The sequence below is a fragment of the Eleutherodactylus coqui genome, chromosome 13 (genome assembly GCF_035609145.1).
Source record: "Eleutherodactylus coqui strain aEleCoq1 chromosome 13, aEleCoq1.hap1, whole genome shotgun sequence".
Lineage (NCBI taxonomy): Eukaryota > Metazoa > Chordata > Amphibia > Anura > Eleutherodactylidae > Eleutherodactylus > Eleutherodactylus coqui.
Genome location: NC_089849.1, coordinates 11,453,182 through 11,524,919, shown reverse-complemented (window position 1 = coordinate 11,524,919; position 71,738 = coordinate 11,453,182). Strand labels below are relative to the sequence as shown.

At 46.4% G+C, this 71,738-nt stretch overlaps 2 protein-coding genes across 5 annotated transcripts; one reads left to right on the top strand and one right to left on the bottom strand.

Moving 5' to 3' along the window:
- The first annotated feature begins 2,155 nt into the window (after positions 1-2,155).
- On the top strand, positions 2,156-30,175 carry CSNK2A1 (casein kinase 2 alpha 1). Of its 3 annotated transcripts, none has more exons than XM_066587715.1 (13): positions 2,156-2,266; positions 17,362-17,539; positions 19,055-19,166; positions 20,870-20,971; positions 21,081-21,131; positions 21,226-21,282; positions 21,387-21,470; positions 21,559-21,669; positions 22,972-23,073; positions 24,561-24,661; positions 24,779-24,927; positions 25,007-25,132; positions 28,628-30,175. In XM_066587715.1, exons 2-13 carry the CDS (start codon positions 17,439-17,441, stop codon positions 28,741-28,743), a joined length of 1,212 nt encoding a protein of 403 aa, XP_066443812.1. In that variant the 5' UTR covers positions 2,156-2,266; positions 17,362-17,438; the 3' UTR covers positions 28,744-30,175. The 3 variants fall into 3 exon arrangements, with proteins under 3 accessions (XP_066443812.1, XP_066443813.1, XP_066443811.1); XM_066587716.1 differs by having other exon boundaries at positions 21,223-21,282; positions 25,007-25,093; XM_066587714.1 differs by having other exon boundaries at positions 21,223-21,282.
- A 9,288-nt stretch (positions 30,176-39,463) lies between these two features.
- Positions 39,464-54,785, bottom strand: CCM2L (CCM2 like scaffold protein). Of its 2 annotated transcripts, none has more exons than XM_066587863.1 (10): positions 54,278-54,785; positions 54,010-54,177; positions 53,627-53,710; positions 47,442-47,625; positions 46,837-47,354; positions 45,412-45,544; positions 43,941-44,004; positions 43,707-43,854; positions 40,458-40,596; positions 39,464-40,134 (listed from the first exon to the last, which is right to left on the bottom strand). In XM_066587863.1, the coding sequence occupies exons 1-10, from the start codon at positions 54,305-54,307 to the stop codon at positions 39,878-39,880; spliced, it is 1,725 nt and encodes a 574-aa protein (XP_066443960.1). In that variant the 5' UTR covers positions 54,308-54,785; the 3' UTR covers positions 39,464-39,877. The 2 variants fall into 2 exon arrangements, with proteins under 2 accessions (XP_066443960.1, XP_066443962.1); XM_066587865.1 differs by having other exon boundaries at positions 54,268-54,783.
- Positions 54,786-71,738: the final 16,953 nt, after the last annotated feature.

Here is a 71,738-nt window from a genome sequence, read left to right as displayed (position 1 = left end):
CTTAGACTTTAATTAGACAGGGAATGGATTTCCAACTGCAACAGGCAACGCCACTACTGTGGAGTCATTGGTCATAGCTGTGTCCTAAAGAATCCGAGCTGTAGTGTAAAGCATGGGGGAGAAGCAGTCAGAACCTCCGATGAGACAGAAGATGGTAGAGGCTTTTAGGGACTGTAATATTAATGATCTCTCCTTTGAGATAAATTATCAGTATCTAATTAATGGAGGTCCGCTTCTTGGGATCCCCTCCGGTCAGGTGACGCAGCGGCCTCTCCTCAGGCCTGTGACATCATATTCATCACGTGGCCTAAAAGCGACTCATTGCCAATGGAGCGAGTTGGATAGAGCTACCAGACCGCGTATCTACACCATATGGTGTACACCGCTGTGCCTGGTGTGCGGCCTCACCCGGGTGCCACGGCCTCTTCCGATCGCTGATAATGGGGGTCTTGAGCGGCGGACCTCCACCCCTTAAATACTGATGACCTATCCTAAGGCGGCTTTCACACGGGTGAGAAAATCACGCAACGTTAGACGCATAAATCTCGCACGAATATTAACCCATTCTTCTGCATGGGGTCGTACACATGAGCGCAGTGGGAAAAAAATCGCGGCCTGTCCTATCTTTGGGCGTTCCCTTTTTTTTAAAGGCCCTGGAAAAAACATTGCACGGCGTGTACGCGAATGTGAGGCAAGGTTTCCCATTCAAAACAATAGGGAACACTTGCCAAAAGTGATTTTTTTTCCCCCCGCATTACGGTGCGGGGGAAAATTGCGGCCTGTCCTATCTTTGGGGTGTTCTTCGGAACGCCTGGCCCATTGCGCGGCGTGCGATGCGAGGCTTCCGGAGGATCGCTGCTTCCCTGAAGTGATGTCAGGAGTTTTTGACACAAAAACCGCCTGGCATCTGCGGAGTCATCGCACGTTCCCGAGTGCCATATCGGGGTGCGTTTAACGGCCGGTTATCGCGCCCGCCCCCCTAGGCCACTCTCACACGTGTTCAGAAAACGCGCCTCGAAATCGTGGTATTTTTACCGCACCAATACAGGCTGAGATTTAACGCCCGCGGCAGATACACTCGAACGTGCGTCTTCGCTGTGTACTGCGTGTTTTATGCGGGTGAGACGTTCGGACATAATCCGCGGTCCGCGTATGGCGGTGCTGTGATTCCGGGGACAGATATTCACGTACTGACGGGAGGGGGTGAACCGTCCTCCATGATAACACCTGGCGTGCGGTGAGTGGGACGGCGACAACTCCCGTGGCGCTATTTTTGATACCTAGACAGGTTTTCGTATCCCTAAGTAAATAGTAAGTATGCAGACATTTTCTGCCCGGGTTGTAAAGCCGTGCCCGCGGTCCTTCCCATCTTTGTCGCTGTCGACTCTTTTACATTTAGCGTTTTCCTTGTTCCAGGACGTGCGGCTTCCAGTCTATGTCAAGTGCGATTTGCTGGCGCTGTCGGTGCCCGTGCGCACATGCTGGGTGTTACAGACACAAACACTTTGCCGCCGCACTTTTCGCCATTATTAGTAAATCTCCCCTGATATCCATGCAAATCCCAGAGGAATCAATTACGCTTGCTGCAGCGAGGGACAGGATTACGTGCCGCGCGGCCCCAGGACGCAACCCCAGCACATGGGTCACTTCACTTTTACTATAAGAACCCTGTTGAGTGACCCCATCCTTAACCCCTCCGTCCCTGACTCCAGCCCCACCCCCACACACCCCTTTATCCGACACCCGGCGCCATCTCCCCAGATTTACATTCATTGTGACGATTTTTATTCGATCATTTCGTCAGATTCGACAGAAAAAAATTATCAATTTCGAGCCGAACTACAATTCCCACAATTCCCCGACTACCGCTCAGACGCCGTGCGCATGCGCCAATCCGCCTACAAACGTCTCCCAGCGCCATCTTGTGACTGGCGCGATATTTTTTTGCTTAGTCAGGTGAGGTAAACAGAGCAATGATTACTGTTCTAACGCTCCCCGTTTCCCGTCACCCGCTCGTCCTCTCTCCCCGAGCTTCTTGCCGCCCCCTTACTCCGTTCTACTGCCAGTTTCCAGTCAGCAGACAGTGGTTGACTTTCCACTCACAAGATGGCCGCCGGAATTACCCGCCCTTCTATGCCGCCATCAGAGTGTATTTCCGCTTCCGGTCAGCCTCGCTGTGGTCCCTGCGGCTGGCGGCCGTGTGTCTCCGCCATATTGTCTGTGTGATCCCGGCGGGAGCGGCGGCCGCGGGGAGCGGGAACAGCAGGTGCGGAGCGGCAGCAGGGCCGGGGCTGCGGGGAGGGAGTGGGCGGACGGGCGATCATTAGAGAGGAGCCCGCCGCGGGGCGGAGCCTGGTGCTACCTGGACGCCCGCCATCCCGGGTGTGAAGAGAAGGCGGAGGGGGGGCGGGGTGTCCTTTCCGGGGAGCTCCAGGGTAACGTGAGGTGGCCCGGCCCGCCGTAATGGCGTCTGCCGAGGCCTTAGCTGAGGAGGGGGATCACTGGTGGGGGAGGGGTGGGTTTTGGGGTGACTGCGGGTGTGGGGATGGGGGCCCGAGGGACTGTGTGATATAATGTGCCAGAGTGTAATACGGTTGTTATCGCGCGGGCCGGTACTCCGCCGGGGGATACGATTCGTTACAAGTTTTCGGGGTGAAATGTGGCAAAAAACATCAATTAATGTTGTAAAAACTGTAACTTTTCTTACTTTTGTACCGTAACGTTCGCCCGCTCGGTCACATGACGTCACCGCCGGCGCTGTCCGGGAAACCGCTGCGGAGGATGTAAATATGAGGCGTCTGCACGCCGGCTGGTGACTAGAGCGCCGCGCCAATGATGTACAGCACGGTCAGCGGCCGCACGGACTCGCCAGAAGGTGGCGCCGCGAGGAGTCGCAGGGTTCTGCTTCCAATCCGTCGCTCTGGTTGCGCCCTCGTGCGGTCTTTACCGCCGCCCGTAATGTACAGGCGTGTTCGTGTCTGCCGCAGAACCAGCAGCAAAGAAAGTGGCGCCGCGCTGTTCGGGTATTGTTGGTGCACGTGGCATTAGCCGGGCGCCCGCTGGTCGTCGCGGTTCGCTCAGGTTTATGCGCTGGGAATTTGTTTTCCTGTTTTGTGATCCGAGCGGGAAAGTGGGGCCGCGAGCGAAGCCTCCAGCGCCGCAGTGACTGCGCCATTCTGGGCACGGAATCGAAGGGTAAAGGGCGCTGTGGGTGAGGGAGGCGAGGCCGTTGGTCATGTGACTTTACTATGGATGTAGCGTCCTAGCCAATGTGGCGGGGGGTTGGCACCAAGTGCGGTTGCGTTCACGAGTGCGCTGTTTTTGGACGTAGAAGCATCATACGTGGCTCCGAAGCAGAAGGCCTTAAACCGTGTCTCACGCATGCGGATCGCAGGTCCTGCGGCGCGGTTTTCGCGCTCCCATAGAAAATAATGGGCGGTTCTTGAAGAAGAATCGTACAAATATTGCAGATGAGCCAATCTTGTGTCCCCCCCCCCCCCCCCCCCCCCCCCGGATCCAAAAAGCGGCCGATCGGTCTGAGTCGTGGTCCGTGTCAATGAAGCGCTTAAACGACCAACTCCTCCCGCAGCGGCGCGTCCATCAAGGAATCGGACAGAGCTGGCGTGAGAAGCTCTGCCGTGCGAACACAAGCTCCGCCCTCCGGCGGCTCCCATTTTTTTCCACGCTGTAACACGCTAGTGAGTTTGTATTGTTTCCCGCAAGGCCCTGAGCGCGCGCAATTCTGATATGATTTGTGGGTGGGACGCGCTCATCCGCGTCAATGGAGATAGAAAATCGGACAACATCCGGGCGCCGGGCGCAAATTATAAGAAACGAATGCAAAATAAAACCGGGTTTGTTTCAGTTTTATTTGCGGACGTGAAAAGCTGATGGCGCACAGAAGAGAAAAAGCGCAGGCTGACTATGGGGGCGCCAGAGAGCGCTGTGTTTGGGGGACATAATGTAGACTTGGGGGCGTGCGGTGCACTGCCATGTGTTGCTGCGATCACCCCGTCTGCCCGCATATCTCGCGCCCGCTGCTCTGCCTCGGCGCCCATAGACAACAATGGGGCTGTAAACCGTAAAATAGAGGTTTTATAACAGCTGTGACTTTTGTTTCTCGGCGTGTTACACGCGTGTGAGAGGATCGCTGTCCTTGCAGTGACTCCTTCGCCACATATATTGCGCGTGTAATACACGTGGCGTTACGTCTCCGAGCGCGCGGCCTAAGTTGCTGTTTTGTTTTTGATGTGTGAGTGCCATTTTTCATGTGTCAGAAATGCAAGGTGATCAAATTGAAGTCATGGAGGCATGAAGTATACGGGGACACGCGTGTGCCACGGGAGCGCAGTGCGTTATGTTTTCACGCACCTGTTGACTTTGGCGCATGAGAACCTCCATTATAGGCGTGCGGCGCCTTCTGACCGCTGGTCCCTGGAAATACAGATCGCCTTTGTGGATAACTGCATTCACACTAGCGGGTCTCGATCCAGTCAGACGCCTGGTGGTCCGGTTACCGGCAGAATCGTGCTGTAGCGCCCCCAGGCTGCGGCCTTGCCTTGTAGCACCGCCGTCCCTTGCGGTCACCTGACCGCCGCAGCATCACAGTGCTGAACTCAGCGCGGCACCCAATGTGAGCACTGATGCCAGCAGAACAGAAGGGGGCGCTGTATCCCCGCAGTGCAGGAGTGTTATGTACCTAGTTAGCACTAGGGGCCGTGTTGACCAGGACTGGGCGCCCCCTTTAGATTTGTCCTGAGTAGCCATAAGTGGCAGCATGGGGATTTAACCCTTCTAAACCCGGAGGCTTCACACGGCCGAATTCACTCTGGGATTTTTCACGTGAATTCCGACTTTAAAAACAGCGTCACGATCCGTGGCCGCCTGCCGTGGTTTATGGCGCAGATCTCAGATTTAGTCCGGTCAGCGGGTAAAACCTGCGTGTGGATCCCGGAAACTGACCAGACGTCGCTTCCTGACGAGAAAAACGCTCATTTTCATGGCGGAATTTTGCCATTTGGAAGGGAAAATCTCACGTGTGGATCCGCGCCAAAGCTGTGGATTTTGAGGCAGTTTGTCGCTTGGACATATTTTCACCTCCTGTCCGTCTCATTCAATCATTTCAGACACTGGAACCGAAATTTTCAGCAAACTGAAAAAGTACCAAAATGGCGCAATCGGTCATCCGTTCACCAAAACCAATTATTCTGGTAAAATCTGCGCACGGATTATCAATGGAAGCGCAAATTAATAATTTTGGCTCCGTGATAAATTATATTCTGCCGGCTGAAAGGGAATGTTTCGCCAATTTTTTTTATGATTAACACTGGAAAAGTTTCCGCTTTCTAATATTTTTATTTTCAGATTTTCTACTTGTTTTTTATCTTATTGGCCCGGAGTGGTGACCCGTAGACCGTCGCCTTTTCTTGTAATTCTACCAGTAATAATGAGATGAATACATTTTCTCTATAGAATAGGAAGTGTCAGACAATAAGTGTGCAGTGAGGGGAGGAGGTGAGCTGTGACATCGCCTCTTGTGAATGATCCTGTGTTTGTATACAGGTGTCGCCTCTCAGTGTAATCCTGCTTGCCAGCTGGGAAGTTCTCTCCAGGACATTGGACTGCTCGGCCTAGTGGCTGGTGTGAGAACTGCGGGATTCTAGGATTTTTTTCTTCATGAGTGGCGCTCCGCAGCGATCGCCGGATGACTGCAGGACGACTTGTGCAAACGATACATTCGTACGGAGTCCGAAGGGGAGACCGCCAAGAGCATTTGCAAGAAAATACACGTACGCAATAGGCTTCATCTTTCTCAAACAGCAAATCTGGGAACTGCGATGCCTCCTTATGGTCTCTGGAGGCTGACGTGTTACGCAGGAGGCGGTCTGCTTCCCCTTTAGTACAGCTGGACACCAGAGGGCGCTCTTGTTGGGTGTAGGCCTCTGCAAGTTCAGCAACCGTCGGACAAACTATCATTCATCCGACGGCTCTTTCCACCGGCTCTCCGCCGCACAACTAGGGGGCCTTTTACACAGGCCGATCCTCGTTTGGTTCTTATATCTGCCCAAATGAATTATCATTGGGTCAGTCGTTGGCGGCATTTACACTGATTATAATCTATGGGGTCTAGTCGGACTGGAACCACCATATAATAAAGATGGCCGCCATTCATATGGGCAGTGCGGTGTGATAGAAACGTAGACCCGACATGAGGCGACACCCCAACAATACTGCTCCGCAGATGTAGCGCCGTGTAGTCGTCATGGCCCGGCGGACAGAATAGGCAGATAAGCCGCCAAATGACGTTTTGGTGTGTTAACCAGATGTAGCGCACTGAGCCGCCTGCTACATCTATCCGTACAGCGCCAGAGTCTGGGGGGTTCATATGGGAAGACTGTCGTCCCAAGAGCTTTCACAGGAGCGATGGTGGAGCGACCGCCTGTGTACATGGAGAGACGACCGCCTGTGTACATGGAGAGAAGCTGCTCACTAGCAGTTCCATTGAGCTGAAGCAAAGTGACCTGCGACTAATGGGTGATTCCTCGCTCAGCGCCGGCGGGTCCCCTGTTCACACGGGACGACTAATGGGTGATTCCTCGCTCAGCGCCGGCGGTCCCCTGTTCACACGGGACGACTAATGGGTGATTCCTCGCTCAGCGCCGGCGGGTCCCCTGTTCACACGGGACAACTATCGCTTCCAATTGCTCAAATTTTTTAGCTGCTACTCAGCCCCTAAGAAGTTACCTCCGTGTGATGGATCATCGGCGCTTGTGTTATGCCTTAATCTGATTGTAAACCCTGACATGTCTTCATCCTTCGTTTGGTGGTTTTCACAGATTATAAGATTCATTTACCGTATATACCCGAGTATAAGCCTACCTAGACTAGGTACAAAAATCAAACAATACTCCCCTCCCAGCCGGCGTCTGTGCCCCCAGCGATGGTCTCCCCGGCGGTGCGGCAAGCTGCTCTGTAATCCTCCCCGCTGTCAGCTCTCTGCTAAACAGGGCTTTGAATTTCCCTGCCGTGAGCAAGTAAGCGCTGTGATTGGATCGAGCACCAGCCAATCACAGCCATCGCTCGATGAACCAATCACAGCCATTGAGTGATGTCATTCACTGCCAGTGAATGATTGAACGCCGGCTTCTGTTAGCACCATTTCTATTTAATTTTTTTTCTCCCCAGACCGTCCCTTTAATGGGATCCTGTCACCTTCCCTAACACCATCATAACTTAGTTTGTTGTAGGGGGTGGCAGGTTCCCTTTAAAGCTTTTGTGTGAAGATATACACCTTCTCCCAGAATATGGGTCCTGGGGTGAGCAGCTCATCTGTCCAGGTCCTGCCTGCTGCGCCACCCAGTGATCAGATGCGGTAAGCCATGGCCAGCCCCATGTTACCCTGCAGGCAGTTGCAGTATTATGTGAATGGCTGACCCTGTAATACCAGGGTGACAGGAGGTCCGCAGGAAGGGGGCAGCATCTTAGAGTGGTTCTCCATTCTGAGTCATAGAGGGGTCCCCACTCTGATGTTTTATATGCCCTAGCAGGTTGGCATATGAGTGGTGGTGGCGCTCCTGGTGCAAGCCCTTTTAAGGTGTCAATACACTTCAGAGAAAAGTTGGTCCTGTGTATTGGGGTATCCCGATTTTCCCCCCTCCCCCCAACAGCAGGTGACTCCTCAGTTCCTACATGAGCTTAATGGCTACCAGGAGACTCTGTTGGGTTATATTCTCCCCAATTAAAAAAAACACATTGCGCTTGACTTGCTCCTCCCCTTTCTGTCTGGACTGTTATGATATGCAAATGACACTGTAGAATGCTTCTGTATCGCCACCTATTGGTCAGCGGCCGACCTTCCAAAGGATCACTTATACAAGCGTATTATCAGTCTGTATTACATAAGTGCATAAACCCCATTTACTAACATTGGGGCATTCAAATGTGCGTTTTTCATGCATGTTGGAAAAAAATATCAGCATGTGCCGTTTTGGTGAGTATGACACGTGTGGTGCGCTCATTCTAGTCTATGGGTGTATATATCTAGTATATATGTAGCTAATATGTGCGCACAAAGGATAGGAGTGATATACAGCAAACGCACAGAGCCGCACGCTGTAAAATGCTGTGTATGTTGATCATGAAGGCCCGTGTGAGTGACCCCTCGCGGACTGGGAATACAATGGGAAACCGGTAGCCCTCCAGACCCAAAACATGGGCCTCTCACCCCGCCAGACCCCTATTGTACACGGACGGAGGGCGAAAACACCCAAACCGTCTGTCAGTTATCTTCTGGAGAAGACTCTGCTTTGGCTTATATTCCTGGTCATGTTAAAAGGTCTGACATTGACTAACAGGGAAAGGGCTTTCCAATAGGTGGCGCTGCAGAGGCGTTGTACCACCTCATTTGCATCCCAGATTTCCCAGAGAAGCACCGGCGGGGCCTAAAAGTCTCCTTATGCTTGGTTCTCTCCACAAGGAGAAACTGAACGACTGGATTACAGAAATAGTTGTAAATGTGGTTCTGCACATAGAGGCGAACATTCATGGTTATACACCACACAATGTACGGGGGAAACGGCTCATCACTGCGCAAATAACGGAGGGCGGCTTGTTTGGGAGGAAGAATGAGTGCACCCCTTATGGGTGAACAGGGACACGGGCTTCTTGGCCGAAAATACTGAGCATTATTGAAGCCAGTGACTTCCATGGCAGGCGGGGTGGCTGTTCCCCCGGCAGGCGGCGGGGTGGCTGTTCCCCCGGCAGGCGGCGGGGTGGCTGTTCCCCCGGCAGGCGGCGGGGTGGCTGTTCCCCCGGCAGGCGGCGGGGTGGCTGTTCCCCCGGCAGGCGGCGGGGTGGCTGTTCCCCCGGCAGGCGGCGGGGTGGCTGTTCCCCCGGCAGGCGGCGGGGTGGCTGGTCCCCCGGCAGGCGGCGGGGTGGCTGGTCCCCCGGCAGGCGGCGGGGTGGCTGGTCCCCCGGCAGGCGGCGGGGTGGCTGGTCCCCCGGCAGGCGGCGGGGTGGCTGGTCCCCCGGCGGGTATAAAGTTACTTTGAAAAAGATTTGATGCGTTCCGCTTGTTGGATGCCATAAACACGCTGAAAGTGGAACATGCGCTATTTTTAGTGTTGTATGCGCTAAGATGCGAACACGTTAATGTTAGTCACGGACGGCGCCGATCCCGTGACTGCTCTACTTTAATTCCTGCCTGAAGGAGATTTGTGTTTCTCCATCTGAAGATTAATTGCCGTATAATTACAAGATTCCCAACTTTGTCGTATACTCTATCGATTCCCCTCACATCTGTAAGGCCCTGCTCTCATTGGCCGGCACTGGTCATGTGGACAGCGGGTGGTCAGAGCAGGCGTAGGGTCTTAATGTACAGTTTGCAACAGGTGGCCAGAAGCAGAGCGGCCATCTTTTTTTTTTTTTCTTGGGCCGAGAGGGTCTCTAAGGCCACCTTCACACCGTGCTTCTCCACAGCGGTCGCGGCGGCACGTAGATGGTGCAGATTTGGTCGTGCTTTTAATTGGAAAGCTGCAGCTTTAACCCTTGTGTCTCCGGATTGAGGTCCGCAGTACGGAGAGATGGCGCCCTCTTCTGATTTGTTGCCGTACTCTTCGGCCCGTGAAGAGCCCAGAGATCCCACATGGCTTGTAGTGTAAATGCCAAGTCCCCTGCGGAAACATCAGCTAGTGCGAAGACGGCCGTACCCGCTGTAGAGCGTCAGCTCTTGTGTATTACAACAAGCCCAGTGGGGCAAGCTTTCTAGCTTTGGATAGAAATAATGGGGGTTGGCAAAACATTTGTGCCACTTTTGCTGCGTGCTTTTTTTAAACAAGAAAATTATGACTATTGCGCTGTGCTTATGGGTTTCCCAAAAAGTGGGAGGAGCTTAGTGGGTGGGCGTGGTCTTCCATGTTCTGAAAGATTTAGTATGGATTCCAATGCAGATCTAGGTCCGCTCAGTCGTGTAAACCTGCATGTCTGTTGCATGAATTGCAATAAGCGTGTCACACAGCGGATCAGCGGGGGTCCTCAGATGCTGCCCCCACAATCTGATATCGATTACTCATCCTGAGGATAGGTATTCAAGCTTAGTCCTGGAAAAGTAGTGCGTACAGCCGGGAACTTACCTGCTGCTTTACTGAAGCCTAAGCTCTATAGCCGACTGCTAGGACATGTGACCTGACAGCCCCAATCCCGCTGCGCCCGCCAGTCACTTTATGCTAGTAGGACATGTGACCTGACAACCCCAATCCCGCTGCGCTCGCCAGTCACTTTATGCTAGTAGGACATGTGACCTGACAACCCCAATCCCGCTGCGCCCGCCAGTCACTTTATGCTAGTAGGACATGTGACCTGACAACCCCAATCCCGCTGCGCTCGCCAGTCACTTTATGCTAGTAGGACATGTGACCTGACAGCCCCAATCCCGCTGCGCCCGCCAGTCACTTTATGCTAGTAGGACATGTGACCTGACAGCCCCAATCCCGCTGCGCTCGCCAGTCACTTTATGCTAGTAGGCCATGTGGCCTGACAACCCCAATCCCGCTGCGCCCGCCAGTCACTTTATGCTAGTAGGACATGTGACCTGACAACCCCAATCCCGCTGTGCCCGCCAGTCACTTTATGCTAGTAGGACATGTGACCTGACAGCCCCAATCCCGCTGCGCTCGCCAGTCACTTTATGCTAGTAGGACATGTGGCCTGACAACCCCAATCCCGCTGCGCCCGCCTGTCACTTTATGCCAGTAGGACATGTGACCTGACAGCCCCAATCCCATTGCGCCCACCAGTCACTTTATGCTAGTAGGACATGTGACCTGACAACCCCAATCCCGCTGCACCCGGCAGTCACTTTATGCTAGTAGGACATGTGACCTGACAACCCCAATCCCGCTGCGCTCGCCAGTCACTTTATGCTAGTAGGACATGTGACCTGACAACCCCAATCCCGCTGCGCCCGCCAGTCACTTTATGCTAGTAGGACATGTGACCTGACGACCCCAATCCCGCTGCGCCCGCCAGTCACTTTATGCTAGTAGGACATGTGACCTGACAGCCCCAATCCCACTGCGCCCGCCAGTCACTTTATGCTAGTAGGACATGTGACCTGACAGCCCCAATCCCACTGCGCCCACCAGTCACTTTATGCTAGTAGGACATGTGACCTGACGACCCCAATCCCGCTGCGCCCGCCAGTCACTTTATGCTAGTAGGACATGTGACCTGACAGCCCCAATCCCGCTGCGCTCGCCAGTCACTTTATGCTAGTAGGACATGTGACCTGACGACCCCAATCCCGCTGCGCCCGCCAGTCACTTTATGCTAGTAGGACATGTGACCTGACGACCCCAATCCCGCTGCGCCCGCCAGTCACTTTATGCTAGTAGGACATGTGACCTGACAGCCCCAATCCCGCTGCGCCCGCCAGTCACTTTATGCTAGTAGGACATGTGACCTGACGACCCCAATCCCGCTGCGCCCACCAGTCACTTTATGCTAGTAGGACATGTGACCTGACAGCCCCAATCCCGCTGCGCCCACCAGTCACTTTATGCTAGTAGGACATGTGACCTGACAGCCCCAATCCCGCTGCGCCCGCCAGTCACTTTATGCTAGTAGGACATGTGACCTGACGACCCCAATCCCGCTGCGCCCGCCAGTCACTTTATGCTAGTAGGACATGTGACCTGACAGCCCCAATCCCGCTGCTCCCGCCAGTCACTTTATGCTAGTAGGACATGTGGCCTGACAGCCCCAATCCCGCTGCGCCCGCCAGTCACTTTATGCTAGTAGGACATGTGGCCTGACAGCCCCAATCCCGCTGCGCCCGCCAGTCACTTTATGCTAGTAGGACATGTGGCCTGACAACCCCAATCCCGCTGCGCCCGCCAGTCACTTTATGCTAGTAGGACATGTGGCCTGACAACCCCAATCCCGCTGCGCCCGCCAGTCACTTTATGCCAGTAGGACATGTGACCTGACAGCCCCAATCCCGCTGCGCCCGCCAGTCACTTTATGCCAGTAGGACATGTGACCTGACAGCCCCAATCCCGCTGCGCCCGCCAGTCACTTTATGCTAGTAGGACATGTGACCTGACAGCCCCAATCCCGCTGCGCCCACCAGTCACTTTGTTAGTTGAAGACGCACATTGAGGCGCTCATACGTGTGCACGGAGACACTGACCTCCGGTCCACACAGCAGACATCGGCTTATGTCCTACCGGCTATCGGGGACAGGTCTGATGCATCAGTAAAGCCCAAATCGCCCCCAAACAAGCTGCTGCAGCCAATGATGGCACTCGGCGACAACTGAATGCTGTCAGTGGCAGCAGCGGGTTCACGGGACGTCGCCGGCTGCAGCCTGGAAACGGCACGGGGGGATCTAGAGCCGCTAGCATTTTACACCACGAGAAGTTTGTTTAGATGCCCTTAACTTGACTATCCCTTTAAAGGGGTTGTCTAAGTTATGTAAACTATTGATGCTCGGTTCTTAGGATTGATCAGTAGATTGGTGAATCCATCATGCTGACTGGAGTTCTCTAGGGTGATGCACTCATGCACAGAGCTGATGTCTACTGCTGGCAGACAGCACCGTTCTCATTGCAGTGATCATGCTTGGTATTGCAGACAGTTTCCATTAAAATGGATAGGATCTATATCGTCCAGTAGGCTCGTTAGTAAATGGGGTCCGTTCAGTTCCATCATAAGATGCATGTGTTTTAGCCCATTATACAACAGGAAAATAGAACGACTGTTTCTGAACGAAGCCTTGGGGCATATTCGCACTAACATTTTTTTTTTTTACTGTGGGTAAAGTGTATCTGCAAAGATCAACACAGACCGTTTAGCCGCAGATCGCTCGCACATATTTGTGTGCTTAGGAACCAATGAGCATGGGGGGGGGGGGGGGGGGGGGGAGTGGTTTTCAGGCTTGGTTTTCAATTTCCAATCATTTTTTTAAAGGCTTGCGTTAAGGGTCTGCTTTGAAGGAATGCTGCCATCCAATAGGTGGCGCTGCAGAGGTATTGTTCCGTCCTCCTTATTTGCATGAGTTTTGCAGTAAAGCGACAACGTCTTCGGGGGGCCGGATTGTCTTGAGTGTATATTACGGTTACATTCTGCGTCCGGGGTCGGCGCGCCGTCTCTAATAGCGTTGGGGGAAAAATCTGCACCTAACTGCTCTGTACCTGAAGATGGACGGCATGTAGAGCTCCGCCAGGTGTTACCAGAATTGGTGTCAGTAGGTTGCCGGATGCTGTGGGTGTGTCCACAGGAAGTCGGGGGCGTGGCTTAGATGACAGATTTTACGGCACACGCCCGTGCATTAATTACACGGGCTGCGGCTCTCACCTGGTAAGGCGGCTCCGTTGAGCACTGAATTTGAGTCTTTCCTTTTTCATTGCTGTTCTTCACATGTTGGCGCCTCCTATAGTAGCCGGAGATTGGCCAGCATTAACCCCTTCACTCCTGAGCCGTATTGACAGAAGTTGCAAAGTTCAGACAACCCCTTTAATGTACTGAAAAATAACAATATGCGTGAGATGAAATGGGGAAAAGCACAACAACGCCATTGAAGGGTTGTCTGCATTTCTGGTGTGGCACGCATTGTGCGGATCAGTACAGTTACGGCGCGTTTGGCTGTGCTCACATGAGGCGCGATAACCCGGATCAGTATCGCACTGGTAAACCTGCGCTTATCGATGCGGTGTGTGTTGTGCTTGAAAATACGCAGAGATTTTTAATTTTTTTTCCCTCTTCTCGGTCCCACATGTGACCCTTCTATTTCACAGCTGAGCTGCAAGAGAAGAATCGCCCAAATACACTGATAGTGACTAATTTCCATGCAAGCTTTGTGCAAGAACAGCCATGTAAGTATGGCCGACAGTATAGAAAAGGAGAACCGGGCAGCGGTCACTAAAAATCTTCTTCTGGTTCTTCTCCTTTTCTATACTGACTCCCAACGGTGGACCCGGGGAGTCGGGACCCTAAATGGGCTATTGCATAGTACCTTGCACCAGTGGTGCGACTTAACCCTTGGAGTGCGGCTGTGACTTTTTTTCTTTCTATGTAAGTATGGCCGACGGGTGAGGAAATCACGTGACGTTTGTGAATTGCGAGACGCACGGAGCTCACACTAATATGGACCCCATTCTTCTTGATGGGTTTATACACGAGCGATTTATTCCCACAGCGCTGCATGTTCTATCGTCCTGCGTGATCTCACATCGCCGCGCCCATTGTACTCAACGAGCCCGGCGGCGGCAGCGCACCGTGTGCTAGCTGCATGCCATGTTAGGTCTCCCATTAACAGCAGTGAGAGCCATGCCTGCAGTTACAAGCATCGGCCACTGTAAGGAGGTTGGCGCAGAGGCTTCCGCTCCGACCTCTGTTTTTGCGGTGCTGACAGCTTGCGCCCGCTCACTGATCAGTTGGGGTCCTGAGCGACGGGCCCCGGCTGATCAACTATTGGTGACCTATCCTGATAATAGGTCATCAATAGTATTTTCCTGGAAAACCCCTTTAATAATCTACCAATGTATAATGGGGATTAGGTAGCTGGAAGTTTGCGGCAGCCATCTTGGACAAGTACTAGAACTAGTGGATCAGCGGAACAATGGTGTAGAGGACCTCACGGGGCGAGGATGGAAGGGCTGTGCCGAGTTATAAAGGTATTCACAGGACAGGAATAACTTTGTAATCAGTGGAGTCCAACTTCTGGGACCCCCACTGATCCTGAGACGAGGTCCGGTCGCCGCTGCTGCATTCACTTGGGTGGCGCCGCCGGAGAACTCTTAATTTCCCACGCTGTCATTGAGGTGAATGTAGCAGCAGCGCGCCTGCAACTCCATTCACTGCGGGACCAACTGCACCCCCATTCTCGGCACCTGTGGAGGTTCAGCAGATGGACCCTCACCGATCCTAAACCTATCTCCTGTCCTGTGGATAGGGCATACCTTTATAGCATGGCACAACCCCTTTAATTCGTGGGAGCCTTCATTAGGCCTTGAGCTGCCATGGCAGCTCACAGTGACTTCACGGGGGACGCTGCAGCATCTAAGTGGTTAAGTGTCTGCGTTTGCAGCGAGCTCTGATCACCTCCGTTGGGGACGAGTATCAGCGGTTTCATCCATTTGGTACCCTGCGCTCCGCCTCAGACCCCCCCACCCCTGTGATGTGAATGTGCGTCAGACAGGACGGAGTTAAGTCTCACCCTGCATTGTGGAAGCAGATTGTTTTTCCAAACTTTGGGTGGGCAGCGAGTCTGTAGGTACTAATGGCGTCTAGTTCTGGCCCCGCTCCCGGCTGAGTGTTTTCTCTCCAGAGCCTTGATGGCGTTCCTATAGCTGGAGTGGACGGAGCCGGCATCGCCTCCCAGATCATTCCTCGGCATCCCGGTTGTTTCTCGTCGCTCTTCTGTCAGTGCATTAACCCCGTATTGCTCGGCCCGTGGAGGGGTTTCCGTACGTTCGTGTTGCTGTAGTCATTGATCTGTTTTGCACTGCAGGCTCTTTGGCTGTGTAATCGGAGGCCGGTGCTGCAGGGAGCGGTGAGCGGCGGTCCGGCACCTCGGGAGGAAGGGGGCCGCCCGCTTAGCAAAAGGTGGCGTCTGCTGTGAACATTGTCGCTGTACCGCTTTGAAGGAAGGAGTTTGCAGGCCATGTGCGTGCCGTGCTGTCATCCTCCTAGCCAGGCTTGTGTTTTTTGCAGGACTAGTTGTATCCTTGGTGTGCCGTTTAATATACTGAGAGCTCTTAGAGGTTTCTAATTGGAAAGAAATGGATTAAAAACACACATTGGGGGGGGGGGGGGGGGGTACAGCTAATGTTGCCTTTGGTTCAGTACAGCGATAATATACATATTTCTGTACTTTTTACTTTTTTTTTCTTTCCTGCCTTTACCTTCTGACCGCCTTAACTTTTTAAAAATTTTTCCGTCAATCTAGTGGTGTGAAGACTTAACATCCTGGAGGTTCTATTGGCAGCATTTTGGAGTACAGACTACTTTTTTGATCACTTTTTATAAAAACTTTATCTGTGAGATAGAATTACAAAAAAGAGGCTTTCTGGCATTTTTTTTTTCTGACAGTCATCATGCCGAGTAAATGTTTTAATTAGATTTTTGGGGAGGGGGGGGCGCGCTGCAATGCCAAGGGTTATGGGTTGTTTTTTTGTTTTTTAAGCATTTCAATATTTTTAGGAATTAAAGAAAAAAATAAGTTCAGGTTTTTTTAATTTTTTTTAAAGTCGTTCTAGGGGATTTGGACTTGAGATCATTTTATTGCTTATGTAAAATGCTCAGTACTTGGGTATTGCAGTGTATTGTACTCCTGCATGAATTCTATTAAATGATACCACAGTCACAGCTAATAGGCAACCAACCATGGTAGCTCTGGGAGCCTTAACAAGGCCCTAAGCTGTTGTGGCACCTGAATGACTCCTTGCAATCTCGTCTTGGCGGGGGTGGGGGTCGTTCCTGAGATAGAGGCAGCCCCTCACTCTGTGGGGCAGTTTAATTCCCACCGCGAGCGACTTGCCAACAATCTTTTGTAGTGGTCCACCTGTTAGTAGCACGCCAAGTCAGACACGGCACCGTTATAGCTGTCATGGCGTCGCTCCTAAAATCCAGCCCCTTACCGCCGCCCCTTCAGCCAACATCTGCGCTAATTGCTTTGAAATCTCGTGAGGCGGCGTGGCTCTCCTGTCGTGTCTTCTGGCGCATGCACCATGTAATGTAGACTCCTCAATTTCATCATTGCACCTCGTATGCGCCGAGACACAAGACAGGAGGAGTGAATTATGCTACGAGCGCTGACATCAGCTGGAAAGGCAGCAGCGTGAGGCCGGCTTTTAAGAGGGAAGCCCTGATTCTGAGCTATAGTGGCACGGCCTCTTTGACCCGAGGCGGCCCATCTGCATAACCGGCGCACTGCTACAAAATTAAAATTGAGTTTTTGGCAAATGGCTCCCTTCAATGTGATGCGCTGCTTTACACTGGGGTGCAGCTTACATACTGATGACAGGTTCTCTTTACTGGCTGGGATCAGAGAAATCTCCAATCCCAGTCGCTGTGGCCAGTCGTCAGTCAGCCAACACCCGCTGGCTATGAAGCAGGGTCAACTTCCCAGCATGATCAATACAGGCCACGTTCACGTCAGATATCGCCAAGGGAGAAGAGTTTGGGCATCGCCCTGTGCCAGGCACAACTCTCACAACTTTATTTTGTAATGACATGAACTGACATTAAGCCAGCAGCCCAGGACGGGGGTTTGGGGGGCACTGCTGTTTATTAGCGGCAGGATGTGGTTGTGTTTGGAGTAATGTAATTTTTTTCTATAACTATCTTCTTTCCTCTTTGCAGTGAGACTCCTCCATCGTCATCTACTTGCATTAGGCCTGTAAAGTCACTGTCCATCTCTGGCCGCCAATCAGACCACCATGTCGGGACCTGTGCCAAGCCGGGCCCGTGTCTACACGGATGTGAACACACACAGACCCCGGGAGTATTGGGATTATGAGTCTCATGTTGTAGAATGGGGGTGAGTATTGCTGCTTCTGACATCTCATATAAACTTATAGAGTTTTAGGTTTCGCTAAAACCACACAAACCGAGATCTGTAAATTGTATTCATTCCAAGTGATCAGGCTCAAAGGGCCTTTCCCCATTAAAAACATAGAGGATAAATGTCTGACCGCTGCCGAGAGCCTCAGTCTTAAGACTGGCACTTTCGAGTTCTCCACTGCCATTCCTTTCAGTTCTGTGGGATGAAGGGAGATTGCAAAGCGCATCGATCTCCTTGCATCCCATAGAGGTGAGTGGAGCGGCAGTCAAGCATGCGCACTTCCACTCCATTCACACGGAGCATTTGAATGCACAGTCCCAGGACCACTGGGGCTTCCAGTAGTCGGACCTCCAGCAATCGGACATTTATTTCCTATCCAGCAGATAAGGAATGAAAATTAGAAAACGCCTTTTTTAAATTTCTGTTCAGTGTGAATACTGAAGTACTAATTGCCAGGTATAAGTTTTACACCATCTAACTGCAGGCGCAGCTCGCCATGGAATTTGTATGTGTCAGCTGCTCTTGCAGGACTATTAGGAGATTTTAATCAGAAGTTGGTTAACTTTTTCCTGCCATAAATTACAGCTCATTTTTTAAAATCCATTCAATCAGTGATGCTCGTTCTTGCGCTTTGACACAGGAACAAGCATCACTGACTGAATGGAGGTGAAGAGGGCCTGCGATCATTCACCATTATCAGGCAATTCATAAGTGATAACTGCCTGTTTACACTGAACAATACGGTCTTCACTTCTCGTTCGTTCCGTTGGTGCATGCTTTTACACTGAATGATTATCATTCAGATTCTAATCGGATTGTGGGGATCTGGATGAATCGTTCCGTGTAAAAGCACCCTTAAAGAGGAACGCAATTTTGAAAACTTTGATTAGTTGGGGGTCTGGGTGCTGAGACTCTCGCTGATCGCAGAAATGAAGGGGGTTGAGCACTTACCCGAGCATTGTGCTCCTTCAGCTGTCTTTGATGGCTCTTCTTGTCAGCTGAAGACTGGATCACAATTTTTTCTTTTGGGACTGCAAATTATTAAGCAGTTCTGTGCCAGTGTATTAGATCTTATGGTCTACAAAGATTTTAGGACTTAGATTAATTGGATTATTGAGCACCTTCTTTCTACAGGGGGCTAGTACTCTTGCTTTGGTTTATTGAATTTCTGTAATCGCCTTCCTGCATCGCATGTCTTTCTGCACTTCGCTTAAGTATTCTTCCAGTTGTGAATTTTCTTCTGCGCTTGCGACATCTTGGTTTTTTTCCCCTCCTGTCCCTGGCTCCTCCTAGGTGACGAGGGTCATAAATCTAGGCAGAGAAGAGTTACAGGTACGGGTATTATCAGAAGCAGGACTCTGAACTCAATACCAGGAAACGTTTTGCCGTCTGCGCTTAAGGGCCTGGCGTCTGGATCTCTGATATATGTCCGCTTTACGTCTGCGCATTTCTAATGTGAATCTGTGTAAAAAAAATGTGTTCCTACTGCAGGAACCAGGATGATTACCAGCTGGTGAGGAAACTGGGTCGGGGCAAATACAGTGAAGTCTTTGAAGCCATTAACATCACCAATAATGAAAAAGTCGTTGTGAAAATTCTGAAGGTGAGTTGTTCCATTTTATGGCCCCTGGCAGACACTGTAGGGATGTTTTCTCTTTGCTTTATCAGGTCCTCTGTAAATACACATGCAAGACTTGTCACCTCAGTGCAAATATAGTCCATGGTCATCAAGTAGCAGGCCGAGGCATCTAGACAGCAGAGCTGACATAGATACACGCCAACAGCCGCACTCTTGCTTTGGTGCTTTGGCCTGCTACTTGATGGCTCTGTGGACTATTTGCACTGGGGTGAGAAGTCCTGTATGTATAGTTACAGATAACATGACACAATAGGCATATTTTCTCTTTATCTACGATTTGTTGACAAGGATACGTGTGAGGTGGGGATTCACATTGTGCTGTTCTGCATGCCAAAAGCTTTCTTTACTTTAGATTGGATTACTTGTTGCTACAGAAACTACTGGCATCCACAGGATGCCCTATAAACCCCCAGATTAAGATTTTGGCCTTAGGACAAATGCAAGGAATATGAATTTAAAGGGGTTTTCCTAGTACAAATGTATATTTACTGCACTAAATCTAATGTGGTGGGGACTCGTAGAGATGGACGTCCTGTCATCAGATGTGCCACTTCCAATGGTGACCAAATCGGTGCCACAGCTCCATTGGTAGTCTGTGGCAATGACCAGCTCTTGCTTGTTCGGAACACGACCCAAGTAGTTGGCATGTCACGGCATCATGTGACTGGCAGCTGACTACATACTGCTGTGCGATCCGGATGTCCTCAAACAGCTGTGTGAATAGGGAGAATGCAAGGCTTGGTGACCTGCAGGGACCCTCACTTTTGTCTCACACCAATAGCAGGGAGCAGCGTTTCATGGTCATGTGACTGTCTGCTTCTGAAAAGATTACAGCAACACATCTGACAGAGTAAATGTGGGAACTCATTGTTTTACATTTACAGCAGCAAATGCATGTTTGTAACAGGAAAACTCCTTTAAGGGGATTGTACCACAAGTGCAAGATATCACCTAGGGGTAGTTGCTGATCAGTGGGGGTCTCGCCACTTAGACCCCCACCCATCGAGAACAGAGATGCAGTGTCCCCATCGTTCTTACTGTGGGACTTCTACACCGCTCGTAGTGAAGAGCAGACTGAATGAAGTGCTGGTTATGCAAGCATATAAGCGCTCCATTTGCTATCAATGGGCAGCTCGGCTATTTAATATGAATGCAGTGCTGACTGCACATGCTCTGCCCGTGCCCCATTCACAGTCACGTCACTGCAGGTAACACAGCAGAACACGGGAAACCTATCTTCATGATCGGCAGAGGTCTCTGCAGTGAGACCCCCACCAATCAGCTAGTTACCCCTATCCTATGGCTTTGACCTGACAGGAGCGCTGCTGGTTCAGGAGCAGCTCCCATGGGGGAAAAAACCGGGGACCGAGCATGTTACTGTTTATCTGGCAATGTGGCCTTCAACTTTCCATACTCCAACTGCTGCAAAACTGCATCTCCCAGCATACCCATTGAGTCTGTTGTGGCATGCTGGGAGTGATTATTTTTGCTATAGCTGAAGCGTCACAGGTTGCTCACATGAAATATTTCCTATCTCCAGCAACGTAGGGCCAATGTAGGTCACATAAATGCCAAGCGACTTGTTTATACCGATGAGCCATCACTGCTCTAGTAATGAAGTTTGCTGCTCTCGCCTTACACCTCCCGTCTTCACCTTTTATTTATAGCCTGTGAAGAAGAAGAAAATTAAGCGTGAAATCAAGATTCTGGAGAACTTACGAGGCGGACCCAACATTATCACACTGGCTGACATAGTGAAAGATCCTGTGGTGAGCAGCCTTTTTCTCCCTACAGCGCCGGCATTGAATCCAGTATTAAATAACCCCGTCCTCCGCCCTCGACCTGCTGATCTATAATCTGATTTATTTTTCCTTACAGTCCAGAACGCCGGCACTGGTATTTGAACATGTCAATAATACAGATTTTAAGGTGAGCATCAGGAAATATCGTTCACTGCCAGCAATGTCCTTGGTTTTCCAAGTTCATTGATTAATAATGACTCTTCTCTTGCTCTCCACAGCAGTTATATCAGACTTTAACAGATTACGACATTAGGTTCTACATGTATGAAATATTAAAGGTACGGTGCGGCCTGTTCTCACTGTGTCCTGTTGTTGCTCCTGTATGTTAGTGCTGGATGTGTTTAGTGAAAACCTGTTTACGGATGCATTCTTCTCCCTGCAGGCCCTGGATTATTGCCACAGTATGGGTATAATGCACAGAGACGTCAAGCCGCATAATGTTATGATTGACCATGAGCACAGAAAGGCAAGTGTGGACAGCGGTGTGCGGCCAGCCATTTGGCCTACTAGGAGCATGGCAACTGAATTAAATTTTCGTCCCTCTCTCTCTCCAGCTCCGACTAATAGATTGGGGCCTTGCAGAGTTCTATCATCCAGGGCAGGAATACAATGTGAGAGTCGCCTCCAGATACTTCAAGGGGCCAGAGCTGCTTGTTGATTATCAGGTATATAACTTCTGCTTACTATATTGTGCTATACGGTGGTGGAACATCTTGCTTTTTGGCTCTGAAAGGGATTGTGCCACCATCTAAGGTTATTACCTCTCTACATTGTAGTTTGGAGTCTGACCTCTGGGACCCCAATCAATCACATGAATGGAATTTCAGATGCAGTGTCGCTTTATTCGTTTTTGTGAAATTGCCTGATGCACTTTTTTTTTTCCAGTCTCCATAGGGGACTTAAACTTAAGCACTTATACAATATACTGCAATACTTCAGTACTTGCAATGGGTATTTAAATGCATGTTGTCAGAATTGCCAGCATTTAAAGCGTTACCTGTCAACATCAGTGTGAGTGCTGATCGTGGCTATTGCAGTCAGATGTCTGCTGTCAAACAGCCGGCACCAGCCCTGTAGACAGCGGGATCACCTCCCAATCCATTGAAAACCCGATGCTGGAGGATGTACATCACTGCCCAAAGAGTCAAGGGGTTAATTTTAAGTTATCAAAACCCCTTTAGTGTTTGCTCGAACCCCTTGCTGGCTGTCATCTAAGCTACAGCCCTACAATAGGAAAAGTAGTTTGTCATTTACAACGGGTTTGGGGGGCATGATATAAACCTTTCCATGGTGATGTCACATGCGCAGATATTACATGTCGTAATCCTGCTGTCATTACATAAGTTCTAGACATCAAGGGAAGAAAAAAAATACTCAAATTGTCATATCAGGGAATATAACAGATATGAGGGGAGGGGGCATCTAAGTGTTTTGTGTTGATCCTGAATCTTTACCTTTACTGAAGTGAGCACAAATTAAATGAAGAATTTGCTGATTGGACCAATGTTCCATCTTCAAAGCAATCTTCTGGTTTTGGGACAAACATCTGTTCCTTGACGGATAGGGGTGCAGGGTATATTGCCTGTAGTTCTCTACCATCCCTCCAATCTGCCAGTTCCAGGTCCTGTTTTCAGCTGTCCAAGATGGCTGACATAATCACCAGACTACCTAATACCCTCAATGCGTTGGTAGTGTTGACTACTAGTGCACTATACCTGCGCTCCGATTAGCCAGAGCTGCTCTTAAAATCAGCAGTGACCAATTAGAGCAATGTACAGTGTGCCTTAGGTTGTTAGAAAATTTCTGTAGCCAACTAGAATGGCCGAAAATAGGTCACTAAACTGTCGGAACAGAGGGGCGGCAGAGAGAAGCTACAGGTAAAATATCACCCCGCCACCTCTTGTCGCAGGACCAAGGCTTTAAGCACTTTCAAAATCTATCATTGAGTTTACTCTTGTGTTTTGCAGATGTATGACTACAGTCTAGACATGTGGAGCTTGGGCTGTATGCTGGCCAGCATGATCTTCAGAAAGGAGCCCTTTTTTCACGGCCATGATAATTACGATCAGGTGAGGAACAGCAAAGATTCTTTACTTTATAGAGGATCTTAATATGTTTAGAATTTGCTTTTACTGCTCGGCACAGCTTGTTTGGAAGACGCATTCACTGTCATGCTTACTGATACAAAGACACAATGCAGATACTAGTCCTCAGCATGCAGAACAGGCACAATGCTATATGGAAGAGGACAGGTGCAAAATACTTATGAGCAGCCACTTGCATACCAACCCGCTTATTGGGAGGGCTGGGCTGCCTGGTATTATTGCACATACACTCAGATACATGCCATTCATCATGCAGGCTTGCAGCCTATTAGCGAAGCCAAATACTGTTAGCCCTTATCTGTGTACAATCTAAGCAGGTGTGTGATTGGTTGTTCATCAGTATTCTGCACCCCCCAAATATACTATTTTGCATGTTGCTGGGAACAGGTTTGTACCTGCCCATAGGTCTTTTGTATCAGTAAGTATGATGTTTTGTTTTCCTCTGATTTTTGTATGGATTTGATCCCCTTCTAGTGAATTCAATTGCATGATTTGTTGCTCAACTGTAGTGAAATGGAGATGATACTGCGGATAGGCCAACAATAGTGTACAACTATTCCCGCTCGCCATGTCCAAATATGCTGGCCTGTACTCTCCTGTCCCAGCTCCCCGCAGCTTCGCTCTAATACGTGAGGCCGTGTTTAGTCTGTGTACGGAACAGCATAAACTGCCGCAGCCCGTCACAGGCCTTGGTGAGTGAATGAAGAGGTCTGTGATTGGCTGCAGCAGCCTGTGACGTCCCATGAACAGGCTGACTGCAGCAGTTGACACAGACCCAGGGCGGAGGATGTTGCTGCGGGGAGCCAGAACAGGTGAGTATAGGATCCCTTATATTTCTCCACATGGGTGTAGCAAGCATTTATATTTTAGTTTAACGGCCTGGGCAAGCCAAGCGTCCGTGTATCTAGCTGTATTAGGAATCAATAATATATACTTGACTGTCTGTCTTCATACGTTGCAGCAGATGCCCTGTTACAGAGGCATTCTTCCATAGATTTATTACTGTGCAATTTGTGTATGTGGAAAATGCTTTATACACGAGCCCCCACTAAGGCTGCTGTTACACATGCACAACCCCACCCCGAGTGTGGGGCATTGGGCAATCGGCTGAATTTGCGAGGGTAAGCTGCAGCATGCCACACATTTCTCCTGCAGCAACTGCTGGGGACTGTAGTATTACAGAAAGTTGTTCACACGAATGCCTGTAATACCAGAACGGCAGAAGGTCTACCAGAAGGGTCATAGAGGTGGGTCCTGAGCATGGGTTAATGAGCAGGGTTTGTGCTCTTGGCATGGCCCCTTTAATTCCGGAGTACTTTTGTTAAGTCATTAATCTTGCTGCATTGCAGTTCTATTCACCAGGTGATGCAGCAAGGTTCATATAGAAGAGATTCGACTGTTTAAATATACATTTGTTGAGCTTAAGGGGTCAATTTTTTTCCTCTCCTCAGTTGGTGAGGATAGCCAAAGTACTGGGAACGGAAGATCTGTACGACTACATTGATAAATATAATATTGAACTGGATCCACGCTTCAATGATATCCTGGGCAGGTTAGTCCTTCTAGAACTCAACAAGCCGCCTGTCCCCTGCTTACTGTCGTCATGCCTTATCATACAGTGTGTGCACTTTGGCTACTTCTCTCCTTATACTTGTTTTTTGTTTATCAGACATTCCCGCAAACGATGGGAGCGCTTTGTGCACAGCGAGAATCAGCACTTAGTCAGTCCAGAGGCTTTGGATTTCCTGGATAAACTGCTGCGATACGACCACCAGACACGACTGACTGCTCGTGAAGCCATGGACCACCCTTACTTCTGTGAGTGCTCAATGTCCTCCCACCCTTCTGCATTTTTTTTCCCTTCCAGTTTCTCTTCTCATATATCTTTGTTCCACAGACCCTATTGTGAAGGACCAGTCTCGGATGGGCTCCTCAAACATGCCCAGCGGCAGCACCCCAGTCAGTAGCGCCAGTATGATGTCAGGTCAGTCCCAGCCCAAGTCCAGTAAACGTGATAAGTCAGGTCAGTCATTGGAAAGTGTTCTAGGACTCCTGGTGGTGGCGTTTTGTACAAGCGTTGTGTGTAAATATGGGATGCAGTAACACATCATAATTTATTTCCTGGGTGTAACTGATGTAAATCACATGCCCACTCCCATCCGTGGTGCGCTGCTCTAAATGGCCACAAACCTACAAGACCAGTTTCTTTATACACATAGTAAGCCCTATAGCTGTTTTGCATACGGTATATTTTTATGGCTTTGTTCACGTGTGACAGATTTTGCTGCAGATCCACATTAAAAGTGGCATGTCACATGCAGATTGTGAAGTTAATGGTACCTCTATTTACCTGAAGGGCAGACTTTAAATCTGGAGCAGGTCAATTTACGCTGCAGCTTTTCTTCCCAGCATGTGGATGAAAGTTCAAGAAATCTCATCTACATTCCTGGTTACCCGTAAAATGCTGCAGGTTTTCTGCAACAAATTCCATTTCAGATAAATCTGCAGCATTTTTGCTACATGTGAACATACCCTAAAGGAATTGATGCTTCCAGCACAATACCCTAATTAGAGCCTTGTAAGCCGGTGACACTGATATATTGTGTCTATAATAAGGACGTGTCCCGGCCTGACCTCCGCTCACCTGACCTCTGATGCTCAGAGTTGCTGACAGGAGACCTGCGGTCCCGCACCCTACCTACAGATAAGGGCTTGTTCACACCGGACTTAGCCCCAGTTAACTATTTTTCCATTTGTGGAGCAGAGAAACAAATAAAAATAAAATTTAACGTTTGTTTTTCCCCATAGATTTCCGAAATGTATGTATTTCCGTTTGCTCCCATTTTATTTTTTTCAAACGAAACAAATTGTGCGGTCAGCTGCGCTATCCGTTCGTTTTGAAAAACTGAATTGTAAATATTTGCGTTTTTATTAAAACCTATTAAAATTAATGAAGAGCAGAAATTTAACTTCCTTAATTTTAGTTTCTGAGCCCCAATTAACATTTTCCATTTCTCTGTTCTGTTTGTGGAGCAAACGCCAGTGTGAATGAGCCCTAACGTGGTCAAAATGCGCTGGTGGGTCACCGGCCTTATGCTAAGAAGACCTCAGCGGGACCATTGGGATCCGCTTTGATACGCCTGATATACCATATAAAAAGGGCTCAAGTCCTCACGATGTAAACCACTTATAGTCTTGCATGTAACCTTTAAAGTTACTAGAAAACAAAACTCCTGCGGCTTCAGGTTTTTGGTCATTTATTTTGCAGTATTAAGATTTCTTTTTCTTCAATTAAACATCTTTTCCGCACAATCTTCTTCTTGGATTCTGTTTTAATTCACTCACAATAACTGCATCGGCAATCTGAAATCAATAAGGAATTGTTAAAGTACTGGACTCTTATAATAGTTACTGGTATTTGCATACATACTGAATCATTAATGTGTAGCCCAATGATGAGCTTCACAGCCGAGTCTTTCAGCTCACTACATTACCTAAGTGATACTCGTCCTCTCTCTGATATCGACCACTGTGCTGCAGTTCATCATTGGCGCTAATAGACTAATCGTATTACGTGTACTTAACCCCTTAACATCTGCAGTAAGTGTACCGCCCAGTGTCATCGTAGAGAGTGGGCTCAGTAGCTGGAATAACTCTAATTCTGGCAGTTAACCTCTTAGATGTTCCTTTCAGTGGCATTTGAAATGACCAATGGAGACTCCCTCTGTCACTAGAATGGCTCACCTGTGAAAACCTTGCAGGAAACTGTTAGATATCATGACAGTCTGGGACCTTGTGAAGGCCCCAGAGTTGGTATGAATGTTTGCCTACTAAGCCCTGTCTGTGGCACGGCTTAATAAAATACAATAGACTGCAGTACGGCCTCACTGCATACCAGGTACAGCTCTCTACCTTGTATAGCAGCTCAGGTTCATTCAAGTGAATGGGATTAAGCCATGTCAGGTCATGTGGCCAATGAACGTGATAGGTCAACCTGAGAAGAGACCGTAATGCTCACCTGCCTGCAGCCGCCACTAGGGAAGAGCGTACTGTATACACATTTAAACATTAGGGCTAAAAAGTGACTTGAATCACACAACTCAGAAAAATTGTACAATTGGAAAAAAAAAAACTTGTGCAACTTGCTGATGCACAATTGTTTTATAGCTGGTGATTTTATGGGGACACTGTCACCACGAAACCTACATTATGGTGCTGTGATGGGGAGCCAGGTGCTGTGGCTTTTATACTTTCCTGGTTCCCGCAGGATCGTCCTGTAAAGTCCACACGTGGTCTGACAACTTGAGTCTTTTAGACCGCTTGCAGAATAGTGGTCTGAAAAGAATCAATTCAGACTGCGTGGACTTCACAGGACGACAGCAGGTGACTAAAAACCACATTCCCCCGGCCCCCCCGTCACCACCCAAAACAGCATAAGGTTATGGTGCCGTTCTGTGGTGACACGGTCCCTTTATATGATGATAAAGTCATAGGCAACAAAAAGCCCACCGGTTGTTTTGTTGGACGTTTACAGCTCTCAGTCACAAACATTGACAATTGATTTGGACCCACAATGTAACACTGCCATCTTTGTTGCGTGACCAAAGCAGCCATGTAGCCCTAATACAGCTGCTTGGTGATCCGTCTTCAGTAAGCCCCCCTGATAACGGGGCAGATCTTATACTTCTCACAGCTACAACTGGATCCAATTTGCACAATCCTCTGACATGAACATCCTGCACTCCAGACTGATGTTACCTGCATGGATTCATTATAAGGCTGCCTTCACACGGATAGTAAATGCTGCAGACATCCTATAGTGTTTGTAGTACGAGCCACGTGGAGCGGCGTTCAGAAATCCATAACACAATCACAGTATTTTTGGAAGAACGCTACCTATTCAAAGTCTGCGGTATGTCTGCACTGGGGGTGCCTGTTGCAGAATTCAACCCTTGCGATATAAGTGTTGAATTCCGTATTTAAAAATGGGGCCATTCACACCATTTAGGTGCAGATTTGGCCACACTGGAATTCCTGTAGGTATTCCGTTGCGGAATGCCCACAGCGATTCCACCATATGAGAAGGCGGCCTAAGGTTGCGTTCACATGGGTGAGTGTAATACCAGTCTGAGAGGCTCAGACCACTATCATACTTGCAATCCTACGATTTCTGTTGCAGCAAATTTTTTTTTTTTTTTCATTTTTGAACTAGAAAAAAAATCGCCCGACTGAATTAAGTCACTTCAGCCCATTGGTCGTTTACACACGTGATGGCTGACCATTTTTTTAGCAGTCTGATATCGCACCCTAACGGGAAGGAAGAGATTCGTGCCGCTGATGTGATTAGCTCAGGACTGTCCAGACTGGATACAGTTCTACCAAAAGCTCAGCTGTGAGACGTATGGGGTCGGGACGGGTCTTTAATGTTGGATGTATGGAATCTGCACATGAGGGGGAAAATGTAATGAAGGTTTGGTATGAGTATCGCTCTTTACATCTACGTTGCTTTTCTTTTCAGGGATTTCCACGGTGCCAACTCCCTCAGCTTTGGGTTCTCTAGCCGGATCACCCGTCATCTCTGCAACAAACACCCTCGGGACGCCCGTAGCAGCCACTGCTGGAGCCCCCCAGTAGGGAATCATTGTCCTAGCGCCTGGTCAGGGGAGGGCAACAGGTCTGGGAAAGGAGAACCCTGATCCTCAGCCCCTTTGTCCTGACTTCAACACCCACCACATGTTGGAGGGTGGAGGGCTGCTGAAAAGAGCAAGAGAAGCCCCCTGGACGCGCCGTGTCTGAGCAGTTGCTTGTGGATTTATAGTAGTTCCGTCATTATATATGAAAAAATATTATAGGCTGAATAATTTTTTTTTGTTTTTTTTTGTTTTTTTTACTTTTGTTACGGCTCCTGGTCTTCAGGTCGCCCTCATGTCTCTGGGCTGTGGCTCCTGGAATTGGCCCACCCTATATTTCCTCAGCAGTTTCCTGGATAGTGTTTTGTTTTTTTTTCTATTAATATATATATTTTTATTTTTTTTGTTCAATCCCCCCCACCCCCCTCTTCATCATGTCCCCTTTTGTTAGTCCCCCACCTGCAGAGGGGAGGGGTGTGGGACCTTTTCTGAATCTGTTACCTATCCTCTTCTTGGGCTTTGCTATGGTGCAGCTCCATGAATGATGGATGCCATTATTATGGGTGGGAGAATGAGACCACCACACTAGCCCCGCATGGTTAACAATGGCAAAAGCGAAGCCAAAACTTTTATCATGTTGCTTTACTGCCCCATTAAGACTCGGGCTAAACCCCTTAACAAAAAAAAATCATTTAGACCCTGGAATCGACTTTCCAGATACCATTCCCTTTCCTATAACACAGCTGCAAAAAAAAGAGGCAGGAGCCGGGCCAGTTTCAGGTGGATTATAAAGCCATCAAGTGGTGCACACAATAACTTATACTCTGATTTTTCATTTACTTGTACCCTGTTTAATGCATGCTTGGAAAGGAGACTCCCCCCTCCCCACATTTTTTCCGGCTTGTCCTGCGTTCTTTCCAAAGAAAAAGCTGTTCCACAGAAACGGGAATGTACCCTGGAGAGACGGTTATTTGTGGGCACCACTAAATTATTTCTCCTCTTAACCCTGGATGGCAGCGTCCTCTAAGCTGTCCCCGCAGACGGTGTCCTAGCACTTCCTTCCTGCACCCCAAGATAAAGTAGATGCACTGTCCCACCGACCTCACCTACTTTTCCTAGCAGGGACCGTAGTGATAGCCACTCTCTCATTAGCCCCCCAACATGTCCGAGCAACACTCCCTCCCCCTGAAACTTACCTCATACCTCTCATCTACTGTGGGGACCTGTCTCTTGGGACGCCTCTTTTCCACCTTTTTCTTCCCAGGAGGAATCTGTTGACCATTTTTAATTTTATTTTTTTCTCTCCTTTGCCCCCTTCCCCTGTGTCCAGCAAGAGATGTCCCAGTGACACAGACAATGCTTTTTCCTTCACATGTGACAGATCTAATGTTGGAACTATTTGGTGTAAATAAACATGGTTTTATTTATCAAGGTTAGATTTTGTCCGCTGTGTAAGACACTTTCTTGGGTGGGAAGACCGAATTCTCCATTACGATATTTTTGTTCTCCTTGTACGTTCCTCACGTGACAAATGATATGAATATAGATTTGGAGTGCGGAGCTGAACCCCGATGCCCACCTGCTATGAAGCTGGTATGTACTATTTAGCCCACTACATGAGGGGGGCGCTCCAGCTGTCTCTGCACTTGTTCTCTATAGTACAGCTGCAAATACAGCTATTCCCATTGAACACTCTATTAATAAAGGCTTCTATATACACCTTGTCCAAAAAACAACTCAAGCAGCTGGAAGTTGTCGGAATACAATGAAACTTTGTGTGATTGTAACGTTGATGTAAGTGATTACAATATCCGAGCAAAAGCATCATTGATTGTGGAGGACCGACCCGTTGTAGGGAGACCCTAGTACCCTGTTGGGCCGCCTCTAGCTTGGATACAAGATGTGATACAGGCTGGCATGGAGGCTCTAGTACCCTGTTGGGCCGCCTCTAGCTTGGATACAGGATGTGATACAGGCTGGCATGGAGGCTCTAGTACCCTGTTGGGTCGCCTCTAGCTTGGATACAAGATGTGATACAGGCTGGCATGGAGGCTCTAGTACCCTGTTGGGCCGCCTCTAGCTTGGATACAAGATGTGATACAGGCTGGCATGGAGGCATACAGGTTCTGAATGGCATCCTGCAGCATCTCTTTACACTTGCTTTAACTGAGCCTCTAGATTGTGCAAACTTGTAGGCTGTTGAAGTTGGCGTCCCAGATGCTCTATCGGCAATAAATCTGGTGACCGGGCAGCCATGAAGTGTGACAATGTTGTGGGGGCTTCCTGTGACCCCCTTGTGTGTGCGGCCGAGCATTATCCTGCTGACTCTTGGAAGCTGCCATGAGAGGAACACCTATGGCTGCAGGATGTCTTGGGACATATCGCTTCACAGCAAAGGCTGGATTGAGGTGCTCACCCTGAGGTCTCCAGACACGAACCCGGCCATAGTCTGCGTCTAAACTAAACCCGCATTCATTACTGAAGACGACCCGGTTCTCTTCTCTAGTGTCCATTCATAACACCACTGCAAACAGTGAGTGACGGGGGCCGTAAAACCAAGTGTCCTTCATAAAAGCGCCTGGAAATGGTTCCGACAGGCACAGGGGTGTAACGATGGCGCCACCTGTCTTTGGATGGCTGACAATGAAACAGTTGGAGCTGCTGGTGCTTGTCGGACGATCAAACTCTCCTCTCTACTGGTGGTCTGTAGGGGGCGTACTGAGCCCAGTCACCTTGTGTCCCTCACACATCCACTGGTCCTAACACCCCCTAACAGTCTGGTAGAACGGCCAGTGGGGGAAAATTCACTAATACGACCCTCCAGCTTCTCACATCCCAATAATGCGCCCCCTCTGGTAACGGGGTGACATCTCTTCTCTGTCGTAGAGGCATTTAGTGGCCAACAAGCTCTACAAGCGGAAGAAGAGGTCACTACACACAAGGGGCCTCCGAGAGCCTCTCATAGACCAAAGGGGGAACCACTTGTAGGGTCTCAGCATTTGTATATCCGCCTGAGGGCTCCTTTACACTGGCATTTGTGATTTTTGGCATGAGAAAATCTTGGCAAAATCGTCTTTTTCCCAGTGTTTTTTCAGCCTTTGTGGGGTTTTTTTCTCACAAGCTTTACTGCCATTTTGTTTTCTTGCATGATTTTGCTACTTTTTTTTTAGCGCAAAAGTCAATAGGACTTTCTAATGATGCATTGCACAAAAGTTGTAAGTTCGTGTTTTGCGTTACGATAAAAAGGAGGCCCCTTAGGGAAACATGGGATATTTAGGAGGGGGGGGGGGGGGGTGGCATGCTATGATTTTTTCCCCCACACATTGCATGAGTGAAAACATTACAAATGTGAAGGAAACCATTGAAATCCGTTGGTTTCACAATTCAGTGTGCAAACCGCGTCATTTTATCGTTGGTGTTATGCTGCCTGAGATGCTGTAACTGCATGCAGAGTTTTGCAGTAAAGCAACTTCTTTTTCTAGGTGCTTGAGTATTTTTGGACAGGGTATATTTTGTGTTACAAACCTAATACCTCCTGTGCCCCACATTTGCCCCTAACAGCGGTTCATCCCTTCTTCCTCCGCTCATCTGTCCTCTGGCGCCGTGTGGTTTGGACCTTCACAGCGTGCCTGCCCCAGAGGTGATGCACTGTTGGTCTGGGTGGCGACATAGTATTGGGCACCCTGCTGCATCGGGTCTGGTGATGAGCCGTGGGTATAGAGTGGCTTTTCCATTCACAGCATGCTATGTGGCTGATTGATGAGTGGAGGAAGGAGAGAGATGAGATACCATTCTTGGGGGTCGGTTTGTGATGGAGAAGACAAGATTTGTGTTTAAAACTGAATCAAATTAATAACGTAACCTTTATTAATAGTCGTACAAGAACTGTCTGCAGCTGTACTGTAGAGAACAGTGTTGGCACAGCTGGAGCACCCTCTACTGCTATGCCATGAGGGGAATATGTATTGAGCTAGCGCTATACCGGAAGAGGGAACATTTACACAATATGCTAATAAAACATTGTAAAAAATGATTCAGATTACCTATTGGAAAAGACAATATAATATACGGTAACTCTCAACCTACAGGAAGCAAGCTAGTAATATAGTAGCAGTGTTTCTGGTGGCGTAATGTGCCACACAGCTCTGCTACTCCCCCCCCCCCCCCCCCCCGGTTCCTTGCACATATGAGCTGCATGTGAGTTACAAACTTTAGCTGCTCGCTGAGGTGACATCGTGGCTTGTCGCTGTGTCATGTAAGCTGAATTCGCTTCACGGCGGCGTTGACCCCTCTGTGGTGACATGTTTGCACAGCAGCGACTGTTTGTTCTAACCCTGGACAACGGTTGACAATTAGACAAAGGCCGGACTGGTGTTGGCGGCATTAGCACTGGAGATGACATGGTAGGACGTTCAGGAGATGTAAAGATAGTGAGGAAGGACTATGCTTCAGTGTTGGTCAATATGCACCGCCAGCTATGTATGCGGACATTTGTGAGGTGTCCTATATTGGCGACTCCACACAGGTGTGCAGCTGTTTCACAACCAGGTACAAACTTCCAGAGACTGAGTACTGATGTATCCATAGCAATTGAGGCCGCAAGGGTTTGTAGGGGATGTAGTTTGCCCATAATTCCTCATTCAGTGCAGGAAGAGGATAAGGGAGCTGTGATGTCACTGTCATGTGATCAGGGGGTGGGGTTAAGAGCCAGTAACTGACATCACAGGTGCGGCACTGCATGTAACGCACACGTCTCACACACAAATTGGCAGACACGTGGTCGTTAGTAGTTTGATTATACTAAAGCTTAACCCAATAAGGACCAAGCACCATAAATGTGTGGTGCCTGGGTTGTAATCTCGATCAATGGTAAAAATGCAGCGCAGAATTAAAGCTCCTGTAATGGACCAGATCCGGTCTTTGGCTGTTGGGTCACAGCCAAGGACCCTCAGGAGAAGCTAGAAGTGGTTTTTGGGAGAAAATTGAATTTCTGCTATTTGACTTGGTCATGTGACTGCCGGGTGGCCCCTGCCACAGTAGAGCTGCAAGGTCCTAGCAGACTCAGATCAGCTTGTTAGTCACTACAGGGGGCTGTTTTCCCCTGCACCTATGGATGCCTCAGTTAAGTGGAAAAGTGCAAAATTATCTTTATTTAATGTGAATGACCCATAAGGGTCTTGTATGACGTGATGGGGGTTATAGGTTAAAAAATAGTTATAAAAATCTGTTTAAAAAAATTACACAAAAGAAAACCTAGATCTCTAAAAAGTGTCAGGTCCTATTTGGACCAAAAAGACCCTGGTACTCATGGGGTTAAAGGGGTTGTCCAGTTGTATTGGTAGCCTAACTTCATGATGGGTCATTAAAAGCACTGTGGTGGTCCATTTTCTGGGCTGATGAGCTTGTGCACAGAGCTGATTTGTGCAGGTTAATAGCTCTGTTATTCTGTGGTGCCCAGGCTTGGCACAGCAGGCAAAGATCCAATTCATTTTAATGGGATCCATGCCTGTAATGCCTGGCCACTGCAGAAATCAGATCAGTGCACAGCCGCTGATCGGCGATGGACCCTAAAGAGGGAGGGAGAGGCGCAGACACTGCTGCAGGTAACAGTGAGTGACACAGGGCCCCTTAACACGTGACGACTGGCAGGCATAGAAATGCCAGACAGTCCCAGTGATAATCAGTCTTCTACTTTCTTTTGATTTTTTTTTTATATGTCTGTACAATTTGAACAAATTATCTTTTTTTTCAGTCTCTTCAGCATTTACACTGAACAATTATCAGTGAGAATCTGAGTGATAGTTGTTCAGTATAAAGGGGCCCTTACTGTCAGATACTGCAATCACGTCTGCACTGCTCAGTACTGCTGTATAATGTCCTCCATGCTGATGATATTCCTGTGTTTGTTACACCGCAGAATCTGCTAGTTTCCCTGTTTGCAGAAGAAAGCACAACAGCAGGCTCCTCCAATCTGCTGAGGGAAGACTTGAGAACTATAAGCGGAGCTTGTAATGGGGTAAAACTGGTCATAAATGTAGATACAAGTCGTCATATAATGGCCGCATATAGTGTTACTCCTCGTGTGCACACGGCTGCTTATGTGAAAAGGTTGTGTATGCTTTAAGCAAAAGATCACTTTTTTGTAGGATGGAGAACACGTCTAGAATTCCCTAATTCACTTCATTACTCCTCTTATGACATACGGTAACGCTTACATCTGCACAGTTCATCACACGGTCACTAGAGGGTACTTGTTATAACTTTGGCTGCAGTATATGGGAAAATCCAGGAACAAAGATACCTGAATGCAATCTTGGGGTTTTCTATGGGGGCAATAGATGTCCTATGCACTGATCAGCCATAACAGTAACCACTACTGACTGGGGAAGTGAGTAACATCGATCTGGTGACAAGAATGCCTATTGGTGGGGGATGTATTGGGCCAGGAGTGTCAAACGCCTTTTCACATAGGGTCACATCAGCCTTATAGTTGCCTTCAAAGGCCTGATTGTAATTGTAAGACTGTGTAGTAATAGCGACCCCTCTATTGGCCCCAGTAGTAATAGTGACCCCCAAAGAGGCCCCAGTAGTAATAGCGACCCCCTCTATTGGCCCCAGTAGTAATAGCGACCCCCCTCTATTGGCCCCAGTAGTAATAGCGACCCCCTCTATTGGCCCCAGTAGTAAGTGACCCCCAAAGAGGCCCCAGTAGTAAGTGACCCCCAAAGAGGCCCCAGTAGTAATAGCGACCCCCTCTATTGGCCCCAGTAGTAATAGTGACCCCCCTCTATTGGCCCCAGTAGTAATAGTGACCCCCCTCTATTGGCCCCAGTAGTAATAGCGACCCCCCTCTATTGGCCCCAGTAGTAATAGCGACCCCCCTCTATTGGCCCCAGTAGTAATAGCGACCCCCCTCTATTGGCCCCAGTAGTAATAGCGACCCCCCTCTATTGGCCCCAGTAGTAATAGCGACCCCCTCTATTGGCCCCAGTAGTAATAGCGACCCCTCTATTGGGCTCTGGCCAGGCAGCATCCCTAGAGGCATTCCATTTCCCCAGAGTGCAGCTCTGGGCTTGTGGCGGCAGCCGCTGATGAGCCTGTGATCGCTGACCTCTCCCCTTGGTGTCTGCGCTGAGTACAGGGTGTCGCACGCAGATGTCGGGAGGAAGAGGTCAGCGGGCACAGACTGCACTGCCAGGCTGGGTGAGGGGGAATGCCTGTTAGGTTGCTGCATGCCAGTGGGCCACAAAAGGCGGTGGTGGCCTTATGTTTAATGTGTGTACATTTTATGCTGTGGATTTCCTGCTGCAGAATGTGTGGCGTCATTGTGATCGGGGAGTTTCTGCACGGAGGGCACGTTGGCACACTTTATCTTCAAACAGCAGTTGCAGATTTGCACATAGATTCGGTGATTTCCACAGCAGGAGCGCTTCAACATTTGCAACTAAAGTGTATTTGCAGATTTTGGTGCAATTCTTATGTTCTCTATTGATCTCTATACTAAAAATCTATTGTGTATTACACTATGTATGTATATTACAGTATGCAGAGGAGAACTCTGATGACAGACCTCTCTTCTGCACAGTATTAGAAACGTGTCGGACTTCGCCCAACATGGGAGCTATGCAGGAAAATCTCAATGTCTGATGATAATTGGCAAGGGTTAAAGGGGTTGTCCTATAACATTAAATCTGTTTCCTGGGCTTTTTAACTGATGCCCTATTTAGGTCAGCAGTAGTTGATGGACAGGGTTCAGCCTGCTTTCAGTGCTGCAAGTCGGATGCTCTCATCAGGGGTCACAGCAGAAAGTAGGATCGGCTTCATTCCCATTGAAGTCAATAGGATTTCTAGGCTTCTACAACACCTCCTGCTTCTGTTATGGTCAAGAGGTTCTGTCCTGACCATAAAAGATGCAGGCGGTATAAGAAGGGTGGAGCTTCCACTTAGAGCCGTGACCACTGCTGATGACGTCTGACTCACTGGATTCGGTACCAAGCGGTGGGCCCCTGTCAACTACTGATGATCTGTCTAGAGGATAGGGCATCAGTTCCAAAAACCTGGACTACCCCTTTAAGTCCATATCACATAGCCATAGGATAGGCGGTAACTAGTTGATCACAGAGGATATAACTGCTGGGGCCCCTGCTGATCAGGAGAATGAGGGGCCTGGGCATCCCCCATGGTATGATGGTTACACATGCACACCATAAATGAGACTGCCAGGGCAAGCCCAGTGATCCCACTGTAAGTAATAGAGCCGTGGTGTGTGTTTGCAACCATCACCTTCATTCATTCAGACCCCCTGGTCTCCCGATTGGTGAGGATCCCAGCAGTCGGTCCCCTAATGATCAAACAGATAAACTTTATCCAGTGCTTAATTTCCCTAGGAAACCCCATTTAAAAGCGGTTTCTGGCCTTCAAAAAGCAAACATGTCCCAGCATAGGGAATGGCACGAAAAAAGTGAAGTAACTATTACTTGCCCTTCCACTACTGACAGTCACCTCTGAACCCTGCTGACATAGGAAGTGATGACTCACATTCATCACTCATATGACTGCTGCAGCCCATTGTTGGCCTGTTTGAATGGGGTCAGCAATGGAGCAGAGGCACAGTGTATGGCCGAGTATATTTTATTCTTTTTATGCCATTCCCAACCCTTGGTGAAGTGTTTTTTTAAAGGTCGTAAAACCCCTTTGAGGATATAATGCTCATTTTTAATTGCTGATATCTAAGAAATGCAAAGGAAACCATTTGTAGTGTCTTGATTGGCCAATAGAGGGAGCTCTAATGATACAAATAAGGGCTCTTTACACAAGTGCATTTTTCAGCACAAGGGAGCAGCCACCAGGCAGCAAGGGTATTATTGTATCTTGACAGCACCAGGAAGTCCTGGTGTAGTCAAGATTGACTAGGTGATGCCCCCTGTACCTGATTGGCTGGACAGCTGGTTGGGCTGTAGGTCCTGGAAGGCCACTAAGGATTCCCACAAAGGGGCCTTCCCCGACGGCGGCATTGTTAGCGGTTACTGGTGGAGAGGCCGTCATGCCGCACAGAGGCGGCTCCTGGGACGCAGCAGAGAGGCGCCTCTATGCTGCATGTCCTGGCGGCGGACCACAAGCGGGGCCTGCGGCAGCATTGGAGACTGAGCATTCCACGTCTGTAGAAAGTGCTGCTTGTATAAGAAAGGGGATTAAAGCTGTACGTAGAAAACCCCGCTGTGTACCCCAAGATGACGTGAATAAATATATGAAGAATCTAAATTCTTATCACAAATACACCATGTTGACAAAAGTATTGGCACCCCACCCCGTACAGAAACCATCAGATGCCCCAAAGTGTAGCGCTGACAAGGGGGTCTGGTGGTGGTGGGGGGATGTTGCCAGGTGTAGAGCCGACAACGGGGTTCTAGCGGTAGAAAATGACCAACCAATCAGTACGGGATATCGCAGCACTTTTGGACCTTCCAAAGTACACAGCCATGTTATTGGGAAACCATCTGGTGTATGCAGAAGCCATCACACATATCGTCTGCCCTCGCTCAGGGGGTCTCACAGACCATTAGAACATCCATTAGCACCAGAACCATCTGTAGGGAACTGCATACAAAGGGTTACAATGGACGAGCGGCTGCACACAACGTCACAGAAGTGAATGCACAGCGGCGCCTGCCATGGGGCTCGGAGCATCGTTCTTGGACAGTAAATCAGTGGAAGCAAATGTTGGTGTGCTGCGATTCATTTGTCCACATCCTCTGATCAGATGGGCGGCACTTGGGTGTGGCGGTTGCCTGGAAAGCGGTTTCTACATCACCGCATCCTCCCAACAGTGAGGTTTGGAGGAGGTTCTCTTATGGTGTGGAGAGGTTTCTGCTGGGATGGACTAGGGCCATTGGTTATAGTGAAGTCCACCCTCAACGGCAATGGGCACAGAGACATTCCGGACAGTGTGGCATCACCTACCCTGTGGTAATACTTTGGTCCTTCCTGTCTCATGGTACTTTGGTCCTTCAAGTCTCTACAACATGACTGAGCACCTTGTCATACAGCACACTGGATGGAGCCTTGTTGGAGGAGCAGAACGTCTACAAACTTCATTAGCTGCACAAAGTCCGGACCTCAATCCCATCGAGCATCTTTAGGATGAAGTAGAACGCTGTATCCATGAACGTCCAACACACCCAACATCCCTCGCATCACTATCCGAAGCTCTCCTCGGGAAATAAAGGCAAATCCCTCCACACATCTATAGGAATTTCGTGGAACGTGGCCATGGAGGATTACTGCAGTCATTGAGGCCAACGATGGCCCAACACCGGACTGGAAAATGGAAATAAAATCTAATTTCATCACCTTCTGCGGGCGTCCCAATACTTCTGTAAACATTGTGTGTAAGCAAGCTAATTCTTAGTAAAGTACATAACTGTACAAAATCCTGCACCCTGCATATTTTAATGAAAAATATACAAAAATGTACAATATCCATAAATTTGTCAAGTTGGAGAATATTCTATTTGGCTGTTTCTAAATTATATCTATTTTTAGTGGCCATTCGAGCTCCAACAAAGTTTATCATCCACCTTTCCCAGAATCCTGACTGACACATACCCCTAACTTGTTTAGCGATACAATCATTCTCACGCCACTGCACCTGTACACAGATCTGGTGGCCGGGAGGCTGTAAAAGCCGGGTGACTGCCATATTGGTCATTACCCAGAAACCAAAATGGATGAACAGAATGTTTATGGCCCCGGACGGACAACCAATGTGTCGGGCATTACAGCAGTCAGCTTTTCCACATACTTAAATGACCCGACTTGTTATTTACCATGCTCACATATCACTTCAAGGCAGGGAAAGGTGTAATGGTGTCCATAATGGATGGCTCTAAAAACAGCACCACACCTATCTATAGGTTGTATGTGGTATTGCAGCTCAACCATATTCGCTTCAAGAGTTGCAATGCCAGACACAACCTATGGACAGATGTGGCGCTATTTGTAGAAGAATGCAGCCCTGTTCTTCTAGTCCTGCACCAAATCCTGGGACATTTTAAGCTCCACCCCTGTGCCCCTTAATGATACACCCAGCATAAACCCCACCCCTTTTTTTCAAAACTGTTGGCAATTAAACTGCAAGGTCACAGAAAGTCATCATCTTCAGAATCATCATCTTCCCTTGCCAAAGCCTCTATGTTGTGAGTGATGTCTGTGATCATCCGGTTGAACCCTGGCGAACAACTGTCGTAATTGCGCACGGCGGAGGCAGACGTATTACTCATGCTGCGCTTGATCCTTCCGAAACTGTCAGTCAGAATTCCCCCATCACGAATTCCGATGCTCTCCAGGAAACTTTCGAAGTAGCCGATATCCAGGTCAGGAATAAATGGCCTCAGCCCTGCCAAAGGGTACAAGAATAACCCGAGGGATGTCAGAATCTATCTTTATAGGAGGTGGAGTTTCATATTACTGATACACAGCTCCAAACCCTCTGCAGAGACCTAGAGTTACAATGATAAAAGTCTGTCTGCTGGCAGCCAACATTAGGGGGAGCTGACTGTATTATATACATTGAACTCAATGATAAACAGTATGCAGTAAGCTCCTGAGCTCCCTCTGCTGGTGGCTGCAGGCAGATAAAACTTTATTGTGTGACTTAATGCCTATGCAAAGGATTTTGATTTCTGTATCCATTAGATGGCAATTTCCTGTGGTTCTTACCCAGTAGAAGGAATTTCCTATTCTCTCCATACAGTTGGAGCAGCTCTCGGCAGTAGTCCTTTACATCCATCCCAAAACGATACTCACGTAAAAGGCACGCAAATCGGTAAATCTCCATGGGGGCCAGTTTATTCCTCAGCTAGACAAAATTAACACGCACTTTATTAGGGAGAACAACATTATTACACTCGGATCGGTACAAGCGTTGTAGGTTAATTCAATTTTTAATTGTTTTTTGTGTATTTATGTCTTTAGATCTAGTCGGGTTTTTTTTAGCTTAGCTTTTTGGTTTTTTTTAGTTCTATTGTACCAATTCCAAAAAAGTTGGGACACTGTGGAAAATGTAAAAAATAAATAAATAATGCAAGGATTGGGAAATCTCATCTAACCACATTTTATTCACAATAGAATCTAGAACACATCTTGTCTGCTGCAGGATTCCAGCTGCTCCATAGTCCTGGGTCTCATCTTTTGGATTTGTATCAAAATGCGCCAAATATTTTCAATTGGTGAAAGGTCTGGACTGCAGGCGGCCGGTTCACCCCCGGACTCTTCTGTGAAGCCGTGCTGTAGTGATGGATGCAGTATGGGGTTTAGCATAGTCTGGCTGATATATGCAAGGTCTTCCCTGAGGGAGACGCTGTCTGGATGGAGCATATGTTGCTCTATAACCTCTATATCATGCTTAGCATTGATCGCGCCTTTCAGGATGTGTAAGCTGCCCATGCCATAGGCACTAATGCAACTCCGTACCATCAGGGATGCAGAACTGTGCGCTGATAACAAGCTGGATGGTCCCTCTGCTCTTGAGCCGCTGGACACGGTGTCTGTGGTTTCCCAAAATAATTTCAAATTTTGACTCATCTGACCAAAGAATAGTTTTCCATTTTGAGCTTTGGCGCAGAGAAGACGCCAGCGTTTCTGGTTTGTGCTGATATAGGTCTTCTTTTCATGATACAGCTGTGATTCTTGTATTTATGGATTATACGGCGAACTGTATTCACAGACAATGATTTCTGGAAGTATTCCTGAGCCCATGCAGTGCTGCCTGAGGGCCCGTAGATCTCGAGCATTCAATATTAACAGTTGGTCCTTGTGCACATTAATTTCTCTGAATCTCTGAATATCCCACCATCTACAGTACATAATATTATCCAAAGTTTTCGCAGTCTTACATTGCAAAACATTTTTCTGAACATTGTGAAGAACTGCGTCTAAAGATTGTGGAACAGGTTGGTGAACCCCTGACCATCTTTGCTTCTAAGAGACTCTGCCTCTTTAACATGCTCTTTTTATACACAGTAGAAAATGGACCTTTCAGCTGTTTTTTATTAGTTCCACTTATTTTTCGAGCCTTTTATTATCCGTGTCTCAACTTTTGTGAAATATTTTGCTGCAATCAATTTCTAAATAAGTTATTTTTTTTAAGTGAAACGGAACCGTGCGTTTTAGTTTAACTCTTAGTTTGTTTGTTTTTTACTTTTTTTTAGCTTAAAGGGGTTGTCCCACGAAAGCAAGTGGGGTTATATACTTCTGTATGGCCATATTAATGCACTTTGTAATATACATCGTGCATTAATTATGAGCCATACAGAAGTTATTCACTTACCTGTTCCGTTGCTGGCGTCCTCGTCTCCATGGTGCCGTCTAATTTCAGCGTCTAATCGCCCGATTAGACGCGCTTGCGCAGTCCGGTCTTCTCCCTTCTGAATGGGGCCGCTCGTGCCGGAGAGCTGCTCCTCGTAGCTCCGCCCCGTCACGTGTGCCGATTCCAGCCAATCAGGAGGCTGGAATCGGCAATGGAACGCACAGAGCCCACGGTGCACCATGGGAGAAGACCTGCGGTCCACCGTGGGTGAAGATCCCGGCGGCCATCTTCGCAAGGTAAGTAAGAAGTCACCGGAGCGCGGGGATTCAGGTAAGTACCATCCGTTTTTTTGTTTTTTTTTTAAAACCCCTGCATCGGGTTTGTCTCGCGCCGAACGGGGGGGGCTATTGAAAAAAAAAAACCCCGTTTCGGCGCGGGACAACCCCTTTAAGGCAACCTGCACATGGGCAGGTCAGATTCCATGTACCTGCTTTGTTTTTCTTAATCTGTACTGCGCATGGTCTGCACGGCTCGCCGTCGGACATGCACAATACAGGTTTTTTTTTAAAACTCATGCTTTTCTTGGAGAGGACACGGAATCTGCAATCTTTCCGCAATGTTAATTGCGGAAGGGCTGTAGATTGGACGGCTTCCATTGACTTCAAAGGAAGCCATCATTTTTCCATGAGCAGAAACCGCAATTTGTTTCGGCTCGTGCGCAGGAAGACTTACTTTTTATCATGCATGCTATGGACGGTATTTGCTGTCGAACCCGGAGGCAGACGTCTGCTGCACATTCTGCAGTGTAAATCCAGCCATGTGCAGCCGCCCTAATTTATACTGTTCGCTTAGCATTTTAGTTTTTTTAAGTTCAGCTTTAGCTTTGTTTTCTTAATTATTACTTTTTGAGTTACATTATGTTTTCTACTCCAATCCCATCCAAAGCTACATTTACAACTCTGCTAGTTCCTTGTTAGCTCTCGGGTGCATGAGGACTTCACATCTTCTTGTGACCAGATGTGGATCATAGTCTGTAGAGCACTTGTCTTGCACTGTGGAGGATGTAGCTTTTATACAAGGCACATTTTTAAGGGCTCCTGAACACTGGCGAGAGCGATAGCAGGCCCTGATTCACGGAAAACCTTCTAAAAAACCGCGGATTCGAGGTGTTTTCATGTAAAATCAGCCTCATATCACTGTGGGGGTTCCCTTCATTCCATTGCTTTCAATGGCGCAACAAGGGATTCCTTCATCCAGGGGTTTCACCTTGTTTTCAATGGGGCTGGCAGCTGCGGCAGGGTGTTCAGTGATGAGGGGACTCCCCGTGGGGATGAAGGAATCCCCTGCCACTGCTGTCACAGCAGCGGCAGGAGATCGCAATGTTCTCACTATGTTTTCAATGGGGCTGGCACTGCTGCCGCCAGCCCGATTGAAAGCAATGGGCGATATCGCAGAAAAATAGGACATGCTGTGATTTTTTTTTTCTCGCAGCATCACAGGAGTGAAATCATCGCAAATAAGAATGAAACCACTGAAATTCATTGGTTTCATAATCATGAGTTTTCACTCAGCAGTGCGATAAAATCGCCAGATTTCCTCGCTAGTACGAAGGCACCCTAAGACTATTGTTGGGTGTGAGAAAAAAGTTTACAGGTACTCACAGTTATCATGTAGTCCTGCAGCTGCTCCAGGGCGACCCCATTCTGGTCACTGTCACTAACTCCAGATGCCAGGCTCTGCTCAGACACCGCAAACGAGGGCGATGATTCTCCGCTGTAATGCACCTCGAATGTATCATGGGAGCCATTGCTGGAAACAGGGAGAAGTTATAGAGGAATGTAAGAAGTTTGGGTGGAGTTCTCCTTTAAGTTAGGACTCCAGTGCCACGGACTTACAAGGAGCTGCAGCAGCTGAAGTCGGCGTCGTATGAAAATGTCCCGTCTGTATGTGAACTGTCACCTGAAGGAAGGCGAGAGTAGAATTATAGCACATCCAGTGCCAGGTTATAAGTGGTGCAAGAAGGCAAACTGTCGCGGATGTACCTTCACTTATGGCCCTACTACACACTATAGCTGCTGCACACCACCTCACACTTTAGGGGTGCTAGGTGCAGGATGTCCTGCAGACGTTCATGATGCGGCACATAGCATGCAGCACGGGCAGTGCCCATCATCAGATTCCTTAGTGTCCAAACTAGCAGCCACAATCTACTCAATATGTGGCATTTCTTTTATTTAGGCACTGTATCGCAGTGCTATTTGGGCATGATATGGCAGTGTTATTTGCACATTGTGTGGCTGGGTTATTAGGACACTGCATGGCAGTATTGTTTAAGCATAATATGGCACACTGTGGTGCAGTCATGGTATGGTGGCCTTATTTAAGCACTGTTTTTTGAACGCTGCATGGCGCTTCTTTGGGTACACTATGGTGGCATTATTTAGGCACTGTAAAGCAGTGTTATTTGGACACAATGTGGCAATGTTCTTTGGACAATGCATGGCAATATTATTTGACCCCGCCCCAACCGCATAATAGAAAAATATACATCATGCCATTGTGGAAGGAGTATACAGAGGGCTTAAGAGCGGAGTCTGCTCCATACAAGGGAGGCATCAGGAGATTCCAGCAACAGCCACAATTGGCACTAACTATGTAGATGCCATGGTTAAAGCGGACCATGCATCTAAACAGCAAGCCAGAGGAGGGGCCCTCCAGAGCCATATTCCTATCCCCCTCCCCCATGACGTGTGGGGTGCTCATGGGTTAGCATGGCAGCCCAAAGCCTAGCGAGGGCTTCCAGGTCTGCTATGCAAGGATGCCAATTAAGCCCTGCCTGTGGCAGGGTTTAATAGGCAACATTGGAAAGTACTATATACTGCAATACTGAACTATTGCTGTATATATTACAAGCGATAAAGTGATCGAAAGTTCAAGTTCCCTGTGGAAGCTAAAAAAAAAAAAAAAAAAAATGTAGAAAAAGGTTTATTAAATTTTTAAATATAAGGAAAATTAAAGAACATTAATTTAAACCAAAAAACAACTTTTCCAATTTATTCTTGATAAAATCTAAACATTGATATAACATATTCGGTATCGCCGTATTTAAGAATGTCCAACCTATTGAAATATTGCACTAAAAAAAAAAAAAAAAAGTACAGAATGTGAGACTTGCGTTTCTTTTCGTTACCCCATCTTCCAAAAAATTGAATAAAAAGTGATCAAAAGGGTGCATGTACCCCCCAAAATAAGGCACACAAGGGTGTTCCAACTATCACCAATAGTCTCATCTAAAGGAGTACACACAATGATACCATGAAACAAAGAATGATGGGGTGCCAAGTCTTCCCCAAGCCCACATCTTACACCGTGAGAGCCATGGTCTCTCTGGAGGGGACGTATAATGATAACCGGCCCGGTCCACACATTCAATGCTGTGATCTCCATAGATGATCTGGAAAACTTGGCAGATGAGCGCACACGATTCTTCTGCCGCATCCTGTAAAAAGTGAACAAGATCCAATTCATGGTGTATAATGTGAGATCTGCCTATCATACCAGCTCTGACCACTAGGTGCAGAATTCCCTCTTTATTATATAGCAGTTTGTATACTATAATGGGCAGGATTCCTATATACCATACTATATATAGGGTGCCTCAAAAGTGTGGAAACGCCTATATAGAATAAAAACTGTTTGGCAGACTGTTATACCATTTTGCATACAAGCTGTGAGGGAAGGGGGGAAACCTGTTAGGTCCATGTTACTAACATGACGGCCATTTTGAATGCCACCATCTTGGATTCAACTCTGATTTTTGCAATAGGAAGGTAAGTGTGTGATATATAAAACTGGCAGAGAATTTCACCAGAAAACAATGGCGAGCTTCATTTTATCATGAACTTTAATCATTCTCATGTTAAGGCTACATTCACACGGGCGAGTACGATATCAGGCCAGGAAACTCGGACAGATATCATGCTTGCCCACGTGTTTTGCCTTTCATTCAAAAATGAAATTACCATCCTCAGGCGCGTTTCACGCCCTGAAGGATCGGCAAGCGTTTCCCTTTGATTTCACTGGGAAATATTACATTGCACTCACACAGGTTTTGTGCGTCTCGCAGCATGAAGGATTCTCGCTCTGTGCATGTAGCCCAACACAGTGATTTTTCTTAATTACAGGCAGTGTGAATGATGGCGTTGGCACAAGCAGATTGTGTTGAGTTTGTCTTTATGTCAGGCGAACGAAGCACACGTATCGTTGCCACAGATTGGCGATGGGCGGTCTGGTTGGGTGGTGATGAATGAAATCTGTTGCGATGACACACAAGCTTTATTGACCTGAGAAAACAATGAGCCAAAGATCTTCTGCTTGAGATAACGCCATCATGCGCGTTGCTTGTAATGACGAAAAATCACTCCGTTAACTTGGGAACAAATAAAGCTATGTTGAAATGAAGCGCGCCATTGTTTTTCTGATGACATACTCTAGCAGTTTGATATATCACACACCTACCTTCCCATTGGAAAAATTAGATGTAAATCTAAGATGGTGGTATTCAAAATGGCCGTCATGCTGGTCACATGGCCTAACCAGTTTCTCCCTTCCCCCGCAGCTTATATGCAAAATTGCATCAGAAGTTACCAAACAGTTTTCATTCTATGTAGAGCATTATGGGAGCTGCGTCTAGCAAAATCGGACTTTTGAATGCAACATTAATTGCAACTGTAGTCAGCAAGATCAGCAGGAGATAAGCAGGAGATAAGCAGTTACTAAATATCAACTCACTCTATTCTCTACAGCCAGGATTATCAGGTTGCAGTAGGCATCTGGACTTGGCTCCTTGGGATCTAAGGGATTCTGTCCTCCTTGTCTTCTCTCCCAGCTGCCCCCACAAGGTTGTCTTCTCTCCCAGCTGCCCCCACAAGGTTGCCGTCGCTCCCAGCTGCCCCCACAAGGTTGTTGTCGCTCCCAGCTGCCCCCACAAGGTTGCCGTCGCTCCCAGCTGCCACTAAAGGTCATTCTTCTCTCCCAATTGCTGCATGCCTGTCCTCCACGACTCTTCTCCCAGCTTCCAGTCTCTTGCTTTGCTCCACTCCTCTCCAAGCTACCCCCACCCTTGGGCCGTCCATCTGAAGATCTGTGTGACATCTTCCAGTCCAAACTACAGATAGTATGGCGCCTCTCCATAGCACCCCCTACGGGTTTGGAGCCAGCTCCCCCTCCACCTTGAGTCCTGTCAGCCTTTCCAACTGGAGGTTTTCTTTCCAAGCTACCGGAGGCCGGAACAGGGTCCAATCCAAGACCTAAAGGCAAGACCATTAGTGTAAGAAATCTCCTAAACTGTAATCTCCGGAAAACTCACTGCAGGAGAGGCAATCAGCTCATCAAACCTGTCTTCAGAACCAGCAGATGAAGGGCATCATCACGGACATAGGAAGCCGCAGCAATCTCATGTGTGGGGATACGAAGAATCAGCTCCTCGTTATCCCTCCAGGTCAGCAAGAGGCTCCGAGCTGATAAACTTAGGATACTGTCCTGCTCCGGGGTGCAATGAAGAGGAAGCTCCTTGAGCTGCTGCAGAAAGATACAAAAAAACATATCAATTTTAAAGTTGCAACAATGAATGATCAACAAGTGCGATATACATATTGTAACAGATAGGGGGCAGTATTATAGTAGTTATATTCTTGTACATAGGGGCAGTATTATAGTAGTTATATTCTTGTACATAGGGGCAGTATTATAGTAGTTATATTCTTGTACATAGGGGCAGTATTATAGTAGTTATATTCTTGTACATAGGGGCAGTATTATAGTAGTTATATTCTTGTACATAGGGGGCAGTATTATAGTAGTTATATTCTTGTACATAGGGGGCAGTATTATAGTAGTTATATTCTTGTACATAGGAGGCAGTATTATAGTAGTTATATTCTTGTACATAGGGGCAGTGTTATAGTAGTTATATTCTTGTACATAGAAGCAGTATTATAGTAGTTATATTCTTGTACATAGGGGGCAGTATTATAGTAGTTATATTCTTGTACATAGGGGGCAGTATTATAGTAGTTATATTCTTGCACATAGGGGGCAGTATTATAGCAGTTATATTCTTGTACATAGGGGGCAGTATTATAGTAGTTATATTCCTGTACATAGGGGGCAGTATTATAGTAGTTATATTCTTGTACATAGGGGGCAGTATTATAGTAGTTATATTCTTGTACACAGGGGCAGTATTATAGTAGTTATATTCTTGTACATAGGAGCAGTATTATAGTAGTTATATTCTTGTACATAGGGGGCAGTATTATAGTAGTTATATTCTTGTACATAGGGGGCAGTATTATAGTAGTTATATTCTTGTACATAGAAGCAGTATTATAGTAGTTATATTCTTGTACATAGGGGGCAGTATTATAGTAGTTATATTCTTGTACATAGGAGGCAGTATTATAGTAGTTATATTCTTGTACATAGGGGGCAGTATTATAGTAGTTATATTCTTGCACATGGGGGCAGTATTATAGTAGTTATATTCTTGCACATAGGGGGCAGTATTATAGTAGTTATATTCTTGTACATAGAAGCAGTATTATAGTAGTTATATTCTTGTACATAGAAGCAGTATTATAGTAGTTATATTCTTGTACATAGAAGCAGTATTATAGTAGTTATATTCTTGTACATAGAAGCAGTATTATAGTAGTTATATTCTTGTACATAGAAGCAGTATTATAGTAGTTATATTCTTGTACATAGAAGCAGTATTATAGTAGTTATATTCTTGTACATAGAAGCAGTATTATAGTAGTTATATTCTTGTACATAGAAGCAGTATTATAGTAGTTATATTCTTGTACATAGAAGCAGTATTCTAGTAATTATATTCTTGTACATAGGGGGCAGTATAATAGTAGTTATATTCTTGTACATAGAAGGCAGTATTATAGTAGTTATATTCTTGTACATAGAAGCAGTATTATAGTAGTTATATTCTTGTACATAGAAGCAGTATTATAGTAGTTATATTCTTGTACATAGAAGCAGTATTATAGTAATTATATTCTTGTACATAGGGGGCAGTATTATAGTAGTTATATTCTTGTACATAGGGGCAGTATTATAGTAGTTATATTCTTGTACATAGAAGGCAGTATTATAGTAGTTATATTCTTGTACATAGAAGCAGTATTATAGTAGTTATATTCTTGTACATAGGGGGCAGTATTATAGTAGTTATATTCTTGTACATAGGGGGCAGTATTATAGTAGTTATATTCTTGTACATAGCAGCAGTATTATAGTAGTTATATTCTTGTACATAGGGGGCAGTATTATAGTGGTTATATTCTTGTACATAGGGGGCAGTATTATAGTGGTTATATTCTTGTACATAGGGGGCAGTATTATAGTAGTTATATTCTTGTACATAGAAGCAGTATTATAGTAGTTATATTCTTGTACATAGGGGGCAGTATTATAGTAGTTATATTCTTGTACATAGAAGCAGTATTATAGTAGTTATATTCTTGTACATAGAAGCAGTATTATAGTAGTTATATTCTTGTACATAGAAGCAGTATTATAGTAGTTATATTCTTGTACATACGGGGCAGTATTATAGTAGTTATATTCTTGTACATACGGGGCAGTATTATAGTAGTTATATTCTTGTACATAGGGGGCAGTATTATAGTGGTTATATTCTTGTACACAGGAGGCAGTATTATAGTAGTTATATTCTTGTACATAGAAGCAGTATTATAGTAGTTATATTCTTGTACATAGAAGCAGTATTATAGTAGTTATATTCTTGTACATAGGAGGCAGTATTATAGTAGTTATATTCTTGTACATAGGAGGCAGTATTATAGTAGTTATATTCTTGTACATAGAAGCAGTATTATAGTAGTTATATTCTTGTACATAGGAGGCAGTATTATAGTAGTTATATTCTTGTACATAGGGGGCAGTATTATAGTAGTTATATTCTTGTACATAGGGGGCAGTATTCTAGTAGTTATATTCTTGTACATAGGAGACAGTATTCTAGTAGTTATATTCTTGTACATAGGAGGCAGTATTATAGTAGTTATATTCTTGTACATAGGAGGCAGTATTATAGTAGTTATATTCTTGTACATAGAGGGCAGTATTATAGTAGTTATATTCTTGTACATAGAAGCAGTATTATAGTAGTTATATTCTTGTACATAGAAGCAGTATTATAGTAGTTATATTCTTGTACATACGGGGCAGTATTATAGTAGTTATATTCTTGTACATAGGGGGCAGTATTATAGTGGTTATATTCTTGTACACAGGAGGCAGTATTATAGTAGTTATATTCTTGTACATAGAAGCAGTATTATAGTAGTTATATTCTTGTACATAGAAGCAGTATTATAGTAGTTATATTCTTGTACATAGGAGGCAGTATTATAGTAGTTATATTCTTGTACATAGGAGGCAGTATTATAGTAGTTATATTCTTGTACATAGAAGCAGTATTATAGTAGTTATATTCTTGTACATAGGAGGCAGTATTATAGTAGTTATATTCTTGTACATAGGGGGCAGTATTATAGTAGTTATATTCTTGTACATAGGGGGCAGTATTATAGTAGTTATATTCTTGTACATAGGAGACAGTATTCTAGTAGTTATATTCTTGTACATAGGAGGCAGTATTATAGTAGTTATATTCTTGTACATAGGAGGCAGTATTATAGTAGTTATATTCTTGTACATAGAGGGCAGTATTATAGTAGTTATATTCTTGTACATAGAAGCAGTATTATAGTAGTTATATTCTTGTACATAGAAGCAGTATTATAGTAGGTATATTCTTGTACATAGGGGGCAGTATTATAGTAGTTATATTCTTGTACATAGGGGGCAGTATTATAGTAGTTATATTCTTGTACATAGAGGGCAGTATTATAGTAGTTATATTCTTGTACATAGGGGGCAGTATTATAGTAGTTATATTCTTGTACATAGGGGGCAGTATTCTTGTACACAGGGGCAGTATTATAGTAGCTATATTCTTGTACATAGGGGGCAGTATTATACTAGTTATATTCTTGCACATAGGAGGCAGTATTATACTAGTTATATTCTTGCACATAGGGGGCAGTATTATACTAGTTATATTCTTGCACATAGGGGGCAGTATTATACTAGTTATATTCTTGCACATAGGGGGCAGTATTATAGTAGTTATATTCTTGTAGATAGGGGGCAGTATTATAGTAGTTATATTCTTGTAGATAGGAGGCAGTATTATAGTAGTTATATTCTTGTACATAGGGGAAGTATTATAGTAGTTATATTCTTGTACATAGGTGGCAGTATTATAGTGGTTATATTCTTGTACATAGGGGGCAGTATTATAGTAGTTATATTCTTGTACATAGGAGGTAGTATTATAGCAGTTATATTCTTGTACACAGGAGGCAGTATTCTAGTAGTTATATTCTTGTACATAGGAGGCAGTATTATAGTAGTTATATTCTTGTACACAGGAGGCAGTATTATAGTAGTTATATTCTTGTACACAGGAGGCAGTATTCTAGTAGTTATATTCTTGTACACAGGAGGCAGTATTCTAGTAGTTATATTCTTGTACACAGGAGGCAGTATTCTAGTAGTTATATTCTTGTACACAGGAGGCAGTATTATAGTAGTTATATTCTTGCACATAGGGGGCAGTATTATAGTAGTTATATTCTTGTACATAGGGGGCAGTATTATAGTAGTTATATTCTTGTACATAGGGGGCAGTATTATAGTAGTTATATTCTTGTACATAGAAGCAGTATTATAGTAGGTATATTCTTGTACATAGGGGGCAGTATTATAGTAGTTATATTCTTGTACATAGGGGCAGTATTCTAGTAGTTATATTCTTGTACATAGGGGGCAGTATTCTTGTACACAGGGGCAGTATTATAGTAGCTATATTGTACATAGGGGGCAGTATTATACTAGTTATATTCTTGCACATAGGGGGCAGTATTATAGTAGTTATATTCTTGCACATAGGAGGCAGTATTATACTAGTTATATTCTTGCACATAGGGGGCAGTATTATAGTAGTTATATTCCTGTACATAAGAGCAGTATTATAGTAGTTATATTATTGTACATAGGAGCAGTATTTTTAGTAGTTATATTCTTGTACACAGGGGCAGTATTATAGTAGTTATATTCTTGTACATAGGGGCAGTATTATAGTAGTTATATTCTTGTACATAGGGGGCAGTAATACAGTAGTTATATTCTTGTACATAGGGGGCAGTATTATAGTAGTTATATTCTTGTACATAGGGGGGCAGTATTATAGTAGTTATATTCTTGTACATAGAGGGCAGTATTATAGTAGTTATATTCTTGTACATAGGGGGCAGTATTATAGTAGTTATATTCTTGTACATAGGGGGCAGTATTATAGTAGTTATATTCTTGTACATAGGGGGCAGTATTATAGTAGTTATATTCTTGTACATAGGGGGCAGTATTATAGTAGTTATTTTCTTGTACATAGGGGGCAGTATTACAGTAGTTATATTCTTGTACATAGGGGGCAGTATTATAGTAGTTATATTCTTGAATATAGGGGCAGTATTATAGTAGTTATATTCTTGTACATAGGGGGCAGTATTATAGTAGTTATATTCTTGTACATAGGAGGCAGTATTATAGTAGTTATATTCTTGTACATAGGGGGCAGTATTATAGTAGTTATATTCTTGTACATAGGAGGCAGTATTATAGTAGTTATATTCTTGTACACAGGAGGCAGTATTATAGTAGTTATATTCTTGTACATAGGGGGCAGTATTATAGTAGTTATATTCTTGTACATAGGGGGCAGTATTATAGTAGTTATTTTCTTGTACATAGGGGGCAGTATTACAGTAGTTATATTCTTGTACATAGGGGGCAGTATTATAGTAGTTATATTCTTGTACATAGGGGGCAGTATTATAGTAGTTATATTCTTGTACATAGGAGGCAGTATTATAGTAGTTATATTCTTGTACATAGGGGGCAGTATTATAGTAGTTGTATTCTTGTACGTAGGGAGCAGTATTATAGTAGTTATATTCTTGTACATAGGAGGCAGTATTATAGTAGTTATATTCTTGTACATAGGGGGCAGTATTATAGTCGTTCTCTTGTACATAGGGGGCAGTATTATAGTAGTTATTTTCTTGTACATAGGGGGCAGTATTACAGTAGTTATATTCTTGTACATAGGGGGCAGTATTATAGTAGTTATATTCTTGTACATAGGGGGCAGTATTATAGTAGTTATATTCTTGTACATAGGAGGCAGTATTATAGTAGTTATATTCTTGTACATAGGGGGCAGTATTATAGTCGTTCTCTTGTACATAGGGGGCAGTATTATAGTACAACTTCAATTACCTATCCCGAGACAAAGCCCCCTCCTGGGCTAAAGATAATTTTTTAGTTTTTACTCTATCTGTAGGCAGATTTTTTTCTGTCGTTTACCCCCTGACGTAGGAATACTTATAATGGAAAGGCAGGATGAGTTTCTTACCCTTGCTGTATCCAGAAGCTGCAAAATTTCATCTCGACTTGATGGATTTAGGGAGGCGACAACCCACGTCAGGTGACCCAGAAACTATGAAGAAGATATAAACCGTAACACAGATGCTTTCTTTTCCTGTCTTGTCGCCTCCTTATTATCCAGAACAGCAATGACGGTTGCACTCAGCATCTATCAAGTGACAACAACTTATTCTTAGTTGAAGAACCCCCAACCAACTATTTGCAGTGGATCTAAGATCCTGACAATGAGTTATCTGAAGTGGAGCACCCCTTCAAACAATTTCATTGCTACACTCGCCTTCAGATATTGGCCACAATTGTTGCCTATCTATGGCCAAATTTACCACATGCCCCCCAACGCCCTCTTCTTACCTTTACTTCCTTCTCCACATAATCATGCAGAAGAATTTGGGGATCCAGCAGGAAGTCGGGGGGCATCACAGGCACAGAGTGGAGGGGGCGACGGTAGCTGCTGTTCCTGACCACTGAGCGACGGTTAGATTTAAGTGACACTAAGCGTTTGATGGGCGACACCAGGGCCTGGCAGGAGAGAAGAAGAGATGGTGCAGCAATGGGTGACGGGTCCTATGATACAAGGACCAGGATGAACCTCACCACACAGAGTCTTACACCTTGGTACCTTCTTTCCCTTCTTGCTCTGTTGCTCCATGCTGCTGTCTTCCAGCGTCTCCCGCACTTACCCCACACTTGCCCTTCTGTATATCCCTGTCCTACCAGACTTCATGTATGTCCCTTTTCGCCCAGTTCCCGGTCCCCTCGGTCTCGCTGACTCTGCCTCCTCTTCCTCTGCATTGTTATTTTCCTACAGAGGAAACTCCACCAGATTCAGGGACAGAGCTCAGTTCCTGCCTCTGTCCAGGGCGATAAGAGCAGACGGCTGGGGAAATAGGCAGGGGAAGAACAGTGCAATTCACAGCACTGCCTCTAGGTGGCAGGACAGTATAACAAGGGATTATAATATTGATGTAGCAGAGCTGAATTTGTCAACTAAAGGAAATCTACCTCCTAAAAGTCACATCATAAATCTACCTCAGCGGCCTTTTACACAGCACAATTATCAGTCCAAGAACTTAATACCCCAGCCCGTGTAAAAGTGCAACGATTAGCTAATTATATCTTTTACGCAATTTTTGTGTCTAAGAAAAGTTTATTTGTTCTTGTTAGCTTATTGTAAAATATAATGGAAAAAAACCTTGCATTTCGAAAAAAAAAAATTTCTTTTGTGGTCAGAACATCAATAATTAAAAATATATGATTTTGAATGTTTCAAGGGCGCACACAGTGAGAAACGAAATTCCTTACAATCATGAGCCAAAGTCATTATACAATGCAGTGTATGTCCATACGGTTCAGAATTAATGCAAAGGTCTGGTGCTTTTCGATTGACGATTGTGTACTTGGTCACCTTCATGTACCGGCCCCCAGATGTAATCATTAGATTAAGACGTCGGGAGCGCGGAAGTTATCTTTTCACTGCCCGGGGCGGTTCACTTTCAGCCCCCAGATGTGGTCGCCCACCATATTCTCGTTGTATGGTCCTTGCTAGCGCCACTCAAACTGCTGCATATCTTGGTGGAGCCTTTCTCCTTGATCCTCGGATTATGCTCCCATGTTCTGCTTGAATGTTGTAGATGAGAATCCAGGATGTGAACCTTAAGCGACATCCTGCAGCCCATAGCGGGGTATTACTTCACCATCGTTTCCACCAACTCCACACAGTTGTCTGCTTTGTGATTTCCCAAGAACCCCTGAACCGCAGCAACAAAACTGTTCCAAGCCGCTTTCTGTACTTCTGTGAGCAGGTCAGGAAATTTCAGACATTCTACTATCCTCTTGATTTGTGGTCCCATAGAGATGCCAGCTTTTACCTTGGCCTCAGTCGGCTTTGGGAAGAAGTTTAGTAGAGGTTTCATTGCTGTAGATTCTTTATCTAGCATTATCTGTGACAAACTATTCCATAAGCCCGAGTTTTATGTGAAGAGGTGGCATCAGAATCATCTTAGGATCTACTAGGGGTTCCCACTTGATGTTGCTTCGTCCGACAGTGAAGTCAATACGTTTAGGCCAGTCTTATCGATGGTAGTGATCAGTTTTGGCTCTGCTATCCCAAAGACAATAGATATCAAGGAAACTTTGTGAAACCACCTTGAAGACCCATTAGGAAAGCAACCATCTTGAAGTCTTCAATCACCTCCCAACCATACTGATCGTACTTCAGAACTTGCAACAGGAATGTGACACTACTGTACTCCTTGAGATGCGTGGCGTGAGCCACTGGAAGGGATGGAAGTTGATTTCCATTGTGGAGCAGAACTGCTTTCAGGCTCTTGGAAGAATGGTTGCTGAAAACACGCCAATCCTGTGTGTTACAAGGTATCCGAATTTCACTGAATAGACCGGTCTCGTCCTGCCAGTAACAGAGTCCATCTTGAAGGGTGAAGAAGGTAGAAGGCAGTTGATGACTTTTTTTTGTAACTTGCACGCTATAATCCAGCAAGTTCCACTGTTTCAGCCTGGATGTTAGAAGTTCTTTAGCTTTTGTAAGACATTACCAAATCATTGCCATCCTTCTGGTTTGGGTAGTTTGGCCTTCTGTCATCTTCGCCGGCATGCAAAGGATCAGTTGCATCTTCACTGTTTGAGCTGATGTTTTCGGACCATGTCTGCATGCTCTGTGGAGGCGTCGGAATGGGGAGATGAGAGCAATGTGGTACCGGGGCCATAGATCAAGGAATGTTTGGATATGTCGCAGCAACTGCATTTTTTTTTCCACTTTGACATTTGGAGGGGTCTACCATGCAGAGATAGCAGTTGGTGGAATGATCAGTCGTCTCCCGCTAAATTCTTGGTATCGCAAACTTCATGGCTCCATTTCACCCCTGAACCAACTTTCAAGAGTTTTCTTGCAATTATCGCAGCTGAAGTGAGGTGCCATGACTTCTCTTGGTCACCCACAGCCATCCCAAAATATGCTTTGTAGGCTGCATTCATTCTTGCCGTTGTTGCCAAAGAGCGCTTCTTGATGAACTCTCCGCATACATAGCAGAAAGCATCCGCTGGATATTTACATCCTCCTGATGCCGTACTGGACTCAAATAATCACCAATTTATCTACAGATGTGAAAAACATAAATAACAGCATTACATCAGCATACAGAATAATGACTGTACATGTATGATCACGAGCCTGCACTGTACATGTATGATCACGAGCCTGCACTGTACATGTATGATCACGAGCCTGCGCTCTACATGTATGATCACGAGCCTGCGCTCTACATGTATGATCACGAGCCTGCGCTCTACATGTATGATCACGAGCCTGCGCTCTACATGTATGATCACGAGCCTGCACTGTACATGTATGATCACGAGCCTGCACTGTACATGTATGATCACGAGCCTGCACTGTACATGTATGATCACGAGCCTGCGCTCTACATGTATGATCATGAGCCTGCGCTCTACATGTATGATCACGAGCCTGCACTGTACATGTATGATCACGAGCCTGCACTGTACATGTATGATCACGAGCCTGCACTGTACATGTATGATCACGAGCCTGCGCTCTACATGTATGATCATGAGCCTGCGCTCTACATGTATGATCATGAGCCTGCGCTCTACATGTATGATCATGAGCCTGCGCTCTACATGTATGATCATGAGCCTGCGCTCTACATGTATGATCACGAGCCTGCGCTCTACATAGGATCACAGTCAGCAATGCGACAATCAGAGTTTTGGCTTAATAACTGGTAATAACCATTTGTTTGTTACCCAAATAATGTGAAAATACCACTAATTTCCCGGCCACAAAAAAAAAATCTTGTATTTGTAGACGGGAGCAGGATGTGTTTTTTGCTTAAAAAATACATTGTCAGTAAGGAAAGCGATACTAAATGAAAGATGGAGGGAGACCCATTTCAAAATAATACACAGGGCAATCTACGGATTTGACAAGCCCCAAAACCCCAACGGTCCGACGAGACTGCAGGCATGCCCAAGGTGTGCTTTACCTAACTCGAACTTTCTGCATGGCATTTGGCACTGCTCCAAAATTAAAACATTCTGGATAGAAACCCAAAAATTGATACAAGATGTAAGCGGACAACCCCAACCTCTACAACTAACACCACAAACATACTACATATAATGCCGGACCAGACAAAAAAAACTGCAATAACCCACACCATACTTCTGATTAGCAAAAGATGCTTACTCAATAACTGGCTACAAGCCGACCCACTGGGGGTAGGAGAGGTCATACAGCAAGTAAAACACCTCCTTAAGCCGCCTGCACACGAGCGGGTTGGATCCGGCAGCGAGAATTCTCGCCGCGGGACCCGACCCGAGAGCCTGCAGGGACGAGCGGGTACTCTCCCGCGCCTGGCGGCCCCAGCTCCTTCATGTGCCGGCTGCGGCGCAGCCGGCGCATGCGCAGACCGGAGCCGGCGGCCGGGTGAGTGCGTGCCCCGCACAAAAATAGGACATGTCGCGGTTTGTTTGCAGCGCGAGATTTCGCGCGGCCGTCTGCAAAGGAGTGCGTATTGTAATGCACTCCTATGCAAACTTTCAGTGGCGGAAATCCTGCGGGAAATCCCGCGGCGGGATTTCCGCCCGTGTGCAGGCGGCCTTAAAATGGAAAGGATTGAAATAGAACGCAAAGTGGAATCTCAAGCCCCAAAGTTTTTTGAGAAATGGAGGAAATTCATCGAAAAATTCCTCGACCTCAGCGAGATCAAGGAATGTATGATGCAATTTACTAACACTACATGGTACTATAGTCAGAAAGATACGAACAGATTAGGAGTGTTGGAGGTGTGAGAGAAGCCGATCACATAAGACCCAGAATATAGAAAGCCAAATTTCATGAAAAAACTTGATGCCATCAACGTGTCCCAACAGTTCAAAAGTTCAAAAAGTTATGGTTTAAACGGTTTTCTTTTTTTTTCTTTCTTAAGAAATGTGATAAAAGGTTATAATTAGAGATGAGCGAGCGTACTCGGAAAAGCACTACTCGCTCGAGTAATTTGCTTTATCCGAGTATCGCTGTGCTCGTCCCTGAAGATTCGGGTGCCGCTGCGGCTGACAGGTGAGTCACAGCGGGGAGCAGGGGAGAGAGGGAGAGAAAGATCTCCCCTCCGTTCCTCCCCGCTCTCCCCTGCAGCTCCCCGCTCCGTGCCGGCACCCGAATCTTCAGGCCCGAGCACAGCGATACTCGGATAAAGCAAATTACTTGAGCGAGTAGTGCTTTTCCGAGTACGCTCGCTCATCTCTAGTTATAATACAAGACAGAGGAGGTAATAAAGGAAAAGATTATACATGAGAATATGATAAGTTTAAACCATCGATAAGAAGATACAACAGAATAAGCATAAAAATGTTTTACAAATGCAAGTTTATTGGAAAATGTTTGTACAAGTTGTAACCATTAAGATAGAGTAGAAATTTACACTCATGGATGTAATCTATGAAAATGCAAATAAAAAGAATTTACAAAAAAAAATAAAAAACACATTGCATCTCTGAACTTAGATTTTTCCAGGCATTTTTCACACATGGGAGAAGGACGAAATAAAAAGGGCTTTCCAATTATTTTAGTGCTAAAAATTAGAGATGAGCGAGCACCCAAATGCTCGGGTCCGCGATATTCGAGTCGAGCTTTTCGTAAAATTCGAGAGCTCTACTCTTGTAACGAACCCCATTGGCTACAAAGGGAGTTTCGAGCATTTTTGGATGTGGGACGCCGAGTGCTGAGCTTTTTTTTTTCTTGGTTTGGTGTGTTTTCTCGCTCTCCCCCAGCCCAAAAATTTGGGAAGGAGCCAAAAATTGGGGCGGGGTCGAACACGGCTTGATGCTCGTTCAAGTAACGAGCACCATTGAGTACGCTAATACTTGAATAAGCATCAAGCTCGGCAGAGGACGTTCGCTCAACTCTAGTAAAAATCGTATCACATTCGCGTGCAAGAACAGGACGAGCGGCGAGATCAAGGTGTTATTTCAGCCGTGTTTCCATCCCCATCAGATGGAACTCGTCCACGTGAATGCACCCCAAGTGATGGCTGCACAGTTTATACCCATATCAGCTGCGCGTAAACATCGCGCAAAACCTTTCATATCTGGAAGTTTTGAAAATTCTCTTCACAACCGCAAACCCCTTAAAGTTACACGGAAACAGAATATCTGCGATTAATGGATTCTTAGTTATGGCTGTCGTTTTTTTTTAATGAGATGTAATTCTTTGTCACTTTCTTTTTACAGAAGCGGAATGTGCCACTAGGGGGCGAGGTTCTCACCCTCATTCCCAAACCTCTAGAGCAGGAGGGAATCTTCGTCCTCTAAGCGCTTCTTCCTGGGGACAAGAGAGGTGACAGTCTGATGGGGCGAGATGAGGATTTGCGGAGCGTGTCCAGTATGGCGGCTGCGGTCATACAGCAACAGCACCCTCGGAGAGCAGTCCCCCGCATTGCTTGAATATGGCTTCAGCTCTTCGGTGAGCTTCTCATGGTAACGAGTGCGGGCGATTGTTGGACCTTTTTCCTAATATGGACCGTTCACACGGGATGGAGTTAGTCGGCGCGGACATTTCTGCGTCACAATGTTATCCCTACAAACATCCGCACGTCTTTACTTCAAAACCGCAAGATTAAATCCCGCAGCGGAAAAGCTTCCTGCTGTAGAATCAAGGACTCACGCAGAATTGTTGTTCAAGATTTCTAACGTACAGGAGATGGAATTCCATAATTAACCCCTTAAGGACATTTTTTTTCCCATTTTCAGTTTTTCCTCCTGTCTTTTAAAAAAATCGTAACTCTTATTATTCCCATCGACGTAGATGTCTGAGGGCTCATTTTTTGCGGGACGTCCAATTTCAATGGATACCATTTTTTAATATAGTGTGGGGGTCACTATTACTACTGAGGTCACGCTGCAGCATACCTCCAGCTGACTTGTTTACATGTGGCGGAAATGCTACAGAATGTTGACAGAAATTTCCACGGCAAATTACAGAGCATTTCCGCATCCAAAAAACAGTCAAGTCTGCATGTCCACAGGTGATTTCATGCTATGTGGCGCTCCACCTCACCTCCTCCGAAGGCTTCCTGCAATTAGCGCTACATGATGTGATACAGGCGGGCATGGAGGCTCTAGTACCCTGTTGTACCGCCTCTAGCTTGAATACAAAATGTGATACAGGCGGGCATGGAGGCTCTAGCACCCTGTTGTACCGCCTCTAGCTTGGATACAAGATGTGATACGGGAGGCATGGAGGCTCTAGTACCCTTTTGTACTACCTCTAGCTTGGATACATGATGCGATACAGACAGGCATGGAGGCTCTAGTACCCTGTTGTACCGCCTCTAGCTTGAATACAAAATGTGATACAGGCGGGCATGGAGGCTCTAGTACTATGTTGTCTTGCCTCTAGCTTGGATACAAGAGGTGATACAGACGGGCATCTCAGATGGTCCCATACATGTTCTATTGGTGATAAATCTGGTGACCGGGCGGCCACAGAAGTGTGACAATGTTGTGGGGGCTTCCTGGGACCCCCTTGTGTGTGCGCAGCAGAGCATTATCCTGCTGCCTCTTAGAAGCCGCCAAGAGCAGAACACATGTAACATAGTATGTCAGGCTGAATGAAGACAACGTCCGTCTAGTTCAGCCTGTTTCCCCCCCACCTTCCCCATTGTTGATCCAGAGGAAGGCAAAAAAAAACAAACAAATGAGGCACAAGCAAATTTAGCCCATTGGGGGAAAAAAATTCCTTCCCAACTCCATAATGGCAGTTCGAATAATCCCTGAATCAGCCTTTGATAGTCCCTACCTGACTGTAAGACCCGGAGCTACAACCCGCTGATCACCTAATGTCTATATCCTTTAATATCATAGCGCTCTAGAAAGACATCTAGTCCCTCTTAAACTCCTCCATGGATCCTGCCATCACCACTTCCTCAGGCAGAGAGTTCCACAGTCTCACTGCTCTAACAGTAAAGAACCCTCTTCTGTGTTGGTGATGAAACCTGCTTTCTTCTAGACGCGGCGGATGCCCTCTTGTCACCGTCGCAGTCCTGGGTGTAAACAGATCCTGGGAGAGATCCTTGTATTGTCCCCTCATGTATTTATACAGAGTTATTTGGTCGCCCCTTAGCTGTCTTTTTTCCAGGGTGAATAATCCCAGTTTTGGTGCCTCTCTGGGTATTCCAGTCCCATCATTCCATGTATTAGTTTAGTTGTCTGGTCACCGGTGCTCAGGAAAGATGTTACAGTACTGGAGGGGGTTCAGAACTGTGCGCAGTATTCCATGTGGGGCCTGACAAGTGCCTTATATAGTGGGAAGATAATGTTCTTGCCCCTCGCCCCTATACCACTTTTAATGCACCCCAAGACTATTAGCTTTTGCAGCAGCTGACTGGCATTGGTTGCTCTAGTTAAGTCTACAGTCCACTACTACCCCAGGTCCTTTTCCCTAGCAGTACCCCATTTAGTGTATATCGGTGACATCCGTTCCTCCTGCCCATGTGCAGAACCTTACATTTATCCACACTGAACTTCATTTGCCATTTTTCTGCCCCATCCCCCGGCTTATCTCGGTCCGTTTGTAGCCGCACATTGTCCTCCGTTGTATTAATTATCTTGCATCATTTTGTATCGGCTGCAAATATTGATATTTTGCTGTGCAGCCCCTCTATCAGGTCATTGATAAATATATTAAACAGAATGGGGCCTAATACTGAACCCTGTGGCCCCCGCTAGTGACTGTGGCCCAATCAGAGTATGAACCATTTATTACCACCCTCTGCTTTCTATCTCTGAGCCAGTTGTTTACCCAGATACACCGTTTTTGCCCAGACCGAGCTGCCTCATTTTATACATCAGCCTATTATGCAGCACAGTGTTATTTGTAAGCCCTAAATTATTCCACAGCGCTTTTAGGTAATTTATTATCCCCCCCACCAAGCTGGATGCTCATTTTACCGACTTCGGAACTCACAACCTTCAGGTCGTGCGCAAAAGCTTAGGGCTGCATCTCTGCCGTCTTAAAACTCTGCGCCATAGGGTGACCAATGCTTTAGAAAAATCTAGATATAAGATCAATAGACACTCCCAGGTCCAGCCTAGAACTTACTTCATCGTAGAAGCTGATCAGATTGGTCTGACATGATCGACCCCTCATGAACCCATGATGGTGAGGAGTTATTCCGTTGTTCTCCTTGAGGTACTCTAGGATGGCGTCTCTCAGAAACCCCTAGACAATTTTTCCAATTATTGAAGTGAGACTTACCGGACTGTAGTTACCAGGCTCCCTTCTTGAACCTTTTTTGTACATTGGTACCACATTGGCAATACGCCAATCCAGTGGTACAACCCCGGTCTCAATAGTGTCCCTAAATATAAGAAATAATAGTCTATCACGTTACTTAGTTCCCTTAGAACCTTTCTGTGTCTATCTGGACCTGGCGATTTGTCAATTTTAAGCATTTTTAACCGGCTTTGCACTTCTGCACTTCCTCCTGAGTTGGGCAGGTAAATTTTATTTTTATCTTTTTTTTGGGGGGGGGGGGGGGTTGTTTTCAGTTTCATCGTTCATGACATCACTACAAACGGAGGGTGACAAAGTCAGTACACAGTCCTAGGCCCAATGTTGTTCAACATTTCTATAAATGATCTGGAGGAGGGAATTGATGAGAAACTGTTCAAATTTGCCAACGACACAAAGCTAGGAGAGAAGCTAATACTAGGGAAGAGAGAAAGAGTATTCAAAGAGATCTAAAAAAGCTTGCACAGTTGGCGGCGACTAACAGAATGGTATTTAACAAGGAGAAATGCAAAGTCCTACATTTGGGCAAGAAAAATGGAAAAAAAGCACATACAGAATGGGAGGAATTGGGCTAAGCAGCAGCACGTGTGAAAAAGACATGGGTATACTAATAGATCATAGACTGAACATGAGTCAACAATGTGATGCAGCAGCCAAAAAAGGCAAACACAAATCTGGGATGTACTAAGAGAAGCATAGAGTCTAGATCACGTGAAGTAATTATCCCCCTCTACTCTTCCTTAGTCAGACCTCATCTGGAATACTGGGTCCGGTTCTGGGCACCCCACTTTAAAAAAGACCGACAAACTGGAGCAAGTTCAGAGAAGCGTTACCAAGATGGTGAGCGGTCTGCAAATCATGTCCTATGAGGAACGGTTAAAGGATCTGGGAATGTTTAGCTTGCAGAAGAGAAGGTTGAGAGGAGACTTAATAGCTGTCTACAAATATCTGAAGGGCTGTCACAGTGCAGAGGGATCAGCCCTATTCTCATCTGCACAAGGAAAAACTAGAAGCAATGGGATGAAACTGAAAGGGAGGAGACACAAATTAGATATTAGGCCATGAGGGGGTCTGGCGGGCGGTCCTGAGCCCGGTCACCTTGTGTGCCCCCATCCACTGGTCCCAACACCCCCTAACAGTCTGGTCAGAACGTCCAGTGGGGGACAATTCATCGCTACGACCATCCAGCTTCTCACATCCCAATAATGCGCCCCCTTCTGGTAACGGGGTGAAATCTCTTCTCTGCGTCGTAGAGGCGTCTAGTGGCCAACAAGCTCTACACAAGCGGAAGAAGAGGCAACTACACACAAGGGGCCTCCGAGAGCCTTTTATAGGCCAAGGGGGGAACCACTTTTATGGCCTCCAGTGACAAGACCGTCCATCTAATCACCACAACTCTCATCATTTACAGATCTGCCAGAGATGGACCTGCAAATAGACAACTTCTTCTCCGGGACAATTGTTGTTTTTTGACAAAGTGTTTTATGAAATCTGCTAACAAAATTCTGTAGGAAGTCCGCCATGTGTGAACTCATTGTTTCACGACCCCAACAGGATTGACAGACAAGTGTAACCATGGCGTATGATTGTTTGGTGACTCCGCTGCCCCGTAATCTCAGTTTTTATTCAGTGCATGGTATGCTAATTGTTTTCAAACAATGTGACGGTTGGTTTTCTCGCTGACGGGGTCCATGATCTTTGACATCTACAGATGAAGCCCTTCCAAATTGGCGCATGCGCAGGGATGTGTGCTGCTCCACGGAAGAGGTTTACTCTGCGAGAAGCTGCACAGCAGGACATCACTACATGTACGCGATTCTGAAAATGCGCTGCGTGTGTAACAGAGAGCATATGGAAATGACATTCATTAGTAAAGGGGTTTGGTTAGTGGAGATAAGAAAACTGCCCATTGGACTGTTTAAAACTAATTAGCATACCATGCCAAACCGGTTATTTCAGAGCAGAGAGGATGCGGTTCCACTTGTGCGTCACGCTTTGCTTTGTGTTGTGGTTGGTTTATGATGTGATTTCTAAGTGCCGACTTCCTTTGACTCATTGTGGTAGAGTAGCGAGGTCACCTGCAGCTCTAATAACCAAGGGACAAACTCCCCTCTGCTGCATCTTCATATGCAATGTGGAAGTCTACAAACCAGACTCCATGGATGTTAGTTGCAGTATCAGAACACAGAGTACAATGTGTTACCTACCGGCCATATGCTCTTCTCCGCGGCCCAGATCCCCTATGTGCAGCCATATGGTGAACGCCTCAGCACGTTTCTTTTTGGCGTCTCCACGTTACACAGCAGCAGGGCTGCATATTATCATCACTGCACGGAGCCACTATGTAGGAACGGTTAGGGTGCATTGACACAGGCGAGTGCAGTATTGGCACGTTTTATGTGAGGGCGATGCAGTTTGTGAGAAAATTGTATTGCTAAACTTGCCCTTTTTACACACATGAAAACCGGCCATTGGAACAGTACCCCTCGCGACCCACATCAAAGGCCTCTCAGTAACCAAGCCAGAATCCTACTGCAAATACCCCGAAACAGCTGTCTGTGTATGGATCCCGGCCTGGTTTTCAATTCCCAATCTTTGTTAAGACCTGTATAAAAAGGGTCGGACATTGATTTGCAGGAATGCTTCTAGCCTATAGGTGGCGCTGCAGAGATATTGTTCCATCTTTTTTGCATAGATCTCCCAGAGGAGCCTGCATGGCCTTATAAGTCTCCTCACTCACCTTCTAGGTGCTCTTCTCAAAAAGAGGCAATATCCCTCCTGAAAAAAAAGCCACATCGCACTTGCGAAACAGTGAGCGCAATGCACTTTTTTTTTTCTGTTCCTATAGGGAAGAATGGGCAATTCCTCAAGAGAATTACCCAAAAATAAGACATGCTGCAAGAGGGGAGCAGGGTGCAGAATTAGAAGAACATGGCTGCTCTACCACAAAAAAAAAAAAAAAAAAAGTACCACTCCTGCCCGTTGGGCGGGTGCAGTTTTGCAACTTAATTCAAATATTGCACACAACTTACACTGGGGGCGCCATTTTTGAAGAAAGCTATGTTTTTCTATTGCTGCACAACCCCTTTAATGAAAACTTCCATCAGAATCATCAAGAAATTGTTCCTCAAGCACCGGAGACCAACAGCCATTTTCCTTTACAGGGGCGACCGTGCCGTAGATGTGTCACCCATATATACCGACACTCCCGCAGAGCAGGGATCGGAGCTCCAGGAAGATAATTTGCATATTCACGCTACATTCTGAGAATAGTGAATTGTCGCTATGAGAGGGACGATCACCGGGTTTAGCCGGGTCTGACTGCTCGAAGAACACGGCCAGATTGTGCGCCTGAATTTTTACACTTAGTGACATCTTTTAGGTTAAATATTATTACAAGAATTCCTGACTATTAGAAGTTTGGAAGCGACATCAACTGACTACGTGCAACATGGAAGAGGAGAGCAGCCATATGGTGAGCTGCTGCGTATGCGATAGGTTTACAGGCCGACCAGAGGAGAAGCCAAACTTCACCAACCAGAAATGCAAGCTTGTGTCTCTACTGGAGGAAAAGGTGCAAAGTCTTCAGGAGAGAATAGCTACATTGTAACTCTTTAGGGATGTTGAGGATTTCCTAACAGAGTAGAAGAAAGTCTTCAAAATGCAAGCATGTGACCCCAAAAAAGCAGGAGTCAGCCAGCACCCATACTATTTGGGAACTGGGACCAAGATATGACTCTACCCATAAAGAACAGTCTAGTAGGCACTCAGAATCCTCTTGTATGGAGAACAAGAAGTGCTGTTGTGAAGAAGAGGAGAGCGGGGGTTGTGGGGGATTCCCTACTAAGAGGAACAGAGGCTGCTGTCTGCAGACCTGACACCTCACGAGAGGTGTGCTGTCTTCCAGGTGCACAAATCAAAGATGTGTCTGATAGGCTGTCAAGACTCTTCAATCCTACAGAAGACCACCCATTCCTGCTAATACATGTAGGGACAAATGACACTGCAAAAAAGGACCTTGCAACAATCTTGCAGAGACTTTGAAGACCTCAGCAGGAAAGTGAAGGAACTAGAAGCACAGGTGGTCTTCTCACTCCATGGCCATCCACTGGGAAGATGGGTAAGGAGATTGAATAGAATTCTAGAAATGAAAAACTGGCTACGTCAATGGTGCCGTAAGCAAGGATTTGGATTTCTAGACCATGGAGTGAATTACCTATATGATGGACTGCTTGCTAGAGACGGGTTGCACCTTACAAAAACAGGCAAGCATAAATTTGGCAGGTGCCTTGCGTTACTCATTAGGAGAACTTCAAACTAGAACAATATGGGTAGGGAAGTGAAAAACAAAAATATACAACTAATTAAGAGACACCGATCACAAACTAAAATGTTTCTACAAACATGCCCAGAGCATGGGAAACAATCAAGGAGAACTGGAGCTCCGAACACAGGAAGAGAAATATGATGTCATCAGCATCACGGAAACTTGGTAGGATGATACACATGATTGGGATACAAAGCTTGGAGGATAGAACTTACTTATGAGAAACAGAACTTAAAAAAAGGGGAGGAGGTGTTGTGTTGTATGTTAGGAAACCATTCATCTCCACAGAGATTCAAGCTGCAGAGCTGGGAGTTCTGTAGAAACTGTTTGGGTAAGAATACAAGGAGAGAACAACAGAAAGGACACCATTGTAGGCATTTACTATAGGCCACCCGGACAAGCAGAAGATATGGAGGAACGCTTTCTACATCAGATGGCCAAGCTCTCAAAGAAGCCCAACATAGTGATCATGGGAGATTTTACCCATCCAAACATTTGTTGGGAATCTCTCAGGTAAAAGTAATGGATCCAACAGATTCTTATCCGCTCTTGCTGACAACTTTATCTTCCAGAAGGTAGAAGAGAAAACAAGGAGATCTGCCATCTGGGACCTAATTCTTACCAACAGGGAGGAAATGGTTGAGGAGGTAAGGGTGGCTGGGACCTTAGGAGGCAGTGATCATGTGAGAAAGGAGAGAAAGACCTGAGAAGATTCAGACCTCAAGGTTGGATTTCAGAAAGGCAGATTTTAATGAACTCAGAAAGAGGGTAGGGAGAATCCAATGGCTGGATGTTCTTAAGAACAGAAATGTCCAAGAAGGTTGGGAAATAATGCGAAATGAGATTCTCTTATTTTTACGGATATGCAAGCTGCTGCAAAAATGCGATCGCTTTATTCTGTGGGTCGGTCCAAATACTACAATACCAAAATTTATATAGTTTTTTTGCTATGCTGCTTTTAAAAAATTAAAGCTCTTTGGGGAAAAAAAATTATTTTCTGCCGCCATCTTCCGACCACCATAACTTTAATTTTTCCTTCAGGGTAGTTGTGTGAGGGCTCATTTTTTGTGGGACGTTTTGTAGTTTCTATTGGTGCCATTTTGGAGTACATATGGCTTTTTAACTGCTCCACAGCACCCAGCAGGGGTCCAGTAGACATAAGAAAGGCCTGAGAACACAAGGCAGCGGCCACTTAATAACAGTGACCGGAACGCTGTCCCTATGCTAGGGAAGGGGGGAAGCAGCAGCACAGTAATATTAGGCAACGAAAGGGACCAGGGCTGGTGAACCGAGAGGTCCGAAAAAGACAGACAACATGGAAGGAGAAGGAGGTTCCTTTTCTTTAAGGACTCGGTCCTGAAATAGATGACGGCTTAAGGGGTCCAAAACATCCAAAGCTGCCAGATATGTGCGGCCGCCTACAGAGACTGAGCGTGCGCATGCCTGACAGACATTATGGACTGATGGACGGACGCGACTAGTGATTAGGTATTATGGCCATGGTAATGTGGGGTCTAATGTGGTGTACCAGTTATACAGGGGTTAATGCGGTGTATGTACCCGTACGGCAGAGCACTTTGTGGCGGCTATAATATGTAGTAGGGATGTAGCGCATTTAGTGCGGCGGTATTTGATGTAGCTTACTCACCCACAGGGCGTCGAGACCTCAAGTAGGCGGAGTTATGAAAGTATAGGTGACAGTCTGCAGTATGCGCAGACTGCATTCAGGCCGCGATGTTCGTGTGTGCTGCGGACCTCCGGAAATGAAGTCTGCAGCACTGGTCTGAAGGACAGTAACAAGCAAGCTGGAGGTGCCTCGCCGGTCTGAGATTTTGTTAATGTGGAAAGTTAGTTAAAATATATGCAACATTCAAGTAGCGAGTCCTTCGATGGAGTGGAAATGGGTACTAATGTAACATGTCTCCAACAGAATAATAGGTGGAGACATGGGCTGGCAGTCCCGAGTGTAAGGAAACGTCCCCAGCTGCTGATTGGCTGCTGCAGACGTGCCCTCCTGAGACGGCCACTACTGGTGCTGGCACCAGCTGCTGGGCGCCTTACAAGTGGCTCCAGCAGTCTTGTACCGGCCACTACTGCTGCTGGCCAGTGAGCTCGGGGAAGCGGCACCGCCACTGCGAACACTCCAGCTGCTGGCAGGGCAGCTCCTCTAAACGGCTTCGGCCGTGCCGCTGCAGCAGGTCCTGCTTCTGCCAGGGCAGCTTCTGCAAGCAGCTCCAGCTGGCCTTCAGGGAGGGGAGGGAGCGCTGAGCCAGCAGCGGTGGACCCCACGGCAACAAACACAGCGCAGGGAAGCTCAGCTATCTCTCTTTATACATCGCAAATGCAGGCTGTTTGTTACAGCTGACACCCGGCAGCAACAGCTGCAATCGGCCGTGCAACCAATTGCGGCTGTTAACCCTTTAAATGCCGCGGTCAATTCTGACGACAGCATTTAAATCCCCCAAACGATTTTCGGAGGTCCCGTATGCCGCCCCCCCCCCCCCCCCCCCCCCCGGGATGAGATTGCAGGGAGCCATTCGGGTGTCATGGCAGCCGGGGGCCTTCTAAAGACCCCAGGGCTATCCTTGCAGAATGGGGTGGCTTGATAGATTGCCTGTCAGATAGCGGTATAATGTAATGCTATAACATTACATCATACTGCAGGAGTGATCAAAGCATCGCTAGTTGTGGTCCCCTATGGGGACTAAAAAATAAATAAATAAATAAAAAAAAATTGTAAAAATAAGAATCAAGTTTTACTAATTGTTAAAAAATAAATTTAAAAAGTTAACAAAAAACACCTTTTGCCGTATTTACAATGAAAGAATCTAAATAATAAAATTAAAATACATATTGTGTATCGCTGCACCCGTAAAAGTCTGATCTATCAAAGTATCGCATTATTTACCCCACACGGTGAACGTCATCCGAAAAAAATAAACCGCCAGAAATGCGCCCACAATATAAAGATAAAGTGTGATTCTTACTGCAACATGAATGTCAAAGAAACAAATAAAACAAACACGTTTTCTCCACCCTTTTTTTATAATTTCCAGCACGTTAACTGTACCACTGAAAAACGCAACTCGTCGCGCAAAAGAAAAAAACAAACAAAACAACTCTCCTGTAACTAGATCACCGGGAAACACACACACACAAAAAAGTATACTTTTTTTTTTTCGTTAAAGGAGCAGAATGAAAAAAAAAAAAAAGCAAAAACAAAAGTGCTGTAGCAGGGAGGGGTTAATGTGCGAATGTCAGTTTTTTTTCTTTCCTTTTTATACACATCTAAGAAAAAAATATTAAAACACCCATTGAAGTTAATGGGTGGGCGAAAAAGGGAGCAGAAATGCAACGGCCTTCCATTTTTTTCTGTACACCCATTGACTTTAATGAGCAGTTGTGTTGCATGAAAAGGCACCAAAATAGGACATGCTGTGACTTCTGAGCATGGACCACTGGTCCGTAAAAAAAAACAAAAAATACAGAGCCGCACATGTGAATGACTGCAACAGACAGAACACAGAGCCATTTCAGTGAATGCGAACTCCGATGGAATTCTGACATTAAAAGCTCAGCCATGTGAATAGAGCCTTAAGTCCTGCTCTCTGGGAGAAGTAGATTGTATCCAGTCCAGACAATACTCTGCGAGCTGAACAGCCGGGTCTACAGACAATACTCTGCGAGCTCAACAGCCGGGTCTACAGACAATACTCTGTGAGCTCAACAGCCGGGTCTACAGACAATACTCTGTGAGCTCAACAGCCGGGTCTACAGACAATACTCTGCGAGCTCAACAGCCGGGTCTACAGACAATACTCTGTGAGCTGAACAGCCGGGTCTACAGACAATACTCTGTGAGCTCAACAGCCGGGTCTACAAACAGCTACATTGTTACAAATTAGCAGAGAAAGCTGTGCGGCTACTGCGTTTCGCTCACAAAGCATTATCAAGAATGAACATAATTGTAACAAACCCTCAGCTGTTAGAAAGCATGAGGTCAGGGTGGTCAGATGCTTCATGGGATTGAGATCCAGACTTTGGGCAGCCAATGAAGTCTTCAGATGTTTTTTTTTCCCTTAAACAAAGCCTCCACCCTGCGTGCCGTATGGCATGGCGCTCGGTCATGTTAGAGACACGGAGCTGTACCAGAGTATTGCCACAGGGGAGGTAATTAGAGATGAGCGAACACGTTCGGCCCCGCCCCTTTTTCGCCCGAACACCGAACTTTGCGAACACCTCGGTGTTCGGGCGAAAAAGTTCGGGGGCCGCCGTGGCAGCGCGGGGGGGTGCGGCGGGGAGTGGGGGGGAGAGGGAGAGAGAGAGGGCTCCCCCCTGTTCCCCGCTACTGCCGCCCGCGCCGCCGCGCATCTCCCCGCCCCCCGGCGGCACCCGGACACTTACGCGCGAACACTGCAGTGTTCG

What these genes read in the sequence shown, in the direction of transcription:
- CSNK2A1 (XM_066587714.1), top strand. Translation starts at nt 17,439, where the DNA reads ATGTCGGGACCTGTGCCAAGCCGGGCCCGTGTCTACACGGATGTGAAC. An exon ending in TCAATAATACAGATTTTAAG is followed by an intron (nt 21,132 to 21,222) that starts GTGAGCATCAGG and finishes TGCTCTCCACAG; the next exon opens with CAGTTATATCAGACTTTAAC. An exon ending in CATGGACCACCCTTACTTCT is followed by an intron (nt 24,928 to 25,006) that starts GTGAGTGCTCAA and finishes TTTGTTCCACAG; the next exon opens with ACCCTATTGTGAAGGACCAG.
- CCM2L (XM_066587863.1), bottom strand. Translation starts at nt 54,307, where the DNA reads ATGGAGCAACAGAGCAAGAAGGGAAAGAAG. An exon ending in TCTGCTGGTTCTGAAGACAG is followed by an intron (nt 47,355 to 47,441) that starts GTTTGATGAGCT and finishes TCTTGCCTTTAG; the next exon opens with GTCTTGGATTGGACCCTGTT. An exon ending in TGCAGGACTACATGATAACT is followed by an intron (nt 40,597 to 43,706) that starts GTGAGTACCTGT and finishes AATTTTGTCTAG; the next exon opens with CTGAGGAATAAACTGGCCCC.